The 72089-nt window shown below is 37.3% G+C and overlaps 3 protein-coding genes and 1 pseudogene across 4 annotated transcripts; 1 reads left to right on the top strand and 3 right to left on the bottom strand.

Annotated features, from left to right (window-relative positions):
• The first annotated feature begins 10017 nt into the window (after positions 1-10017).
• On the top strand, positions 10018-13546 carry LOC143888513 (protein FAR1-RELATED SEQUENCE 5-like). Its single transcript, XM_077392970.1, has 4 exons — positions 10018-12345; positions 12441-12527; positions 13024-13124; positions 13288-13546. Exons 1-2 carry the CDS (start codon positions 10018-10020, stop codon positions 12507-12509), a joined length of 2397 nt encoding a protein of 798 aa, XP_077249085.1. The 3' UTR covers positions 12510-12527; positions 13024-13124; positions 13288-13546.
• A 24813-nt stretch (positions 13547-38359) lies between these two features.
• Positions 38360-43399, bottom strand: LOC143888512 (DNA replication licensing factor MCM3 homolog 1-like; annotated as a pseudogene). Its single transcript, XR_013254605.1, has 10 exons — positions 43304-43399; positions 41217-41282; positions 40965-41108; positions 40214-40265; positions 39929-40059; positions 39568-39806; positions 39241-39477; positions 39003-39153; positions 38732-38917; positions 38360-38569 (listed from the first exon to the last, which is right to left on the bottom strand). The product of XR_013254605.1 is annotated as a DNA replication licensing factor MCM3 homolog 1-like (transcript).
• An 11498-nt stretch (positions 43400-54897) lies between these two features.
• On the bottom strand, positions 54898-60826 carry LOC143887066 (uncharacterized). Its single transcript, XM_077391175.1, has 2 exons — positions 60666-60826; positions 54898-56426 (listed from the first exon to the last, which is right to left on the bottom strand). Exons 1-2 carry the CDS (start codon positions 60796-60798, stop codon positions 55120-55122), a joined length of 1440 nt encoding a protein of 479 aa, XP_077247290.1. The 5' UTR covers positions 60799-60826; the 3' UTR covers positions 54898-55119.
• A 4957-nt stretch (positions 60827-65783) lies between these two features.
• On the bottom strand, positions 65784-67673 carry LOC143888511 (DNA polymerase eta-like). Its single transcript, XM_077392969.1, has 4 exons — positions 67547-67673; positions 66369-66489; positions 66169-66280; positions 65784-66053 (listed from the first exon to the last, which is right to left on the bottom strand). Exons 1-4 carry the CDS (start codon positions 67671-67673, stop codon positions 65784-65786), a joined length of 630 nt encoding a protein of 209 aa, XP_077249084.1.
• Between the last annotated feature and the right edge of the window lie 4416 nt (positions 67674-72089).

The following is a 72089-nucleotide window of genomic DNA, read 5'->3' as shown; positions in this document are numbered from 1 at the left end:
TGTAAAAGTTTCAATTGATTTGGAATTTGTTTGCTAGGGGATGCTGTGTAAATCTAAAATCTGACCTGAATCTTTAAAAATCAGAAATTAATAGTACATCATATTCAAAATTCATGAAATTTTCACAGTAGCCTATATTCATTCATACCTTATTACTGTAAATATTTTAGTTAATTTGGAATTCGATTGCTAAGAGTGCTTTTATAATTCCAACAATCTGGTCTCAATATTATTAAATCGGAACTTGATATCAAATTAACATAAAAATCCATAAACTTTTCTTAGTAACCTATATTCATTCATAGCTTATTACTACAGAAATTTCAGCTTGTTTGGATTTCGTTTGCAATGAGTTTCTTTGAAAAATCATCTATTTGATCTGAAATTGATAAAATCTATTAAAAATTAAAATTAACCAAAAACATTATGAAACTTCCAGGGAACTCTAATTTTCTGTCACGTATTCATTCCTTAAGCCGCTGAAACAGAAATCTTAGGAGTCATAGATTTCCTTTGTAAAATGGCCATGCTAGGATAGTTTAGATGCCAAGACTGCATCCATAATCGTATCCCAATTGCAATTGATCTTTGACAATTTGAGTATTTAAATTATAGTATGTTATTGGCTCCGAGGTCCACTGTCCACGGAAATCCTGAGAAACATGACAGGCAATAACGTGCTATAACTTAAGTATCAAATTGCGCAAGGGAAGAGCGCACGATTCCCTTCCATGGATGCAACTCAGGGCTGGAACTTGCCAATATTAGAGCCATTGGTATTTCCTTAGAGTTTAGGATTCGAAAATCTTTAAGAAACTGAAAGTCATTAACTTCAACAAATTGAATCAATTTATCCCATGTATTTCGGAACCGTTGGATTGCGGTCTCCATCTTAAGAACCATTAGATCCCCCTTTAGGAACACTTGTGTCATGTCGTGTTCTAAGTTTTAGGCTGTCCTAGAGTTAAGGAGTTCAGCCTCATCACGATCGATTGTTATTATTAGCAATTGAGTCATAGATCTAGTTACACTAGTTACCAATTTTTTCCATAGGACAAGCTTAGTTACCTCGGATGTAGGTTAACCTGCATTAGTCTAAGGGGCGACTTGCACTTCGATAGGACCATGTAGCATCTTAGATGAAGACTTAGGATAATAAAATCTTCAACTTGAATTAAATAATTTCTCTTAAACTGTTAAAACAGTCAATCCAGTGTAGATCGGTGTCCTAGATGAGTTAGGAATAAGTAGCTTAGTTCAGGTGCACCGAACTACAATCGACTCTGATTCCAATGAGGCTGGGATACGTAGGCAACTTGGATACTTGAGTGGCATACCAAGCCCGAGTCAGCTCCACACATAAGTGGTGGGGTTTTGTATATTAATCCTTAAATTAAAAGTAATTAAATGACTTGGGACTTTCCATGAAATTAGAATTTTAGGAGAACTTTCACTTAGATTGAATTCAAACAAAATAAGAAAATCAAGATAAATATTTAGGAATTACATTAAAATTAAATTTTAGGATGCATGTCACGTAATTCGCACATTAATATAGAGTTAAATGAGCCATTTAAAAGAAATTCAAAAGAGTTAACTTTTGGAATTGAAGACCGATTATCGGGCAGGAATGGTGCATGTGGTGGTAACTCCCCATACCTTCCATTCTCGTAACCAGGTAACGAGTCTAGATTTCTGGTCAATTATGGGTCCTAGATCCCTCATCTAAGTGGCGACTCTGTCATTTTTTTTTGCATGGAATTCGAATTGCCTTAGTGATCCCAAGTTCAACGAAAAGATGAATTAAATCACATCTTGCTAAGCTCGGTGGCTTACCCTTGCCCTTGTGGGTACTGGGTTGCACGTTTGTTTGCACCCTACGGCTTGGTTGCTGCCTGCTTGGTTGGGTAATTAAAATCAATAATAAAAAGCACACGCCATTCGCGTGGGTACGAGAGACTAAGAGAGAGTGTAGCGCCTCGCGCGCTCGCGACCCTCTAGCGGGATCGGGTCCCATAGAAAGAAGATAGGGTTTTAGTGGAGGGAGGTGAAAGTAGCGGCAATAAGAGAGTTGGGCGGCAGAAATGGCAATGGCCTTCTTATCCTCTCCCAAACCCTCCAAATCCTCTATATGCTCTCCCCTCTCTCTCTGTTTGCTTTTCTCTCTTTCTCGCCCCTCTCTCCCTGCTTTTTTTTTTTTTTTTACGAAAAATGAGGCCCCTTAACCCTAATTCGACAGGTGTGCTATAAGGGAAATGATAAATTATGCCCCATTCCCATTTACTTGGACAACCCCTCTTAGTGTATATGACTACCCTTTTTACATTACAGGGGGTGGCTTTGGGTAGAGAATAGGGAGAAAATTCACTCCTCTATACATGATTCCTAACCCTCTAATTTGATCTAATGGCCATTAAACATTGCTTACACCAAAAGCCATACCAAAATTACAAAATTACCCTTGTAAAAAAGGGAAATACTTTCTCATTGAGCACTGTCTTTTAAAGTAAAAGGAGGGGGATATCTGCACATCCAAATTTGTATACTTCATACCCTCTTTACTCTTTCATTTAGACGAATGATGCTACACAACCCAGTTTTGATTATCACGCAAACTTAACTAGTCTCATTTGCCATTTTTAAATAAATTATCATGAAATTTTGCAGGGGCAACCTTGGGAAAACAAACAACCTCCTGAGGAATTTGTACCCGCAAATGCGGGCAATAAGCTGATGAAAACTTAAGCTTTCTCTCATTTAGGGTCCACTCTCTCAGGAATTTCTTCAACTTCGAGACCTCGACTCTACTTTGGGGACTTTAGGGCCCGGTCAAAATGGGGTGTCTACATAGACCCATGGTTTTTGGAGTTTTTATATGGTGCCTACCGCCCTTGATATTTTATCCAACAGCAACCCATTTTTTAAGGAGCTGTTGTTAGATCAAATATCAATGGTGGTACTTTTGACGTACCGCCCACACGGGACTTGACAGTCAGGCACCATATAATTTCTCTGGTTTTTTATCCAATGATAGGGGCAGTGATAAATTCACCCCCTTGAAAGAAGAATACACCCCCTTATAACAGAAATCGTTAAGTTTCAATGCTTCTGTAGTTAACGCTTTCTCCTCCGGCTCTTAAAGAGAACTAACAATTTCTGTTAAATGGGAGTGCATTCTTCTTTCATGGGGTGAATTTATCACCGTGAGTATGGGCATGTACCAACGGGCATGATATAAGAGCGCGCACACACATGCATGCATATATATATATATATCAGATAAGGGTTCCTGCTCTCGAGCGCAGATAGCTTATCTAGATAGCTTATCTGCGCTCGAGTGCAGGAAACAAGGGTGAAGCCACATTGTTGGGCTGATTCTAAGCATTCATTTGAAAAGCCCCATCATGGATGGGGTGTGTACCAAAAATCAGCTTCATTGGATCGTCTAGGGTGTCCATTTGTGGGCGTGAAAATGGACAGATACTGTTTGTCTACTAATCTACCCATTTTCAACCTACAAATGGACACCCTAAGATGATCCAATGAAGCTGATTTTTGGTAGACACCCTATCCATGAAAGGACCTTCCAAATGAATGCTTTGGATCCCCCCAACAATGTGGGCCCACTCCTATTTTTGAACTCGAGCGCAGATAAGCTTATCCGCGCTCAAGCGAAGGAAACCTTTATATATATATATATATATATATATATATATATATATATAGAGAGAGAGAGAGAGAGAGAGAGAGAGAACATTTCCTACACACTTGTGTAGGTAAGTTACCTACACACTACCTTAAAATACAGTGGGGGCCCACATTGTTTGGGTGATCCAAACCATTCATTTGAATGGTCCTCACATAGATAGGGTGTCCACAAAAAATCAGATCCATAGGATCATCCTAACCATTCAAACTATGGAGGCAAAAAATGGACTAACTTGTGAAGGTTTATACACGTCCATTTTACCTTCACAAATCGTAGGGTTGGGATGATCCTATGGATCTGATTTTTTGTGGACACCCTATCTATGTGAGGACCATTCAAATGAATTGTTTGGATCACCCAAACAATGTGGGCCTCCACTGTATTTTAAGGTAGTGTGTAGGTAACTTACCTACACAAGTGTGTAGGAAATGTTCTCTCACATATATATGAGAGAACATTTCCTACACACTTGTGTAGGTAAGTTACCTACACACTACCTTAAAATACAGTGGGGGCCCACATTGTTTGGGTGATCCAAACAATTCATTTGAATGGTCCTCACATAGATAGGGTGTCCACAAAAAATCAGATCCATAGGATCATCCCAACCCTACGATATTCGAAGGTAAAATGGACATGTATAAACCTTCACAGATTAGTCCATTTTTTGCCTCCATAGTTTGAATGGTTAGGATGATCCTATGGATCTGATTTTTTGTGGACACCCTATCTATGTGAGGATCATTCAAATGAATGGTTTGGATCACCCAAACAATGTGGGCCCCCACTGTATTTTAAGGTAGTGTGTAGGTAACTTACCTACACAAGTGTGTAGGAAATGTTCTCTCTCTCTCTCTCTCTCTCTCTCTCTCTCTCTATATATATATATATATATATATATATATATATATATATATATATAAGGTTTCTGAGCGATACCTCAGATAGCTTATCTGAGCAAGCTCATACAAATAGGGTAGGTAGCTATGTTGTTTGGGTTATGTTACATATTGATTTTATAGGACCTAACATATATAGGGTGTCCGTAAGAAATTATCTCCATAGGATCATGGTAAGTGTTGATTTGTGGAAGTTTAAAATGGACGGCTAGAAAGTGAGTCCATTTTGTGCTTCTACAAATCGAATGGTTAGGATGATTGTATGGAGATGGTTTGTTAGGAACATACTATCTATGTGAGGTTCTATGGAATGAATGGTTGGATGACTCAAACAATACGGGAGATGGTGTATTTATAGTGGCTTGCTCAGATAAGCTATCTGAGCGATACCTCATAGAAGAGTTTCTACACACTAGTGTAGATAAGTTATCTATACACTAGCTTAAAATATAGTGGGGTCCACAATGTTTTGGTGATCCAAAGCATTCATTTGATGGGCCCTCGCATAGATAGGGTGTGCCCAAAAAATTAGCTCCATAGGATCATTCTAACCATTCGAACTGTGGAGGCAAACAAACAAATTTGAGAAGGTTTATACTCGTCCATTTTATCTCCACAAATTGTAGGGCTGGGATGATCTTATGGAGTTGATTTTTTGGACACACCCTATCTATGTGAGGGCTAATCAAATGAATGCTTTGGATCACCCAAACAATGTGGCCCCCACTTTATTTTAAGCTAGTGTGTAGACAACTTATCTACACTAGTGTGTAGAAACTCCTCTATGTGTGTGTGTGTGTGTCTATATATATATATATGAGAAAAGTGATTGTGCACATGTGCGCTTGAGGCGTTGTAACGCCTCCCATTGGTTTAAATGTTTGGGTCCCACATACACGAACCAATGGGAGGCATTATAAAGCCTCAAGCGCACCACTCTCTCTCTCTCTCTATATATATATATATATATATATATATATATACATATACTAGTAAAAAACGTCGTGCGATGCACGGGCCGACAAAGAACTGTACAGACCACATCATAGGTTGATCCAAACCGTCCATGTGATGGAACACAACATCAATACGTTGTGCCCGTAAAATCATTTCCATAGGCTAATCCTAGCCTTCCAATCTACAAAGTTTCCATAATATGTTGTTCCTCTGAAGGTGCCCGGAATTCGTAAATATTTTTCAAGGTGTGTGGAATTCGTAATATCCTCAAAAAAATACAAAGAAGAAGTAGTTTTTCGTAATTGTGATATTTCAATACTTCTTCTTTGTAGTTTTTTTCCATAATTGTCATATACAGATACACGTTGTCCGTAAATTCCCTCCAAAACTTTACTACGTAATGATTATTATTGCTAGCTTCTTTGGGTACTTATTAGCCACCTTTCAAGAAATAATATTTTCGTGCAATTTTTCACCACGTCTAATAAGACAAATCTCTGAACACATACAATTGCAAAGGATGGGCGAGACGTAGCCTTTGGAGAAGGTGGCTAGCAAATCATGATTTGATTTTTTAAATAATGCTGAAAAATGGGTAGGATTGAAATTATTTGGCTTTAATGGGTGCCTTTGTTAAAAAGCGTAAAGGAGGGCGTAGGATTGAAAATATGTGAGTTGAATGGGTGCCTTTGTTAAAAAAGTAAAAAAAACTGATGTGTAATTCTCACAGAATTTTGGGACAAATTGAAAAAATTCCCTTAGTATATGTTCCTGCATATATATATATATATATATATATATATATATATATGAGGAAAAGGATTGTACGCTCGAGTATACCAACCTTATGGTACGCTCGAGTGCCCAATCAAATGTGGGCCCACTTTTTTAGGACGATCCAAATATTCATTTGAAAGGCCCTTATATTGATGGGGTGTGTACAAAAAATCAGCTCCATAGGATCATCCTAACACATCCATTTGTGGAGGTCAAAATGGACAAACACTATTCGTCCACAAATCTGCCCATTTTTTCCCTCCACTTTGGAGGGGTTAGGATGATTCAATGGAACTGATTTTTGGTACACACCCTATCTATGATAGGGCCTTGCAAATGAATGCTTTGGATCACCACAAAAAATGTGGGACCCATGTTATTGGGCACTCAAGCATACCATAAGGTTGGTACGCTCAAGCTTACAATCATTTTCCTCTCTCTTTCTCTCTCTCTCTCTCTCTCTCTCTCTCTATATATATATATATATACATATGAGAAAAGTGATTGTGCGCTTGAGGTGTTATAACGCCTCCCATTGGTTTAAATGTTTGGGTCCCACATAAACGAACCAATGGGAGGCATTATAACGCCTCAACCACACCATTTTGATGGTGCGTTTGAGCGCACAATCTTACTCCTCTCTCTCTCTCTCTCTCTCTCTCTATATATATATATATATATATATATATATATATATATATATATATATATATATATATATATATACTAGTAAAAAACCTCGTGCGATGCACGGGCCGACGAAGAACTGTACGGACCACATCATCGGTTGATCCAAACCGTCCATGTGATGGAACACAAAATAAATAGGTTGTGCCCCAAAAATCATTTCCATAGGCTGATCCTAGCCCTCCAATCTATAAAGGTTCCCATAATATGTTGTTCCTCTTAAATCGGATGGTTAAGATCACCCTATAGATTTTTTATTAAAAAGGCATAAAGGAGGGGGGAAATATTGAAATTATGTGGCTTTATAGGTTGATCCAAACCGTCCATGTGATGGAACACAACATCAATTGGTTGTGCCCGTAAAATCATTTTGATAGGTTCATCCTAGCCCTCCAATCTATATAGGCTGATCCTAGCCCTCCAATCGATATAGGTTTCCATAATTGTTGTTCCTCTTGAGGTGCCCGGAATCCGTCAATATTTTGCAAGTGTCCTGCATGAGTAATATAAAGTAGGTCTTTCATCATTGTCATACGTCTTTACCTCTTCTCGGTAGTTTCTTTTCGTAATTTTCATAGACAGGTACCCTGTGTCGCTACTTTTCGTTTGTAGATTACGATTTTACCCTCACATAGATAGTATGTACAGATATGTGGGGAGGGCAAAAAACAGTAAAAATCATCCCCATTGACAAGTTAAATGGACAATAATTCTGCCTTTTCTCTTCTACTCTATAGTATTAGATATATAAATTTATATATATATATATGGGGAAAGTGATGGTGAGCGGTCGCTCATATAAGCTATATGCGCAGCAGCTAAAGAGCCGTCGATCTCAAACGATCGTGGCCGTTCCATACCCTTTTGCAAATGTAAAAGAAAACAAGAGTCGATAGTCTCTCTCTCTCTCTCTGTTTCTCGACAGACGCTGAGAAATCCCTTCTCCCCTACCCTCCTCGCCTGTTACAATCCACCAAAATAACTTACGATCGTCTTTTCTCGGTCGATCCCTTGCCATTCTCGCTCGATCCTTTGCCATTCACGCTCAGAAAAACCCAAACCCCTTTTCAGATCTTTTACAAAAACAAAGAGCCGATCGTTTGCCATTCAAAAACCCAAACCCTCCTCTCCGCCGGTTTTCCGACTCCAACGAAGGAATAGACGCCCGCCGTTCTCCTCCCAGGTTAGTTTCTAAGTTGATTTTTTGTTTTTTTTCCCTTTTTCTCCTCCCGGATTATATATATAATTCCATTTTTTGTTTTTTTTCCCTCCAGCGTAGAAATCTGCCATCTCCGCAGACGGCCGGCGTTCTCCTCCCACCCAGGTTAGTTGTAATTTAATGTTTTGTTTATTTTCCCTTTTTCTCCTACCATTCTTTCAATTATTTCATTGGCATAATTTCCAAGCCTCCACAGACCACCTCGATCTTTTCTTTTTTTTTGAATGACCACATTGATCTTCTGTTAACGAAGATTTTAGATTAGGGGTATGCTCCAGTGGGGGTAAGTCGTTTCAAGGTAAACCACTTTAGATGGAAATACTAGGGGTCTCTTCCAATGGGGGTAACTCATTTCAGGGTAAACCACTTCATGGGAAGTACTTCCCTCTGAAGTAGTTTACCCTTAAAGTGATTTCCGTTGTTCCAATGTGTAGGGTAAATTAAGGCTCATATGCTATTTCATGTGTTACAGTGACCACATGTTGCAGAGGATTTACAATTTTTTTTAACCATTCATTTGGCTACCTACATGACAATCCTTTCCACATTGTTCTTCTTAAAGCATCATAAATAACACAAGAGAAAATAAAGGAAGCCCTATAAATTAGTTGCCCTATAAAGGAGTATTTAGAAGAAGAGAATAAAAAATTCTCTTGTGTTTTTGGGATGTGGATGAATAAAAAAGGAGTATTTAGAAGAAGGGATTTTAATGCATTATCTTTCGTTGTGTATAAATGAATTATGGATGGATGGTCAGGTTTATAATGTTTGGATTTGATATTGGGTTTGAGTTTCAGTGTGGTTCAGATGGGTACTTGATATGGGTCTCACGTGCATAGGCCCACTTATGGGCTGGGCCGAGTCTTGTAGTCTTCGAGTCTGTTAAGGTCTCTCTCTGAGATGAACGGGTTTTTCTTTTTTGTTTCTAGGTATTTTTTTGGTTTCAGATCTTTGTTTTTATCTTATGCAAAGTGTTATTCTTATGTAAAAAAATTGGGTGTTTTGTTTCTTATTATATTCTGCTTTTATTTGAAGGATTTTTCTTATTAAATTTATAACTACATATTTTGATGAGATTTGATGGTGGTTGCAAATTTACTTCATCTGCAGGACATTTTGTTCGGGGACATTCCAAACTTTAGGCAGATTCTAAGTGCATTTGAGTTACTACCAGTCTTAGAGGATAGTGCATAAGTTGCTAGCACTGTTAGAGGACAGTACATCTGTTAAGGTCTGTCAATTGAATTTTATCCAATTCCCAATTCTTTCAGACAACTGGTTCTGCTATGGATGGATGAATTGATGGCTTTATATTTTCTCTAGCAGGAGCTGAAAGGCTTCTTTGCAAACAGGCCTTTGTTATCTGGTGGTGAAATCTGCCATCTCCGCACGGTGTGGTCTCCTCCAACGAACCAGGCGTCATTCTCCTCCCCAGGTAAGTTCTATATTTCATTTTTTTTTTCTTTTTTTCCCTCTTCTAGGGGTTTCATTTAGGTTTTTTTTGTTTCTAGGTTTTTAACTGTTCCATTTTTTTTCTAGGGCAAATACGGTTATGGATTTTTGAGATTTTCTGGTTATTTCCCCCCTCTCTCTGAGATGAATGGTGTCGAATTTTTTGTCTGGTTTTGCTGTTTTTTTTTTTTTTTGAGATTTGTGCTTATGTTTATGCTTCGTTTATTATTATGTAATTGACATTGATTTGGCTTACATGTTTTTTGTTTTATTTGATTGTCTTGAAGTGAAGGGATTGAAGAAGTGCACTCAAGTTAATGGATGATACAGATTTTATAGATTTTGGTTTATCAATTGATGATATTGACGCTAATAGACTGATTATGGTTGGCGATATGTTAGGAAATGATGAAAGTGAGGTGGGATATATATCTGTTGATGAGGAGGTAGACCCAAATGAGGAGGGCGGTGTAGAATTTGTTGATAATGATGATGGTGGTGAGAGGAATCTGGGTAACAAACCCTTTTTGGATCAGATATTTGATAGTGAAAATGATGCATACGAGTTTTATAATATATATGGGTTGGCCACCGGTTTTGGAGTACGGAAATCATCAACTTATAAGTCGAAGATAACACAAAAAGTGATATTTAAGAGATTTGTTTGTGATAGAGCAGGGTTCAAAAGCAGTAAAGCTAAAAATGTGGTGGTTGATAGAGTTGTGAAGCCACGTCGGACTGTTAGGGAGGGTTGTAAAGCTAAAATGGATATCTCATTAATTGATGGGAAGTGGAAAGTTAAAGCTTTTGAAGATGTACATTGTCATGAGCTTACTTCTCCACTGAAACGACAAATGCATCATTCGCATAACAAATTTATCAAGACTCAGGTAGTTAAGAATTTGATGGACGACCTGAGTACAGCCTCAATCCATCCTGCTAATATTGCGAAGGCCATTAATGTTTCATATAAAGGATCAGGTAGTTCTATAACGACAAATCAGGTGGTTTGCCATTTGAGAAAACAGAGGGTGAATAATATGGGGCATGAAGGCGTTTTGGTAGCACAAAAATTCCAAGCGAAACAATCAGAGGACCCAAACTTTTTTTTCAAAATGGAGTTGGATATTAATGGTAACTTGCGATCAATGTTTTGGGCCGATTCACGAGCTAGAGATGCATATCTAACCTTTAGTGATGTCATTGTGTTTGATGTAACGTATAGGACGAACAGGTTTAGAATGCCTTTTGCACCATTTACTGGAGTGAATCACCACAGGCAGAGCACCTTATTTGGATGTGCGCTAATAGCAGACGAAACAGAAGAGACATTTACATGGCTATTTGAGCAGTGGTTGGACTGCATGTTCGGGAGAGCTCCTGGTTGTATCATCACAGATATGGATGGGGCGATGCGAAATGCTATCAGAACCGTTTTTCCAAATACGCGTCACAGATTTTGCTCTTGGCACATCAGTAAGCATTTACTTGAGCATGTTCCATTAATGCGAGATCCCACTAGTGAATTTCCCAAGGATTACAAGAAATGGTTTTACACGAGACAAAAGGAAGACTGTGAGGTAGCATGGGAAAATTTGATTCAGAAATATCATATTGAGGAAAACGGTTGGTTAGCAAAAATGTGGGATGTACGGACCCACTGGGTGCCAGCATATTTCAGGGACACATTCACTGCTGGCATGACATCCAGTGCGCGCAGTGAAAGCATCAATTCTTTCTTTGATGGATATGTAAATCAGAACACAAGCTTAAAAGAATTCGTAGAGCAATATGATAGGGCACTTATTGAACGCCGTAAAGCGGAGTCCCAGGAAGATTTCAAGTCTAAAACAACGAAGCCTGTACTTGTTTCAAGGAGCAAATTGGAAGAAGAAGCTAGTAAGTCTTATACGAAGACAATGTTTGACATATTTCAGGCAGAATTTAAGGATAGTATTGACTGTTATCATGAGAAGGTGGAAAAGAGTGGCAGCGTGGCAGTATACAAAGTTGGATTAAGTGTTGATGAGAAGTGGAAATGGTGCAAAGTTGTGTACGATGAATCTGAAGGGGTAAAGGCAACATGTGAGTGCGCGATGTTCGAGACGAAAGGAATTTTATGCAAACACATACTCCGCATTATGTCCAAGAAGCAATTGATGAGCATTCCCCAACAATATATCTTAAATAGATGGACAACTGGGGTTAGATATCGTGTGGATAGTGGAGTGTTTATGAGAGAGTTGGATAATAATGATGTATCTCCACTTCACAGATGGTGCCTAATAACAAAGTTTCAAACACTTCTAGATAGGTTTAAAGATAATAACACTCTTTTCAAGAAGGTGAATGAAACCCTTGATGCTTGGTTGTTGGACTCTGAGAAGGAGATGAGATCCAAGGAAGTTGATTTGGCAAACAGTGGGAGCGAAGTAGTAACCAACTTTGTTAGCCAAGGAGTTGAGATTTCTATTCGCGACCCCCAACCTGTAAGAACCAAGGGCCGTCCAAAGGTTGCTACCCGGTTCAAATCCCCGATAGAAAAGTCCCAATCCCAACCAAAGCAGATACGAAGGTGTAAGAAATGTGGAGAAATTGGCCATTACATGACAACATGTGGACAAGAAAATAAAAAGAAACAGAAGGTTTGGATTTCTTATGTCAACCTCTTCAATTTCTTATTCTTACTAATTGTCTTTATGAATGTTGTAATTTTTTCATTTTTCTTGCTTCGAAATAGATGACTTTAAGGGATGAGCAAGAGGATGACGAACATGAAGAGTCAATGCACGTGGATATTGCTTCGTGATTTTGCAGATTCACGTAGGTATGTGGTAGCTTGTTTCGATAATAGTGCACTTATAAATTGAAGACGTGCCCAACAGGCCATCTTCCAGGTAATCGACCATCCCGATAACTGAAATCAAATATAGAAGCCTCAGCAACTATTAGCATATAGTCTCAAGCCATGGAAATATGCATAATATCTATCACAAAGGAAAGGCAAGTGTTTCCAGTGCTATAGATTTACTACAGACACTTGTAAGAAATACTTCGAGTCTACAATATTACAACAGAAAGTTTTCAAAGATGCTTCAACAGCACAACAGCTGCTGTAAATCCTACTACAAAGGGTTTACAATTTAAAACTTCTACAAAGGGTTTAAATGAAAAATTAAAGTGCAACTTGTCGATTTTGAGTCGAAAACTGAATATTTGACTCAAAATTGGTTCTCGAAGTCTAAAAGAAACAGGGCCCTGGTTGATTCTCTAGCTGCCCAGCACTTCATTTCCTGAACTAATTATCTTGAGTTACTGCACAGACAACATCTTGAACAGCTTGAACACAACATCTCGAAGTCTACAATGGTGCTCCAGCAGTTTTCCTGAAGCCAAAGAACAGCTTGAACACATGTATAAGGAGGTATGATATCCCTTTTTCTTTTGATATGTAGTTACACTAAGTACTGTAAAGTATAGCTATCTGACTCTAACCTCATTGCATTTGCATGTGAAATGATTACACGGTATTAGGAAAAATAATTTCAGAGATTATTAATTTTTGTTTTTTGTCAATCCTACTGCAGGTGGGAATAACAGATGATTTGGATTATCTGGAATAATCAATGGTTTTGGTGAGCCAAATACTATCAGATTCTGGAATTGATAATATTGTAGCTTGGAACTCTACATCTTTTGACTTGTAAGGAAATGTCGGAATATTTCGCCAAACATTCTAGTAGAAGGTGAATACTCCCTGTAAATTTACTCGTATTTTCAACTGATTTTAGACTGAAGTTCTGCTTGTTCTGCATTATGGAGCTGCTTTCTGCAACCATGATGGGCTCAAGGTTTGATTAAAAGTATTGCTTAACAATTAATCTGTGAATATAAAATTTTCCAAGACCCTTTTTGTTTTGTGTTTTGAGTACCTATTGTGAGTACAAAACTGATTATTGGAGTCCAAAGGGAGTAGTGATGGGCTGTGGAGATTATTCGTTCCTTTAAAAGTGCCAATGATTTGGCTGATCCTCTAGCGAAATTGGGAGGTTCTAGCGAAATTGTATTCCTTTCTTTTAATAAGAGCCCTCTTTCAAGTAAAAAAACACATTTGTGTCATCAAGCATTGCATAATAAACAACTGATTTGTGACGACAAGCATGGCAATTCTTATAAATTGAAGACGTGCCCAACAGGCCATGTTGGTATGGAATGTCCCAGGGCCCTGTTGAATGGATGATCTAAACAGATTCTGTTCATTTTTGACCCTATGATTCTGTTCATTTTCTTTTAAAACAATCTCTGGAATCAGCTTTTTCTAACCCGTGCATTGTTAAAGTAACTTTTTCAACCGGAATGCATGTAAAAAAATAGGATCAACTGATCCGTGCCGTTTTGGACTCAAAGTTGATTCTCATAATCCAAAACAAACGAGGCTTTTGCATTTTTTGAATTAATTTTGAGTCCAGAACTGATTATTGAACTCAAATTTGTATTGGATTTTGAGAACTGGTCACCTAAAATTCTTTGGGAAAATGATATAGGAACTTGGAACCCAATAACCATTATTAGGGCGGGTGACACAACCTGGAGGAAATTTTGCTAAATCTAAGGGCTGGCTTATGGCACTGAGATGTTGTGGCGAGAACCCATCTTCAACTCTGCTTTAATTAAAAAAAGAGTCATCCAGTTTGACAATTTGCAAAAGAAGTCTTCAACTCATCAAAGTGAGCCTCATCTAATAATCAGTTTTCAACTCACAATTGGTTCTCATAATCCAAAACAAATCTTATATTGTTCACAAATTGCTTTCATGATTCAAATTCTACAATTTCAAGTCCAATACTGATTATTACACACAAACTAACGCAGCATTAACTCTCCACTTAGAAAATAGATCCACAAAAGGGCACTGTAATAAAACAACTATTAATGGAAGAAAATTATCATTTGTTCCCATCTGAATAAATCCCTAGGATTTACCTACCCTACCCAATGGAGTTGTTCTCAACAATAATGCCATTGCATGTGTTGAGCTGGTTGCTGCCACCATGTGTAGAGCTGGTCTCATAGTAAATGGAACAGGCTGTGATCACATTTGTACAAACAAGTACATAAAAGTACCAATTTCAGAAAAGCAAGTTAAACAGGCTAAGTTAAGCATCCTACATTCATAAAATGGCATCTAAACAACAGTACACTAGATCACTTAGTAACGGATTGACACAAAAAGAAACAAGATAAACAACCCCACACCTCCAACTAAACAACACTGCCCTAGATCATTAAGTAACAGAGACACAAAAAGGATCAAGATAAACAACCCAACAACTGCAACTTTAATCCATTGTAGTTGGTTCTCAAAAACTTGGAAGCGTTTGCCTCCATGCACCTTCAATTCATTTGCATGCACCTTCAATCCGTCGAAGCGTTTGCCTGATTGCACCTTCAATTCGTATAATAAATTTACCAATGTGCCCATGTCATTCTTCAATTCGGCTATTTCATTCTTCAATTCGGCTATATCATCCCTATTCGAACCATCTTCATTGTCATCCATATCTTCTTTGCACCAACGGAAATAATTGCACTTCTTTGTACTTCCTTCCTGCGTGTTGTATAAGAGTTAGGAATTTGAAACTTCACATACTAGTAAAAATTAGAATTATTCACTGCTTACTTACACAGAAGAAGGCACAAGCGTAAAACAGGCGGCCTCTATTGCCATTCTCATCCGTCTGCGTTATTTGGATAGAAGCTTTTTTCTCACATTTACAATTTCTTGTAGCAATTCTGATACCACGTCTGCTAGAACTACTATTGCGAGAGGATGCCATCATTGGAACCGAATAACTTAATCCTAAATACTTGTCTGCTCCATTTACTCTACTGCTCTAATTAGAATACAGAACAGAGCTTCATATCCTCTGCAAAATAAAATCATTGCAGTATATCATATGAGCAATTGGCCAAACAATAAGGTTTCAAAAAAATACTATCGTGTTAAAAAGATAATATGCATCTGATCATACAACTAAGCAAGTATTCTGAAATATAAATATGGTATGTGTAATATAATAAACTTTTTAGGGAGTTACTTCTCTGCAGACACCTTGCAGAAGAAAGAGATCTCACGCCCTCTACGAATTTCAGCAATAAGGGAGTTGGATATTTTCTAAAAACCCATTAGGTTTCCTCTCTTACTAAAGCTTTAATCTCTCCACATTCTCACTAAAACAAAATTATGATTTTTGATGGAGAAAAAAAAATACTCTAGAAACATCAATGATTCACGATTTTCCCTACAAAGCCTAGAAAGAAATAGAGGAAACAATCAATGATTCATGATTATCCCCAAATACATCACCTTTAATCCCAAAAAACCAAAAAAGCCTAACTGAAACCCTAGAAAAGGGGAAAAAAGGACAAAAAATTAAATATAGAAGTTACCTAGGGAGGAGAATGGCGTCTGGTCCGTTGGAGAAGAAACCTATAAAGAAAAACCGAAACTCCTAAAACCCCTACAAAGCAAAAATGTAGATCTGAAACCCTAGAAAAGGGAAAAAAAAGAAAAAATTAAATTACAACTAACCTGGGTGGGAGGAGAACGCCGGGCTTCCGCGGAGATGGCAGATTTCTTCGTTGGAGGGGAAAAAAACAGAAAATGAGGTTATAACCTGGTAGGAGAAAAAGGGAAAATAAAAATATTGTTAAAAAATCTCAATACTTTTCACGGTAAATGATTATGTTGTTTTATCAAAATGTCGGGATAAAAGCACGATATTTTGAAAATGTTGGAGATATTTGTGACATAGCTTATATCCAAAAAAAATAAAATCAACAGAAACAGAAATATACACACAATACATGCTTTCCATAGATATCATACCATGCTCTATCATCAATAAAGTGGGGAATTTTTTAATAATTTTTTTAATGAAAATTCAGAAATAAATACACCCGATACAATTTCCAAAAATACTCAATATTTATGATGCTTTAAGAAGAACAATGTGGAAAGGATTGTCATGTAGGTAGCCAAATGAATGGTTAAAAAAAATTGTAAATCCTCTGCAACATGTGGTCACTGTAACACATGAAATAGCATATGGGCCTTAATTTACCCTACACATTGGAACAACGGAAATCACTTTAAGGGTAAACTACTTCAGAGGGAAGTACTTCCCATGAAGTGGTTTACCCTGAAATGAGTTACCCCCATTGGAAGAGACCCCTAGTATTTCCCTCTAAAGTGGTTTACCTTGAAACGACTTACCCCCACTGGAGCATACCCCTAATCTAAAATCTTCGTTAACAGAAGATCAATGTGGTCATTCAAAAAAAAAAAAAGAGATCGAGGTGGTCTGTGGAGGCTTGGAAATTATGCCAATGAAATAATTGAAAGAATGGTAGGAGAAAAAGGGAAAATAAACAAAACATTAAATTACAACTAACCTGGGTGGGAGGAGAACGCCGGCCGTCTGCGGAGATGGCAGATTTCTACGCTGGAGGGAAAAAAAACAAAAAATGGAATTATATATATAATCCGGGAGGAGAAAAAGGGAAAAAAAACAAAAAATCAACTTAGAAACTAACCTGGGAGGAGAACGGCGGGCGTCTACTCCTTCGTTGGAGTCGGAAAACCGGCGGAGAGGAGGGTTTGGGTTTTTGAATGGCAAACGATCAGCTCTTTGTTTTTGTAAAAGATCTGAAAAGGGGTTTGGGTTTTTCTGAGCGTGAATGGCAAAGGATCGAGCGAGAATGGCAAGGGATCGACCGAGAAAAGACGATCGTAAGTTATTTTGGTGGATTGTAACAGGCGAGAAGGGTAGGGGAGAAGGGATTTCTCAGCGTCTGTCGAGAAACAGAGAGAGAGAGAGAGACTATCGACTCTTGTTTTCTTTTACATTTACAAAAGGGTATGGAACGGCCACGATCGTTTGAGATCGACGGCTCTTTAGCTGCTGCGCATATAGCTTATATGAGCGACCGCTCACCATCACTTTCCCCTATATATATATATATATATATATATATATATATATATATATATATATATATATATATATATATATATATGGGATTTGCTAGTGTCCATCGCAAAAGGCATTTCGCGGATGGTCTTTTGCATCTGAAAGCAGTCACAGAGGCTCACTTCCAGTAGATTTTGTCTTCATTCACGAGGTGGTTGCTTTCAGATGCAACAGACCATCCTCGAAATGCCTTTTGCGATGGACGCTAGCACATCCTATATGTATATATAAGGAAAATGTTATATATATATATATATATATATATATATATATATATATATATATATATATATATATATATATGAGCAATGATAGACACAGGGGACTAGACACCCCATCCCAATAACCATGGTTGATTGAAAACCCTATCAAATAGGTGAATTAGAGTCCCAAATTGTGCCTTAGGGAAGTTTAGGATCCCAAGTAGGTTCCTTTAAAATTTTGTGGAAATCCGTCGAAGTTTGCCTAGCGAACGAGCGAGGTAGGTGGTGTAGTGTAAAATAGTGTAGCAGAAGGGGTTGATTTATCCAGTATGATGTGTGTCCTAATCAGTGTAATTTGCAGTTAGGGGGTTGTTTATGGGTAACTAATAGGGCTGTAAATATATCCTTTTAAATTTTGTTGGATTTCTCCTATGGACCACCTATTTTGGCACAAAACAAGTGTACAGCATTACAAGAGGGGGGGGGGGGGGGGGTCTACTAGAATCTAAAGGGTTGAAATTTTTTCTATTTTTGCTATAAATTGCAAATGAGGGTTCGTTTGATCGGGGAGAGAGTTCAATTTTTTAGACCAAAAATTCAGAGAGCTTGAGAAAACCTAATTTTTCTCTTCTTCTTTCACTGAAACCCTAGTTCTTCCCCATACTGCTTCTTCTCCGGCCGACCGCGTCGGAGCTCCGATCACCTTCCGGCCGATTATCCTTATAGTTTGTTACTTCTATGCCTCTATTATAGCCACCATAAGCCACAGCCGCTATCTCCATCTATACTTCATTCGAAACTTAATTCATCTTTTTTTTTTTTTTTTTTAATATTTCAAACTTAATTCATCTTGAAACCCTAACTCCTAAATCTTCATCTAGCTCTTAAATCGAAGTTGTTTTTCATCTATTTTCTTGAGATCGAAACAATTCTCCGTATCATGTTCCTTAAGATCTGTGATGTGGAGAGATTGAAGAAGGAAAATTCAGGATCGGCTTCAAGGTCTGCTCCACAAGAATTAGCTGGTCGATTTTCAGTTAAGGCAAAAATTTTGTGGAAATCAGAGGTTTAAGCTTCAAATTCAGTTATATTGTGTTTAAATCGGAGGCCTTCAAGTAGCTTATAAGGTATTTTTCTCTAGTTTCTTACTTCTAAGTTGAATCCTCTCGAAATTTCCAGCTAGTTGAACTCTCCATTTCATCTCCAAGAGTAAATTTCACTGCTAATTTTGATTGATTACAGAATTTTTGCTTGCATTAGATGCTGTCTAGTATACATGATTTAGTTGAGGCATATATTCAGATTTCAGAATTTTCTTTTCTTGTGTCCGCATGATGTTTTTTTCTCAAATTTTTGTATAAGCCTATCTAAAAGAAATGCCTAAGTGTGGAATCAGTCTCAATTGTCCATGTGAGTTGTTTGTGTGTTCAGGTTATTTTTCGCCTGATCTGTTGTTTTGAATATTTTGATCGTGCGATTATTCGCGTGATCACAGATTATATTTGATTTTGATTAGTATAACTGAGATAGTGTAAATGAAAGTTTAAGTTATATAATTTTGATAACCTGTTCTAGTTTTTGATCAAAGACATGAGAAATGTAATTTACATGAATTGTGTTTTACTCATGAGTAGAATTACATAGCAGTTTAGCATCAGGTTGTGTATTTCAACCCTGTTTTCACCTTATTTTGATACTATCATATCCACAATGTGTATTTGCGTTCTCTTAAGTTGATTCTTTTCATTTGCTTGGTGATGGTCATGAGTAGAATTACATAGCAGTTTTGCATCAGGTTGTGTGTTTCAGCCCCTGTTTTGGATTAGCTTTTTTTTTAATTAGACGAATGTTGTGCAGGCACTCATTCAATTTGTCACGTTTTAAAATCATTGTGTGTCATCTTGTAGATAGTGTATTTAATTGAATAGGGCAGAAATGACTGACTTATAGGAAATAAAAACCAATGCAGTCCATTTATAATGTGCTGAAACAAAAACATTGCAGTCCCTTTTACATTGTGCTGAAACGAAAATTATTGTAGTCCATCTTCATTGTGCCTGAACTTAGAGCTCTTGTAGCTCATTCTCATTTTGTTAAACTAAAAGCTCTTGTATATCATTTTCATTTTGATGAATTGTTGATGAAAAATATTGTAACTCATTATCTATTTTGTATAGCCTTTGTGATGAAACTTATAAAGATTTTGTATTCTTAATCCGATCTGTAATGCAACTGTTGTGTATTATTTAATAGTCATTACTGACATTTGTTGATCCTATGGTTTCTAAGAGTATAAATTGAAAGGACATGCTCTTAGTTGGTAAATTTTGTTTTATTTCAGCCTTGACTAATAATGTTGTCTTTTGAAAACGATGGAAAGGTGTCATGATCACCCAATTAGACTCTATCATCTTTTTTTGGCCTAGAGTTTATTGTCCATAGCAGCCCCATTCCTTTTACTCCTCTTCACAATTGCCATCACATTTTCATCTGTGTTGGATTTCACTCAAACCCCATTTTATATATTTTTGTGTGATTGCTATTACTATACGTTTGAGCTAATGGAATGTGTGGACCCCGATCCGAGGACGGTGCCGAGGGACGCGAGATCCCTCCTGCGATCCTCTAAGATCTCCACAATGTGAAGGAGAGCTCTACCAGGGAACTCTCGAAAGTGGTGCCACCCTCACAGCATAGCATGAGTGGCGATATAAAAAGAAAGAGATACATCCTGATCTGGAGCCAGAGCTCGAAACCAAGATATATCTGAAAATAACTCAGAGTCGCCATCCATGGATGCGCCATGGAACCAAAACAAATGCTCTGTTTGCAATGGATAACCAGAGATACAAAAGGTCCGTGCCTGATGACGAATGGAGAAGGTCCGAAGAGCGCCCCCAATTCGCCCGAGTGCGAACACTTGGTCTCTTATGCCATTTATTATTAATCTCGAAGATTTTTGGGCAAAAATCATGTGAAATGGGAACAATCCTCAGGAGTCGTCTACCTAAGCATGCATTTCCTGAGGATAAAGATAATAAGCACCCATAAAATAAAATGAAAGATGTGTTGCCTAAGCATAGCTAGGTTATGAGTGACATGCCTAAAGGGTGTCTAAGTTCTGATGTGCAAACACATGCATGCTACAGCTAAAGGTATAGGTCTGCACAAGAAAGTAAGAAAACACTATAAAATATACAATATAACAACACAACAAATCCTAAGACTCTAAACGATTTAGCCCGAGTCCTCGGATGGTCTGATATTCATCCAAAGAAGCCTACGTATCCCCGCCTCCACGAGAATCAAGGCAACGTAGTTCTTCGCACTTATTCTAAACTATGATGCCTAAGACACCTAGACCTCTATCTTAGACTCGATCTAAAAGACCGGACTAGTTCTTAAAGCTTATTGACCGATTATTTAAATTCCAGTGAATTGTAGATTTTAGGACACCCTATATGCCCTAACTAAATGCAGGTTAGCCCTAAGCTAATGCAGGTGATTCCTACAACCTATGTGTAACTAGGCTATATTTCCTTAGGAAAACAAAGGGTTGACTAACGCATCTTAGACCTAGTCATCAGTCGGCGATGTAAATCGCCAACTGACCGGACGGAGGCGCTCCTAGCTAGGACAAACTCCTAACTCTAACACAAACACACAACAAGCACACAACAAAAGACAAACTCCTAACTCTAAAACAACACAAACAAGCACACAACAAATAAAAGACAAACTCCTAATTCTAAAACTCTCTATCTAGGACAAACTCCTAACTCTAGAGGAAGATCTTTGGAAAACAAGGTTTTCAGAGGTTTTTGAAAGATTTTCAAAGTTTATTCACAAAAGTTTGGCTGGACTTGGGATAAAGATCCCAAGCTGCACTACGTACCTCGTGGAAGAGGATCAAGCCAACGTAGTTCGAAACGAACTCTCAAACTACGCTTCTGAAAGAAACACTCAACACTTTAGATTTTTTAAAGGTTTTTTATGCTTTTCAAATGTTTTTGATGTGCTTTTATATTTTTGACGATTAAAAATGAAGTGTTAACACCCTTCGGCTAAAGGGGATCCGATAGAAGAGCTTCCTTATCCACCATATCACGGTAGAGTAATTTAGAGGGAAACGGGATCCCTAAAGCCTAAGGGAAAATAAATCAAAACAAGGGGGACTAAATTCCCAAAGAAAAGAACAATCTCGAAGAGACGAAAACAAAACTAACGAGCCCTAATCAATCTCCAAATGAGACGATATCTAACCCGCGAGGGAAAACCCCAAACAAATGATAGATGAAAAAGCTTCTAACCCTAAGGGCAGACTTCTAAACAAAAGGGACAGACAAGAACCCTATAGGAAGAACTACTGAACAATCAGCCACTAAGGAAGGGTCCCAACTAGTTAAACACTCTGAGAGAAGGAAATCCCTTAACCTGCGAGAACTCTAAGGCAGGAAGGGAAGAGGTTGGCTCAAGAAACATTCCGTCATAGCCCGAAACTCAAGAGGAAAATTCTAAAAAATCGATGGAAATGTAAAACATTTGTGAAAAAATTAAGCTCTAATGGAAAATCAAGATGATAAGGATTTGCTCAAGAAACCCCAAATAAACCCGAATATCGATACAAAAACCAACAGGGGTAAAGATAAAAAAAAAGAAAAGAAAAAAAAAGAGAGGAGGGGCTCCGAGTAGCCTCATCACAGCCCTCCGAAATGAAGGCCCAAAACACATTCAGTTAGGAATACAGGTGAAGTCCTCAAGGAAATGACATCCTCACAATGATCAGGTATTAGAACCAATCCAAAAGGGATCAGATAACAAAGCCAGTCATGCCGGAAACATCATCTACTTAACACATGCTATTTTCAAATCAAAATATAGAAACCGAGGGTTAACTCAACCAAAGCAAGGTTCAAGAAATATATGAAAATGTCAAACTCCAGGAATCTACAGATGCTCCAGAAATAAGTGAAAACAAATCCTTCCAGTAATACCCACAACATAGGGTAAAGAAACAAACATCAAGTGATACACACAAACAAACCCTCGACATGGGGTCTCCTGTGAAATCAGATGATACTAGTATCATCTGATTTCCTACATCAATTAGGCATACGTCACTTCACCCCCATTCACCACAGAAATTGAAATTCAAATCAAATCCAATAAGCAAATTGACATTAAACCCATGAAAGAATGATATACTACCAGTAAACGAAGTAAATAGTTACACATGATTCGGCAGTAGAGACTAAGAAAGATATAATGTCCGAATTAAGTAAAAATCTAGAAAGCAGGATTTTATCAAAAGGTAAAACTCAACCAAAAGATTTAATGGCTATGGAAACTAAAAGAACTTAAACACCGCCAAGCCAGAAAATAATAGAGGATCCTTATGATTTCCAAAGTCGCAAGGTATTGGCTGTTAAAATTTTCCAAAATAAAATAACCATTTGATTTAGAAATTCATAAGGCTATTAAAACAAAACTAGTGAATATTGAAGCTCCTAATCCAATCCAAGAGAAAAACAATGAATCCAAGCTTTTAGAGGAGAAAATCCAGCACCACAAAGAGAAGATAACAAAAAATTCAAATGAATTACCAGACTGATCCGAGTGAAACCCACTGAGAATCACGACTTTTCGCCTTTGTCCTTCCTAGAGCCCTCACCAATGCCGCGAAATTTCCTCGATAATCCAAAGGAAAGGGAAAAGTGGTAGCTAGAAATGGGGGTTTAATGAGGGATTTAATATGGGTTTCAAAGTAGATTGAGGGGATAAAAATGGGTTTGCCCAAGGGATTTTCAAATGAAGGATAGGCCTTGGGGTGGTTCGGTAGTGGGGCTAAGGGGAAGATGAGAGTTCGGTTCTATAAAAAAAAAAAAAGGGTTTGGGTTTCAACAGTTACAAATGGTGTGGAAACGTGATTTGGGGAAGATGGAGAGGTGATGCGAATGGGGAAAATAGGAGAGGGTTTGAAGTGGGTTTGAGAAATTAGCATAAAGATCTGTTGAGAAATGGTGATCGGATGGTGGTTGGATCACAGGGATCTCGCCGGAGAATAGGGGGAGAGGTGGTGGCTCTAATGGGTTTAGAAATTGTGGAAATGGTAGTTAGAGAAGAAGAAGGAGGAGGTGGCTGGTGGTAAAATGGAGGAGGGAGGTGGTGGTCGGCCGGATGGGTTTTAAGGGAAGAAAAAGGTTGGAAGTGGGGTTTGAGAAGATGGGGGTAGTGGTGGCTGATGTGGGTTTCGATGGGGATAAAAGGGAAATGGGTTTTAAGATGATGGTTGAGAGGGTTTGGGTGAAATGGGTTTGGAAAAGGGTAAAGGGAAAAGGGATAGAAATGAGAGAAAGATCAGATGGGTTTGACGGTGGCTGTGATGAGGGTAAGGGCGGCTGATGGTGTTAGGGTGGTCGGATTCCGGCAAAGTGGCCGGAATCAATGGTGGACGGGATGGAGAAAAGGACAGATAGTGGCGATGGAGGTGGGTACGGGAGTTGCAGAGGTGGTTTTGGTGGTGGGTTACAGAGATATAAGATGGTGGTCGTCGGATCGGTGGAGGTGGAGAAGGGTAAAAACAGAAAAAGAAGAAGAAGCAGAGGACGATGTAAATGGGTTTTGGGTTTGGATAAAACAGGGGATGGGTTCGGTGATGGTGGTAGAGGTGTATAAGAAGAAGAAGAAGGTGATGGAGGGATTGAGGTAGGACATGGTGCGGCTGAAATGGTGCTGGAGGGGAGAAGGTGGTGGAGCCGGAGGAGATGGCCGGAGCTCCGGCGGAAATGGAATCGGTGGCTCTCCTCCCTTAGCTCTTTCTCTGCTACTCCTTTTCTTAAAAAAAAAAAAAACCTAATTCCTCTCCCCCTGCAACTCCCTCTCTTCCTCCGCTTCCCCGTTGGGAGCCGCAAATGGGGCTCCCCTGTTGGGAGAAGAAAAACCGAAAATCCCTTTTGGAAACCCTAGTTCATGGGTTTTATGCAAGGGGAAATGGTATATTTAGCCTCCTTTTCCCCCATGGGCAGCCCCTACCAGTGTATTTATCACTACTCTCTCATCATATGGGGGGTGGCTAGGCAAAGGGGAGGGGAGGGGCAAATATATCATTTCTCATTTAGGACAAAGGGATTGGTTTGGCACACATCCCTTGTCCAAAATAAACCCCCATTCGTGTCCTTTTTTTTTTTAAAAAAAAAAAAACTAAGAAAATGATATGAGAGCAACCATTTTTTTGGTAAACGCACTCCCCAGCTCACCCTTTCTCTTTTGGGTTAACAGTAGATGGGAACTGACAAGGGAACATCTCCGCTTCGATAAGCCACGCTCCTTCAACATTGAATGAAGAAAAATGATATCAGTACCTGTTTCCGGATTTTCAAAAATATCTTTTATGTAAACGGGGGAACTTTGGAGTTTGGATTTTTCAGGCTCTCTCGCACTCAAGACTAGATTTTTTTTTTTTTTTTTTTTTTTAGGAATTTTGAGATCGATTTTGAAAATTTGAAATTGACTCTGAATTCGGTTTCGAAACTCGGGTTTTGGGAACTTTAATCAATTTCGGGCACTTTAGGGTTCGGTCAAAATGGGGTGTCTACAGAATGATACCAAATCAGTATGGTACAGTTGCAAATTCCTTTTCTCTATTCATTGATTTGATTTTGGTTTCATATTGTTTCTAACTCTAATTGGCATTCTAAAACATGATAACTTTTCTCATTTCAGATAATTTTATAATGTTTGGTTGTGTTATGTCTTAATATTGAGCCTATATGGTCTTGATTGTGGAACTAGATCTTTTGCCTTGTTTGATCAGAACTTGTGTTGTTTGGTTTTGGTGATGGTATGACATTAATATGTCTTACCTCTATTTTGAAAAGGGTATAATATATGCAAGCTTTCATGTCACAGTGTAATGAGGAGTGTTTGCACATAAGTCTGTTAACTCTGTCTTAAATATTTCCTTTTGAAACCTAGAAAGCCATTGTACTTCGTCTTCCGATTTATTTTATATATATATATATATATATATAATTGTTGTGATTGCTCTCATAAGAAAATGTCAGTGTGCTCATTTGAGTATATTTAAGGTAATATTATCTTCATAGCATCATTTTAGAAGATGACACTTTCTACACTTGACCATGGCACCATGTTGTAGTTTTACTTAGGTAATTCATATATTTTGAAGACACAATGTACATTCCAGTTTAACTAAAAGGAATACTATAGAGTTAAATTGTGTTGTTAGTGAAAAACCAAAGTGTGGATATATATATATATATATGTGTGTGTGTGTGTGTGTGTGTGTGTGTGTGTATGTGTGTGTGTGTGTGTGTGTGTGTGTGTGTGGATGTCAGTGTATATGTGTGTGGATGTGAGTGTTGGACTGCATGTGTTATATAGCATGTGAGTAAGGGAATTACATCTGTTCTGAAAGAAATCATTTAGGTATGAACAAACAATATATATGGCGTTAAAGAATGGAAATGACAAAATTTTGTGTGTAATGCTAAGAGTTTACTGTACTAAACATGTTCTATATACTATTTCTCATGTTGCTTGACTTAGTCTTAGTTGCATATTAGGTGAACTCATAAAGCACTGAACTCTGCACTATAAGTGATTTGTTTCACATATCCAAAAGGTGGTTTATGGTGGGTTTGGTCATGGCTTTTCGTTGAGGTCTGCACTGCAAGTGTTGGTTTCATTTCCCCTGTTTAGCTTAGATGTTTGCATGACCTCAATTGTTTAGCTGGGCCAAACGAGTATATTTTTGTCGTATATGACATTTCATAGGAAGGTTATTATTTATGAGAGTGCATATATACATATTTCATTTATTTCGAAGGAGTTTAAGTGTTATTTTACGCTGCAATGAGAGTTTTGGTCCATTTGATCCTTTTGATCCTATATCCTATGTAGAGTATCCATGTTTAGCATTTGGAAAATGGAATACAGAATAAGACACCTGCTGTGATAGCCTGATGACAGAATGTCATTCATTTTTCATAGAAATGTTTATACAAACAGATTTCATGGCTTGATGGATTTCATTACGGTATATGAGTGCTTTTATGTCTAGAAACTTATTCATCAGGGTGACATCTGTTGGACTCAACCCATGCTTGTTTTGAAATAAGAAAATGAGAATCTGGATCTTGATTTTCAAAATGCATATGGAGGATCAAATGTAAGCTGGAGTAGTGCACGCCTCATGTCTTTAGTGATATACCATCCCCTCTCAATTTCTCATCCTTCATAAATCCATTTCTGTTTCAGTTTAGCTTAAAACAGGAAGTTCAGTCCCATGTATGCTCAGGTTATAGTTTATCATTGCTACATGCTTATTAGCCATTGGTCTTTGCATTCTTGGAGTTTTGGTTATGTTTGTATGCTTGGGTTTTAATCTGTTAAGGGAATATGAGTCCCATTGGCATGGTTTCTGACTTTTCATAGATTCTATCTAAATGTGAGGAACTAGAAGGAGTTATCCTATAATTATATTATCTTACGTGAGATGCTAGTATCAGGATTGGCAATTTAACTTGGTTCTCAAAAACTTAGATTTTGATTCCATTCATGACTAAAGATGTACAGTTTATCTTGAAGTTTTGATTTTACTTGGATTGTCTTTAGCTTGTGATATAAACTTGACAGTATAAGAATATTGAGCTCACATGAGAAATTTATTAGTTTTACTCATAGGGAATTCTTTAATGCTTAAGTGCTCATCTTAGCCTCTTACAAAATCGTGTTAAGAGGATTGTGTAGTCCAATGTTTCGGAAAAATATTTTCATCTTTATTTCAGCTGAACAGATTAAGAAAAAAATTATTTTGGAAGTGAATAGTGGTAAAACTGATGAGGAGATAAAGTTGTTGTCATTATTTTTGTGGCAAAATCTCAATTAATTTTTTTGGTACTGGTTTCTTAACTTATAAAACTTTTGGTTATGGTCAAAGATTGTCATTAGAGTTTGTCTGATTGTCCAATAGCTTAGGAATTTGCCCATTTAGAAGTTTGTCTACCAGTTTAGGGTCCTATCCTTTAGTTAGATGATTACCCTCTCCTATCATTGCAAGGGCGATGAAGGCGTTAACCCAAGCCCATCATTTTAGGGGGACTTACCAATTCCTAGTAGTATTTTCCCCTCATTTAGTAGACTAACTCAGTCTTTCAGATAATTTTAGATTTTAGAACCTTTATTGCAAGGGCAATGAAAGAGTCATCTAGAGCCCCCACTAGGAGACACACTCTGTCTCATTAGGCAGTTCTCCTTTGGAGATAAGCCTTGTTGTTTAGAGCCCACCCTTTAGGAAATTCACCTTAGTCATGTTAGAGAGTGTACGCATGGGAGGCATACCCTGCCTCATTTATAGAGCTCCTCTAAATTGTACCCCTTATTTAGTAGAAGACTAGCTTAGTTCTTAGTTGCCCTTAGCCCTATTTATCATTGCAAGTGCAATGATAATGATACTTGGAGCCCTTTATAGGAGACATGCTTTGTCTCATTGGTCATAGTTGTCCTTTCTTTTAGGAGACTTGCCCAGTCTCACGAACATCCTTATTTGTTTCTCTTTTCTTTAGAAGACATGTTTTTACTTATTTACACCACCTCGTAGAGTGTTTGACGTATTTGTACCCCCTCTTTATAGAGTCTTTGATGTGTTTTGACTTATTCGCACCACCTCTTTAGTGTTTTTTGTTTAGGAGTTTATCCTTTTAGATAGGAGTCTGTCTATTAGTTTAGACCTTTCCCTTTCCTTTTTAGAGGCTATCTCAGTCTTATTAGAGCTTTGCTTACTTTGGATCAGTTTATTCATAGTGGGACACTAGTTTACCTATTTGAGATCATCTCATTTACTTGGGACATTAGTTTACCTGTTTGGGATCTTTGCGTATCATTTTCATTTTACCTTGGGACGATAGTTTTACTTGTTTTGGGTTTTCCCCTTTAACTCTAAGAATTTTGCCCTAGTGTGTTGTTTTGTATGTTCCCTTTGGCTAAAAGGGTGAATCAGTTTTGAAAACTCAAAAACAACATAAATTTAAAACTTAAAAACATTGAGAAACCTTTGAAAGCATCAACAACATCTTGAAACATCTTAAAATCCAAAAACAACATAAACTTTTGAAAACTCAAAAACATGAGAAAACATTTTAAAATTCAAAAGCATTCAAAATTCAAAAAAAGTTTTAGGAGTAGTTAGGAAAGTTTGTTTCCGGACTATGTTGGCTTGATCCTCTTCCATGAGGTATGTAGGCAGCTTGGGATTCTTGTTCCAGTTCCAGTCAAACCATAAAAAATAAATCATTTAAATCCTAAAAAAAGTGAAAAACTCTTTTAAAAATCAAATATTTTCGAAAAGCTCATCCCCTTAGATTCTAAGATGGTGTGAGAGGGGATTTGGATTTTCTAGAGTCTTGTTTGATCTTGTTTGCTGTGTCTTGTCGTGTGAGTGTCCCTAGAGTTAGGAGGCCTCGAGTCGTGGTCGGTTAGATACTTAGTCGAGCCAATGGCTAGATTAGGATGCACTTAGTTAGCCCATTTTCTACGGTCTCAACCTAGTTGCACATAGGATAGGACCATATAGGCGTGTCTAAAATACTTAAACAATTTAAACATGAGTCGAGTCGTGTCATGTCGGGTCTAGTGTGGTCTAGGCACATTTAGGCATCGTAGCTTAGAATAGGCCACCGAACTACGTTGACTCTGATTCTTCCCTAGGCCGGGATACGTAGAGCAGCCGGGATGGCCATCCTGGTCCGAGTCAAATTTCACATTAGAGTCTAGGATTTGTCGCGTCGTATCGTATGTAGTGTCGAGTCGTGTTGTGTGTTTTGTTGTGTTTTCTTACTTTCCTGTACAGACCTTATACCTTTAGTTATACCATGCATGTGTTTGCCCACCAGAACTTAGACATCAATTAGGCATGACACTCATAACCTAGCTATACTTAGGTGACACTTCTTTCATTTATTTTCTGACTGCTTATTATTTCCATCCCCGGGACATGCATGCTTAGGTAGACGTATTCTCGGGGATATTTGTTCCCATTTTACATGATTTTCACTCAAAACTCTCCAAAGTTAATAAAATATGGCATAAGAGACCGAGTGCTTGCATTCGAGTGGATGGGGGTGCTCTCCGGATCTTCCTCATTCGTAATCAGGCACGGACCCATATATATTTCTGGTTATCCACTGCACCGAGGATTTGTTTTTGGGTTCCATGGCTTATCCATGGATGGCGACTCTGAGTTATTTTAGGTACGTCTTGGTTTCGAGCCCTGGCTCCGGATCAAGAGGTATCTCATATATATCGCCACTCGTGCTATGCTATGAGGGTGGCACCGTTTTGAGAGTTCCTTGGTAGAGCTCTCCTTCATGTAGAGATCCAAAAGGACCAACGGGGGGCCCGTTCCTCGCCGCCTCCTCCGGATCGGCTTCCACAGCAGCCCTTGCATAAAGAGCCGCAAAAGGGCACTTCATTGGATCCACGTCATTTTCAATTACATTTTAAAATTGGTTGAAAAAGTAAAATCAGTTACATTTGATGATGTGGATCCAATCAAGAGCCCTTTTTTTGCTCTTTATGCAAGGGCTCCCTTGTATCTATCATTCCTCATACATATATATATATATATATATATATATATATATATATATATATATATATATGGGATTTGCTAGCGTCCATTGCAAAAGGCATTTCGCGGATGGTCTTTTGCATCTGAAAGCAGCCACAGAGGCTCACTTTCCAGCAGATTTTGTCTTCATTCACGAGGTGGTTGCTTTCAGATGCAACAGACCATCCGCGAAATGCCTTTTGCGATGGACGCTAGCAAATCTTATATATATATATATATATATATATATATACTAGTAAAAAACCCTGTGCGATGCACGGGCCGACAAAGAACTGTACGGACCACGTCATAGGTTGATCCAAACTGTCCATGTGATGGAACACAACATAAATAGGTTGTGCCCCAAAAATCATTTCCATAGGCTGATCCTAGCCCTCCAATCTATAGAGGTTTCCATAATTCCTCTTAAATCGGATGGTTAAGATCACCCTATAGATTTTTTATTAAAAAACCATAAAGGAGGGGGGTAAGATTGAAATTATGTGGCTTTAATAGGTGCCTTTGTTAAAAAAAGTCAAAAAAGTGACGTGTAATTCCCATAGAATTTTCAAAAAATTCAAAAAATTCTCTTCTTTTCTCTTTCTCTTCTGCTATATAGTATATATACTAGTGGGACAACCCGTGCAAAGTGTTGTGTAATTCTCATAGAATGTTCAAAAAATTCTCTTCTTTTCTCTTCTGCTATATAGTATATACTAGTGGGACACCCCGTGCGATGAACGGGGAGTAGGAAAACATTATATTTAGCTTCTCATGATAGACAATAGAGAAACTGCCTATTACGGAAACCTTATAGATCGGAAGGTTGCGATCATCCCATCGAAATGATTTTGGGGGCACAACCTATTTGCGTCGCGGCCCATCAAATGGACGGCTTGGATCATCCTATGGCATTGATCGCAAGCTTAATTTGAAAAATCTGGGTGGGGCCTACAATTTGGCCTTAATGTTAATGCACGACCCGCATCATAGGATGATCGAAACCATTCATTTGATGGGCCAGAATGTAAATAGGTCGTGCCCCAAAAATCATTTTCATTGGATGATCACAACTCTCCAATCTATAGAGGTTTCCGTAATATGCAGTTTTTATTTGGATCGGAGGGCTATGATTATCAAATGGAGGGTTTGGATCATGGGGTGGTGCGTACAATTCATTTTGAAAAATACAGGTGGGGCCTACCTCGTTCAAAGATTTGAAGAAATTAATATTTGGGCCCACCAACTGTGGGGGATAGACCAATTCAAAGATTTGAAGAGATTAATTTTTGGGCCCATCAAAAAGATTTTGAAAAATATGGGAGGGTTTGACCGACCCGTAACGGTCCGGGTGACACGGGCCAGGTCCAAATGACCGGGGAAAATTTACGGATCACGAATCTTGGACCCGTACCAGGCCCAAGAACTGTACGGACCACATCACAGGTTGATCCAAACCGTCCATGTGATGGAACACAACATCAACAGGTTGTGCCCCAGAAATCATTTCCATATGCTGATCCTAGCCGTCCAATCGATAGAGGTTTCCATAATATGTTGTTCCTCTTACATCAGACGGTTAAGATCACCCTATAGATTTTTTATTACAAAAGCATAAAGGAGGGGTGAGATTGAAATTATATGGCTTTCATGGGTGCCTTTGTTAAAAAGCATAAAGGAGGGGGTAGGATTGAAATTATGTGGCTTTAATGGGTGACTTTGTTAGAAAGCATAAAGGAGGGGGTAGGATTGAAATTATGTGGCTTTAATGGGTGACTTTGTTAGAAAGCATAAAGGAGGGGGTAGAATTGTAAATATGTGGGTTGAATGGGTGCATTTGTTAAAAAAAGTCAAAAAAAGTGGTGTGTAATTCCCACTAGTTTTTGGGAGAAATTGAAATAATTCCCTTAGTTTCCATTCCTCTCTCTCTCTCTCTCAGACAACATGGCAGAGGAAAGTAAATGATTAAAACAGTTAGTTTAAAAGATGGAGTTAAAGATTTTTCTAAAGTATTTATAAAGAAGTGAAAGGAAAATACTCGAATGGCATGACAAAGGAAAGTAAATGACTCATAAAAAGCAAGTACAATGACGAAATAGAAATAACCTATCAAAAAAAGTGGTGTGTAATTCCCACTGGTTTTTGGGAGAAATTGAAATAATTCCCTCATATGAGGAAACTGTTGGTGAGCTTAACCAAACTTATGGTAAGCTAGCTTGCTCAATCACATGGGGCCCCACTTTGTTAGGATGATCCAAAGCATTCATTTGAAAGTCCCTTACATAGATGGGAGGTGTACCAAAAATCAGTTCCATAGGATCATCCTAACCCCTCCATTTGTGGAGGACAAAAATGGACAGACACAAATCTGCCCCATTTTTGTCCTCCACAAATGGAGGGGTTAGGATGATCCTATGGAGCTGATTTTTGGTACACCCCCTATCTATGATAAGGCCTTGCAAATGAATGGTTTGGATCACTCCCCAAAATGTGGGACCCATGTGATTGGGCAAGCTAGCTCACCAAACTTATGGTGAGCTAGCTTGCCCAATCACATGGGGGCCCACTTTGTTAGGATGATCCAAAGCATTCATTTGAAAGTCCCTTACATAGATGGGGGGTGTACCAAAAATCAGCTCCATAGGATCATCCTAACCCCTCCATTTGTGGAGGACAAAAATGGACAGACACAAATCCGCCCCATTTTTGTCCTCCACAAATGGAGGGGTTAGGATGATCCTATGGAGCTGATTTTTGGTACACCCCCTATCTATGATAAGGCCTTGCAAATGAATGGTTTGGATCACTCCGCAAAATGTGGGACCCATGTGATTGGGCAAGCTAGCTCACCATAAGTTTGGTGAGGCTCACCAAACTTATGGTGAGCTAGCTTGCCCAATCACATGGGGGGCCCCTTTGTTAGGATGATCCAAAGCATTCATTTGAAAGTCCCTTACATAGATGAGGGGTGTACCAAAAATCAGCTCCATAGGATCATCCTAACCCCTCCATTTGTGGAGGACAAAAATGGACAGACACAAATCTGCCCCATTTTTGTCCTCCACAAATGGAGGGGTTAGGATGATCCTATGGAGCTGATTTTTGGTACACCCCCTATCTATGATAAGGCCTTGCAAATGAATGGTTTGGATCACTCCCCAAAATGTGGGACCCATGTGATTGGGCAAGCTAGCTCACCAAAGGTTTGCTGAGCTTAAGCTTACCAACAGTTTCCTCTATATATATATATATATATATATATATATATATATATATATATATATATACTAGCAAAAAATCCCGTGCGATGCACGGGCCGACAAAGAATTGTACGGACCATATCACGGGTTTATCCAAACTGTCCATGTGATGGAACACAACATAAATAGGTTGTGCCCCAAAAATCATTTGCATAGGCTGATCCTATCCCTCCAATCTATAGAGGTTTCCATAATATGTTGTTCCTCATAAATCGGATGGTTGATCCCTATAGATTTTTTATTAAAAAAGTATAAAAGAGGGGGGTAGGATTGAAATTATTTGGCTTTAATGAGTGCCTTTGTTAAAAAGCATAAAGGAGGGGGTAAGATTGAAAATATGTGTGTTGAATGGGTGCCTTTGTTAAAAAAAGTCAAAAAGAGTGATGTGTAATTCTATAAAAAATTCTCTTATTTTCTCTTCTACTATATATATATATATATACTAGTAAAGACCCGCCGTGCGATGCACGGCACGACAAAGAAAAGTAAATGATTCCAAAAATAAATGAGGTAAATAATGGGAATACAGATTTTCTAAAGTATTTGTAAAGAAGTAAATGATGTTAGAGGCAGTCAAAACTGAAAGGAGCCATTGCAAAAAAAGTAAATGATGTTCGACCTTTCAGCCTTTATTAATGTTTAGATATGGTCCTAAAGTGTAGAATGCAATATGAATAATATTTTTTGGGTAAAATTAAAAACAACAACAACATAATAATAATAATAATAATAATAATAATAATAATAATATTTTTTTACTTTTCCAATGATTTTTTGCTTTTACAATTAGGGATGTGTTGCAATGGTGTCCTGCTTGAGTTAGCAAGTGAGTGTTATTGTAAATTAGTGAAGAGAAATGCAAAGAAAGAAATTCACGGAACATTATTTGGATGAGCAACCAGTAGAGATAAAAATAAAGTGAAATAATGGCTATCCATCTAGCAATTTATCAATATAAGTAATAATTTATCAATACATAAAGTAATATACATCCTCAAACAGAGACAGGAAATCAACAAAAACAACGAAAAGAGGAAGAATGTTGGGAAATTTGGGGAGTTCTATATCGATTCAAGATAGCATTTATTGAAGGAAAATGATATGGAGACCTAGAGTACCACCTAAAACGGGACCTGCAATGAGAATATGCCACGTGTTAAAGAAAATTTAACTTTTTGGTGATTTCCCTGAACTTAAGGGATTGTTCACGTCATTAGTGAAGTTGTGGCATGAAGCAATTAGCTCGGTCCCCTTTTAGGTCCAACACTCGGTTTCCCTAGCATTACTCTTTAGTGAAACCATAAAGTTATTATTCTTTTATTTTTTTTCTACAAAAGAGCCCTATTTCACCTGCCATATGCAGGATACACTTGAACAAAGAGCAATAGAAGTAGAAACAAAAATGACATTGATACCCAACACCAAACAAATTTCCATATAAGACAAAACCACTCTAAAGGCTTTTTGAAATTCAGAAACTCTGAAATTTTGAAATCCAGGTCCTCATTAAAGCTAAAAATCACCAACCAATGTGAGAGACAAAGCAAAAAGAAGTCCATTTTCTCCAACAATATGTTCTCTTCCTACAATTAAAACAGAAAATTAAGGGAATGCTTAAACTTTTTCATGGGAGCAAGGATGGTAATCTGCCTAAATTTTGCCTCAAATTCCCCTGTCAGGTCCTCATTAAAGCTAAAAATCACCAACCAATGTGAAGGGCAAAGCATAAAGTAAGTCAATTTTCTCCAACAATATGTTCTCTTCCTGCAATCCAAACAGGAAATTAAGGGAATGCTTAAACTTTTTCATGGGAGCAAGGATGGTAATCAGCCTGAATTTTGCCTCAAATTATCCTGTGTATGATAATCAAACATATGCAAATATGTCATTGCCTAAGTACATGTTAGTATGTTACCAACTCGATGATCTTGTCTGAATTCCCATTGAGTCTGATTTATATTTCTTAGGTCTCTGATGGGAAGGATCATCCTTTGGGTGAATGGGTCATTAAAATTCCCAGAAATATTATCATCCAATTATAGAAGTGTACGTAAAATGGAGAAACCTTATAAAAATAATGGATCACTGACACCATTTCCTACATGGGGTGGAAACAATGGGTTCTTCTGTTAATGTCATTAGTGGGATTTCTTGAAACTAAATCTGTAAAACACCAAGAATCCCCCAAAGTGGACCAATCCTTGTAGTAATTCATTGGCCGACGGGGAAGCTATTGAATGAATGACCTTTTGGGTATACTCTTTTTTCCAATTTTTTTGGGGTAAACAATTCCTAATATCTGTCCTGCAGCTGGAGAACTCATCTCGACCAAAGAGAACAGAAAACAAAACCTAGAACGGAGATACAGTCAAAGAGAACATAAATTAACAAAAAACATGAATAAAAAACTAACAAAAAACAAAACTCAGAGTAAAAAAACCTCACAACAAAAATTAACAAAAACCAAAATAAAAAACCAATCAAAACCAAAACCCAGAGCAAGCTAGCTACCCATATTGCCGATAAGCATTCATCGTCTGAATCACCCATGAAACATTGATAACAACATCCCCATCTATAAAATCTGACAATATAACATTTCCCATAAAAATAATTCACCGGAGGAAATTATAGGAGATTAGAGTGAGCATATTAAGGAACATAGTTACAACTGGAAAGTATTTGTAATAAGAATGTGCAGAAAAAATATGGAAATGAAACAGAAAATACTGTTGATTAAAGAAAAATTAAGCCAAAAAAAAAAAAAAAACAACAATTAAAGAAAGCAGTTGCGATTTTTTCTTAGCACCTTTCCAAAAGCCTCTACTCTTTTGATGAGGGATTTTTTTAGAAGGAGAAGTTTCAAGAAAATCAAACCCCTAAAGTACCGGGTATAGTACAAAAAAATATTATAATTCTAATCTTCTTAAAAAATTTACATGGAAAAATTGAATGAGAAGGAATAGCTGTAGAAGGCACCAACATATCCTTAAGATAAGACAATTTTTTGAAGAAAAAAAATCCAGAATTCGGGTTATGAAAAATAAGAAAAAAACAGCAGCAGTCGATATATATATATATATATATATATATATATATATATATATATATATATATATATCATGATCCTGCAAGAAATAACAGTTAAAAGAATATGAAGAAGCATTACCATTTCAAAGTTTAGAATAGCATCTACCAAGAGCAAAAGTTAGTAGTATGATCTCCATCTAGACTTGAGAAGATATACCATATTTGTTTGAAGTCTGGATGAAGATCATACTATTAACTCTTATTGTCGGTAGATGCTACTGAATAGATGTATTTCTTGTGACTTAAAATGAGTTTGATACACAATGTAGTCATTGAATTTGAAATTAATCACATATGCTGATGAAAATAGTGATGAACCTAGAGAGTAAATGTAGCCTAGAAAGCATGCACTAAACAGCTAATGATTAGGAGCCATTCGGTCCATTGAAAATATCCCCAAAAGCCTGACAAAAAAATTCAGGTACATGTATATCTAAGAAAAAGAAACTGCATAGAATTCTTTATGCTGGTAAGGAATGGCCTAAAAGCAAATAACACAATGCTAGGAAACTATTAAGGAAACCGGAGTCAGTATTCAAGTGATTTCTTCTCTTCAATGAAGTTTAAAAAAAAAGTAAAAAGGAAAAAAGAAAATTTTAAAAGGATCCTCCAAAGCATACCACCTGATTTCTGACTTGATTTAATTCATCTTCAGGGTCTATGGTCCCAACACCGTGACTTCTCAAAATTATTGAAGGCATCAATAAGTTCTACGACTAACAGTAGAAATGTAAGTAAAATAGAAAAATGGGAAACTAAAGAGAAGATTGCTTACAGAAAAAATACATAAATTTGAGGAGTAAAAATTAAATAAAAAATTGAAACAACCAGTTACTCCAAAAGCTTAAGCTATTGGAGAAAGGCGTTTTTAATCTTTTCACTACAAGAAAAAGGACATTCAGCGACGTTCACGACCGTCGGTAAAAACCCGTAAAAACGTCGCTTTACGTAACACCGACGGTTTGTCGTAGCGTCGGTAATTTCACCGTGACTAAACCCTTTTACCGACGTTTTTTTAATAACCGTCGGTGTATGGATTTATACCGACGTTTCAAAGCGTCGGTAAAGGGACAGAAAAATTTGCCTCGGGAGAAACATTCACCGACGGTTGATGGAACCGTCGGTAAATGTATTTTACACCGGCGGTCTTGAGCGTCGCTAAATGGCGGTAAATGGCATTGGGTGGACTTTTCCCGCCGACGCGCATTTCGTACCGTCGGTATTTATGACATTTACCGACGGTTATAACCGTCGGTAAAAGTTATAGAGGCATATAGTTTTTAGATTTACCGACGGTTTTATGACCGCCGGTGAATAGTTATTTTTTTTTATATATAAACAAAGCAACAAATTGGGGGACTTAGAACCTGTATAAATCCTGTACCCATTAGAAAATAACATGAATCTGTTGGCATCTAAACAAGAGAAAAATAAGGCATCCAAAGTCATCAAACAAATCATTTCCATGTAAAATTAACCAAAACATTTACCCATTAGAAAGTAACATGTACATATATATATTGGCATCCAAACAACATTAAAAAAGGCATCCAGAGTCATCAAACAAACCATTTCCTTCACTACAACAAATCAAAACGAGAAAGCAACGAATCCGGTAGCCCGATATTCTTTGTCGGAGTCAGTGAACGATCATACTGCATATGTCATAGCCAACATATAATTAGGTTATTAAATATATTATATTCTCTTCCTGAGAAGAACAAAGTAATAATCATATTATATAGTCATATGACAAAGCTGGAGTTAAATGAATGGTTATAGGAGAGCCCAATTCAAACACACAAATAACAACTTACGGTCCCATATATTGGATTTGCAGCAGCCACTACACTGCATCTAGCGTTTAGTGAAGCGTGAATACTGGCTTTGGCAAACTTCATGTATGGCAACACGGTCTATATCATTCATCTTGTCAAACTCATCGATACAAACAACACCTCGATCGGCAAGAACCATTGCACCGGCTTCTAGCCTCCTTTCACCTGATCATACAAGTCCCCTGAGAAACCCAACAAAAATTGCAAGATAATAATAACCTACAGAACCCATTAGGGAGTGGTGCATTACCAGTTTCTTGGTCAGAGGTAACAGCAGCTGTTAAACCAGTGAGGAACCACGACCTGTGGTTGATATAGCCAAAGGGGCAATATTCATAATTGCTCTTAAGAGTTGCGATTTGGCAACTGAAGGGTCCCCAACCATCATCATATTTATGTCCCTAGAGATAAGAGAAATTAAACGGTAAAAGATTTTAATAGCAGGTAAGATGGGATCATTGTGATACAAGAGAGAAAAGAATTCTTACCCTCTTAGATGGGTCCCATTTTTTAAGTTCTTTTCCATGCCACCAAGCATCAATAGAACCACTGCTTTCTTTATCCATGAATGCCCATAAATAGATGGTGCAAGTGAATTGCCAAGCAAATCAAATGTGTCATCTCTCTCTGCTATTTTTCTGATGTTCTTTATGTCTTCAGCAGTGTAGATTGGTGCATTTGCCTCTTTATTGAGCAGAGAGACATTATTGGCTATAAGCACAGTCCTATGATACAAAATCACGATTTAAATAAGAAAAATTAACTTTGCTATAAAGAGGCTATGAAAAGAACCAACAAAATTCAAATAAAGCAACCTGAATACTCCATTCACACTGCCCTTGCTTTTCCCCGGAAGAGCTTTATATACCCCCACAATGGCTACACGATCTCCAGGTTTGCAAGAATCAACAAGGTCATCCTCTACAATGACATCCACTGTTCTTGGAAGCTAACCCGGGGCGGAATTCTCAGGCACTTCTTGCATGGATAGTGTTTGGTGGTCCTTGTACTTGCACAATCCATATTCAGTAACCAACAAGTTGCCATTGTCATCCTGGCCCGTTATTCAATCGTTGAGATACTATTGTCTTGGAAAAAAGATACATGTTGTTGCTTAACATATAAGAACATTAACAATTGCATATCATGTTATGGCATAAAGAAACCCAACATTACCCTTGTAGGATACACAGACCCTGTGGGAAGACCCATATTTGATGTAATGTCCCGATATTCACGGGTTGTGAAGGATCCTGTTGTAGGGCAGTAATGAACACTTTTTACAACCTTCGGCCTTACGAGAGAGCCTTCAAAAGTAAAAAAAAATGAATGTCGTATTAGCTACACAAGCAAGATACTCAGGGTAAGCCATTCACTAAAACCTTTTGAAGCTTTATCAAAATCAACAATAGATGTGTATAAGAATTGCAACACAGACTCAAACATTGAGTCTATGCTTACAAGTATGAATGCCATTGTTGATGCACCAATTAGTCAAAACCCAGAAACACCATAATTATATGCACGTATCACAGAAGCCCTGCTAGAGCCTTGTGCACTGGACCGCCCTTATCAGAGAACCTAGCAGAAACAAGCAGAAGATTGTGGCCCTTAATTAAGATTTCAAAAGATTTTAAAACACGATTCAGCACTATATAGGATGAATTCTATGATACAATTTATGCATGTAGAAAACCCAATTTATGCCAAACTTTTCAATTCACTGCAACATGAACTATCAAAAGCCTCAGAACCCACAAAAACCCCATCATACAAAACAATAAAATCCCAAAAAATATAAAAACAAAAAAGCAAATTAAACAGAATAGAAAACAAGGAGAGTTATGGAGTTTCACCTTTTTTTTCCTGCTGCAATTGATCCGTGAGTTATGGATCTGTTCTGTTCAGAAACAGAATTTGTATCCTACCCATTCGATGTGTTCAAAGCCCACAACAATTCAGTTTCCAACTTGGCAAATGTGACATTTCTTATATTTCTCCGATGTTTATGGGTCTAGCCATCAAGCTTTGGTTCAAGTCAGCTCTCCTCTGTTTACTTTTAGAATGAAAAGGGTCATACTGGTGATCAATTTCAAAGTTTATTTAAATCAATCAGTCAAACAAAAATCAAAATTCAGAAGGATAAATATACTACTCGCCTTTTTGCCAAATCACATTATCCATAGCAATGACTCAACTGAACTTAACTGACCTTCACATAGACTAAATTTGCATTGACACAGAGAGCAAGGTTACTAGGAAGAGTCCATGGTGTGGTTGTCCAGGCCACTAGAGCTGCATTATGTGGATCGCCAACTATTGGAAAGGACGCCATGATTGCAGGGTCAGATACATCCTATGAGATTTGAAAAGGTTAGAGATAAAGGGGGAAATGCTTCGGTACAAAATATTGGGAGCTCTAATAGAGGGTTGCAGTGAACATCAAGAAAATCTTCATCATTACCTTATAGTTCAACCCAGCCTCAAAATTTGCAAGTGGGGTTTTAAGGCTGGTGCTGTATGGCATAACCTGCAAAAGAAAATCAAAATTCACGTTCTTCAAAACCAGTAAATACCCATATATGAAGAACCAGATCATAAAGATAAACTCAAACAGTACTTGCCAGTGAAAGAGTAGAATTCACAGTTTATAGTGCTGTATCAGGCAATTGATAAAAAAAAAAATGTATGTCGCTGAAAAACTGGGCAATGTGATGAGCAATTGAGATGCGCAAGATGCATTAAAAGCAGGGAGTTTGTAGGCACAATATGATATTAGTCACCAGAATTGTACCCTTTTTGGCCGTATGGATACAAGGATTTTGTAATCTAGGATTGTAAAATCCTGAATTTTACAAGCTAAAACCTGGAATTTATAAGCTAAAACCTGGAATGTCCATTTTCAGGATTGTAAAATCTAGGTTTCAGCTTATAAAATCTAGGTTTTAACTTATAAAATTTAGGTTTTAGCTTATAAAATTCAGGTTTTAGCTTGTAAAACCTAGGATTTTACAATATCCTGGATTACAAAATCAATGTATCCAAGCGAATGGAATTAATGCCCTTGGTTCACAGCTTGTTTGGCATACAAACTGACATTAATACAAATTCAAAATGTGACTAGCAACTATTTAATCATGGGCTCACTAATTAGAGTATTTGATTGGCTGATGAAACATGGCAAAGAGCACACACTCAACGGGTGTTTAGGTGTGTTTACAACTTGAATAAAAGTGGTCTTCATTGACAGCTTCCATGGCAATTGAATGGCATGAATTTCAGGTCTATTTGAAAGCTTTCTTAACCAAAGAAAAAAACACCTGATGGGACACAAAATAGGGCAGATTGAGTATGGATCTTTCACAAGATCTGGACAACAATTTGGGGAATTAAAAAAATACTCACTGTTGGAACTCCAAGGCATGTAATAACAACACAACAATAACAATAATAAATAAAAGCCTAGATGGAAAAAAATCAAACAAAAGCAAAGCCCTAGGGCAAGGAGAAATATAAAATAGGAAGAAATCATGAACCTCCAGATGCACTTCCTGCTATCACACAAACTCAAATCATAAATAAATATAAAATATGAAAAAATGGGAAGATAAAAGGAGTAAATCCTTTATACAAATTCTTAGGGCTTCAACGCAAACTCTCCGGAGTCTACAAATACCAGAAACTGGGAAATAAAAATCAATGAAAAAAAAATTTACATGGGTTATGTGCTAACAAAATGGATAAACCGAAGCGCACCTTTCACATGATTGCCGATGTGGGTTTCAAAAAGAAGAATAGGGAAAACAAATGCACAGAAACCCAATAAGCAGAAAGTAAATGATCTATGAAAAAAGCCCAAAAACAGGGAGAGGTTGAAAAAAAAATATGTAGAGAACGTACTTACCCTAACAGGCGATTGGATAGAGCTGGAGAGCTACTTTGAGATGATTGTCAATTTTCCTCTTATTGTTTGTGGCTGCTATATGATATGCCCTACCCGTTTCAGATCAAGGGTTAGGACCATATATTCTATGAAGATGATTTGGAGAGGATGGAGATTATGGTTTTTTCTCCACGGAGATTAGGCTTTTTTTTGCACGAAAGGGTTTCGATTTAGAAGGGCGAAAATTGGTTTTTCTAGAGGATTTCTTGCCGAGACAAGGGAGAGAACGTTTTAGAAAGAGCGGGGTGGGAAAAGCTAGGGCGCGAGTTTATCTTTTAACACGTCACCGACGTTTGGGAAAAAAAGCCGGTAATTCTAATAATCAGAGACGGTCGTGAACGTCATAAAAAAAGGAAAGCATGTATCCAATTAATTACCGACGTTTAACATATAAAACATCGGTAAATAATTACTTTTATTGACGTTCCTTAAACGTCGGTAAAGAAATACTACGCATGTTTGGGGCGGGATAAGTTACTCCCCGCGGGAACAATCCTTCACCGTCGGTAGTTTTACAAACATCGGTATATATATAATATTAGTGGCGTTTTTTGTGAACGTCGCTAAAAGAACGTCGCTGAATGTCTTTTTTCTTGTAGTGTTTATACTTTAACAAACCAAAAAAGAAACTGAGAGTTCAGAGTACCTGCCAAGATGGAGAGTATACCCATGGCTGCAAAGGCAATCTCCAAGGGCTTGAACATGGCCACAAAAACTGGTCCTTTTGTAAACTAAATTAAAAATGGTTTACATAGCATCCACTTGTGAGTGGTGATAGGAGGAGAAAGGGCCTCAAATCTTGGTATCACAATGATCAAAATCTCGGTTTTTTCGATTTAGAGTCGAATAGAAAAGCACAAAAATAAATACCTCAAAATGGTAGGGCTTCCACAGAGATAGAAGTGACGATGACCAGTGGCATAGTTTCACTTCAGAAAGAAGAGGAGGGAAAAGGTTGATGAGATCTAAAAATAGAAACAAAAAACCCTACGACTTTCCAAGTGAAGGGGTTTTGGGTTTCAACTTTCAAGATGGGTTAAGTTCTTGAGATGAGCAGGAGAGAGAGAGAGAGAGAGAGAGAGAGAGAGAGGTGAAAGAGACGGAATCCCGAAAGAGACGGAATCGATCGAAGATGATGGTGTTGGAATTTTAGGGCATATGAGAAGAAGATCACATGAGCAGAGAGAGATGTCGTGGCAACTTAAGGACACAGGAGGTATTCTCACTTAGATGCGTTGGAAGTTTAGGGCATAAGAGGTATTTATGTGTTTGAGGGTGATGTGTAATTCTCATGTAATTTTCAAAAAAATCAAAAAAATCTCCTCTTTTCCTCCCAGCTTATAGTAGTAGACTAGTAAAGACCCGCTATGCGATGCACGGCACGACAAAGAAAAGTAAATGATTCCAAAAATAAATGAGGTAAATAATGGGAATATAGATTTTCTAAAGTATTTGTAAAGAAGTGCAACCCTTGATAAGAAATATGGAAAAAGACCAGGAAATAACAAAATCCTAAAAGAAATTGATTAGAAAAATACTCATTTTATGTTTTTCTGTTAATAGTAAGATACTCTTCCAAATTCATCGGGGTTTTAAAATCAAAGGCATTTCAATAGTTTTTTCCAATAAAAGAATGTAAATGACCTCAACAATATAACAATTCATCTTATACTCAGACAGCATGGCAGAGGAAAGTAAATGATTAAACACTTAGTTTAAAAGATGGAGTTAAAGATTTTTCTAAAGTATTTATAAAGAAGTGAAAGGAAAATACTCGGATGGCATGACAAAGGAAAGTAAATGACTCATAAAAAGCAAGTACAGTGACGAAATAGAAATAACCTAACAAAATGAATAAGATGTAGACTGTTATAAAATTGAATTCAACTCCAAAAACCAATAAAACACCTGTGCCAAACACCCATTAACAAATAATGCGACAATATTCTAAAACCCATGTAACAATATCTTGTTTAAGCATTCCATCAAGCACCCGGTGTGCATCAAATAAAATCACCATTAACCATAAAAAAATTTAAAAAAAGGTATTCCCAACAATAACATGCCTATTAAAATTATAAAATCTATGCCAGAGTTTCAAGAAGATACAAAAGAAGCATGTGTGAGAGAGAGGGAATATCATCCAATACCCAAAAACCCAAGATGAACATACAACCAAAAATTAGTCTACTTCTCATTTTTATCCAGAGTTGCTTCAGCAGTTGGTGTCACAACTGCTCAGACATATTATTTCATTTTGGAATTACATATGTGAGAGAGCATTTATAAAGAAGTGAAAGGAAAACACACGGATGGCATGACAAAGGAAAGTAAATGATTCATATAAAGCAAGTAAAGTTGACAACATAGAAAGAACCTAACAAAATGAATAAGATGTAGACTGTTATAAAATTGAATTCAACTCCAAAAACCAATAAAACACCTATGCTAAACGCCCATTAACAAATAATGCTACAATATTCTAAAACCCATCTAACAATATCTTGTTTAAGCATTCCATCAAACACCCGGTGTGCATCAAATAAAATCACCCATTAACCATAAAAAAAAGGGTATTCCCAACAATAACATGCCTATGAAAATTATAAAATCTATGCCAGAGTTTCAAGAAGATACAAAAGAAGTGTGTGTGAGCATAAACCCATCCATTTGAATAGATGGCAACATATGGATTAGCATAATGTGGTATCAATGGCCAACCTTTACTACAAATCTTGCAGGAACATCACAAATATAATGTGGTATAGGTGGCAGCATATGGATTCTCATAATGTGGTATTAATGGCCAAACTTTGCTACAAATCTTGTAGGAACATCATAAAGATAACACATAATGCCCAAGCCTAATGACAAAAGAACAAACCACTAAATCCGAACCTGAAAAATGTATAAAATGTGCAATTGACTCTTTGAGAAGTTAAGAATGCACAACTTAACAGTTGTAAAAAATAGAATAGAAGCAAAGCAGCCAAAATAAAAAATAGGAAATAAAAATTAAAAATGAAAATGGCATTTTGACTCTTCCACACCTGACCCAAACTGAAAGTGAGAAATCCAAGGTATAAAAAAGGAAAAAAAAAACCAATAACAAATGAAGCTCCCTGATCTCTCTTTTACTCACACAAAACACTTGATTCACAACCACAGCAAAACAAATGCATTATCATCAGCGAAGCTGTTGAACACTGTCCACATTGGGCTTCAAATCCCAAGAAATACATATACGTGTTCAAGAGGGTGAGGCCATACATGTTGAAGAATAGTTGGTAGTCTAGCTTACTCAGATTTACTTGGAAAAGAAAAATATTTCTGATATTTCATGTTTTTTGATATTTTGATTAGATATGAAAAAATACAGACAGACGTCGAGATTTCTTTAGCAAATAGAAAATCAAGAAAATTACTAATTTTCTAAAAATAAGCATAAGGAAATGGATTAAAAATATACCTCCATTGTCGTATTATTTGCCACAATGTTCTATTTCTTTTTGCAATTTGGTATAGAAAAGGAAAAAATAGAGCAGGTCAACAAAAAAAGTTACAGAGTAGAAATAAAATCACAATGAAATGTTGATCCCTATTCCCTACTAATATGATTTGATTTATCCCATAACCGTTACAATTAAGCTGCTAATCCTCAGATCCCACCTTTCATCTTTTCATTTGCTGATTGTTATCGAACAATTAAGCTTCGGTTGGAGAGAAGACAAAATAAGATCCTAGAAGAATTGAATCCATGAGTGTGCCTGAAAATTGTAGACCAATGGCAAGGAATAACATCCTATAATTTGTTGGAGAAGACAGGTATAAAAAATCAGTCAGAATTAGAATGAACAGTACACATATTAACATTTTGTATAGGAAAAGAGACAGAAAGAGGCATGTAGAAAATGCCCTTTCAAAATCTTTCCATTAATATTTGTCAAAAAAAAAATCTACAAATAAAAGAGACGTATTGAGCTACTTGAAGCTACACACAAAAAGCAGCCATTCACACAAAAGCTTTCAATTAATATTTGTAAAAAAAAAACTTTCAATAAATAGAAAAGACCTGGTGTGCTACTTGAAGATACACATAAAAGAAGCCATTCAAAAGGGGAGTCTATATCCATCAAAGTCTTTTATAAAACCCAATAGGAAGCCATAGATATTCGCCTAGCTAAAACAATTCAATGGATTACTGATATGGGGTGAAATTGATCCAACAGAAGAAGATTATCTTTGAGATATAAAACTCTAATACCCTAAATAACAGTTCATCTAAATCCATTTTTCAACCTTTATTGATCTGCAAACCATAGAAAACCAAACAGGAAACATAATTTTGATTAAACAAAACAGAGGCCCGAGATTAACACTGTAACGCTAAAAATATATAAAGATGAATGCCTTCAAGAAAGGAGACATTGGGAATTTTTTTCCCTAATGAAAATAACTGAGAAAATTAGAAGTTAAATGAGGGTTGGGGTACAAAAATTACCTTCTAGAAGTTACAGATCCCTCTTAACGGAGCAGCTATATCTTAGATATTGCAGTTGAATGTTATGAGCAAAATAAGCTTGATATAAATTACCGAGTTGGCATTTTAATTTCAAACTATTCATATTCTTCTAATGCTCCACATTGCACGGACATGTATGGAATAACCAAAATCCGAATGTGATAGAGAGCTACAACAACGATCAATATGTATGAAAGTAGGGTTGCAACTCGGTTTGATTTTTGGTGTGGGCTGAGGCCTGAGTGTTCTCATTGGCAAAGATACGAAAAATACCATGTCTAATTTCTCAATCAAGTTACACACAGAGAAGATGAAAATGCCACTTTAGGTATCCATGTATTCTTTAGAAAATACAAATACCCAGATAAAAAAACCCCAAAATTGAAGAAAGAGGAGGAAAAAAAGATCGAAAAATCCTAAAATTGAATAAGAGAAAGGGGAAGAAAGGAGATCAGAAGCACAGTGTGACTCGTTGTTATTTTTTCAAGATAAACGCTAAAGAGAATCAAAACCCTAACCATGGAGAAAGAGATAAAGATAAAAGCCCAAAGAAAATTCGAACACAGAGAGATAAAGATTAAATCCCAAAGAAAATTTGAAACAGGGGAAAAGCCTTTTATGAATCTTTCTTTGAAAGCTAAGAAATGAAAGAGGGGGAAATTTCTAGCTTTGAAAGGTAAGAATAGAAAGAGGGCCAAATTTCTAGCTGGAGCTTTGAAATGTAAGAATAGAAAGAGGGCGAAATTTCTAGCGGGATCCATTGCCACCGACCTAAACACATGTCGATTGAAGGCAAGAGGGAGACGAAGCAGTTGCCTGGCTTACTAATGAACAGAAGAGAAGAGGGGAATAGAAATTTTGAGAGATGAGCAGAGAAGAAATTTCAAAAGAAAGAGGGAGGAGGGATTACGGCCTTTGAAGCGTTTCTCTCCCCCATGTATCTGAAGAGATAAGGCTATTGCCAAAAATATCTCTAATGTATACACAGAAGCTGCGTGTAATCTGAGGGCACATGGGGTATTTAAAACTCAGAAAAGTGTGAATTTGAGAGCATATGGGGCATTTACCTGTTTCAGCTGAGGTGTAAATTCCACAAAATTTTCAGGAAAATAAAAAAAGCCTGGGCTTTTCCTCCCAGCTTATAGTAGTAGATATATATATATATAGGGGAAAGTGATTGTGAGCGGCCCCTCATATAAGCTTATATGAGGTGACCGCTAAAAACATGGTGGGCCCACATTTTTGGGGTGATCCGAACCGGTCATTTGATAGGCCCTGACATAGATAGGGGGTGTCCAAAAAATCCGCTTCATAGGATCATCCCAACCCTTCGAACTGTGGAGGAGAAAGATGGGGAAATGGGCGGGTATAAATTTGCCCACTTACCCGTCCATTTTCCCCTCTTTCACCCCCACAGTTCGAAGGGTTGGGATGATCTTATGGAAATGATTTTTTGGGCACCCCCTATCTATGTCAGGGCCTATCAAATGATCGGTTCGGATCACCCCAAAAATGTGGGCCCACCATGATTTTAGCAGTCACCTCATATAAGCTTATATGAGGGGCCGCTCACAATCACTTTCCCCATATATATATATATATATATATATATGTGTGTGTGTGTGTGTGTGTGTGTGTGTGTGTTTATGGGAAATGATATTTTCCCCCCTTAAACGGATAAAATCCATCCTCCCCCCCCCCCCCCCCCCTTTAACGGTTTCTATGAGAATGGTTTACTGTGTTAGGATAAATTCACTCCCTTTAGGGGCGGAGCGGGGTTATCTGTCGTCAGGCTTTAGGTAGGAGTGCAGTAACTTGGAAACATTGTAGTGCAGCCATCATTTCAATAAATAATCCCAATAAAAGAAATTACTCCTAACAAAAACTTTAGGTAAAACGACCCTTTTTCCTTTCAAATCGTTGTATTATAAATAAATTTAGAGAAAGGTACATATATTTAATGTGTCGTGAGCAAATTAAGCATTAATTATAATAATTTCTCAAGGGAAATTATATACTCAAACCTCTTTTTTACTTGGGACAGCCCCAAGTGTGAAAGAGTGTCATAAATAATTAAATACACTACAACAGGCTGTCCCTAGTAAAAGAGGGTGAATATATCACTTCTCTTTTTCAATAGACCATGAACAAGCACTTATAATTTAAGAATTGTTTTGATTATCATCTTCCAAAATAGGTTACATGTATAATTAATTATTTTAAAAACTTTCCAAAGATCGAATTTCTTAGATCTTTCAAAATTTTCTCTGATTTTCAATATATGTGAATATCTGGCCATGTCCTTTTTTCTAGCCATGTCCCCATTTGTAAACTTTAGAGACTTGTTGTGTCCATGTCGACAGGCAACACTCATGTCCGTGACCACAAGTCATAGATTATATATGACACAAATTTATTATATAGCAATGACATTTGAAAGAAAATATATAAATATAACACAAACTAATTATATAAGTTGTACAATATTTTGTTTTCTTAAAATATTGTCTTTGATTCACATAGCTGAATTATGTTCAGTTGGCATATAGAACAGTACCATCACTAGCTGAATGGTCCAAATATCAGAGCGTATTGCCGCACACTCACAATCACCCACTTGAATGCTCCTATTGCCTACAGTTGAAGGAATTTACTTGATTATGCACCGATTGGATGTTGTTTTTTTTTAATCTTTTAAGTATTCTAATTCTTATTTGAGCAATAACAAATTTGGTTTGGCAAGTCCTTCTAGATTTTAATTATAGATTTTTTTTTATGAATCCATTATATAAGAGAGAAGTTCAATTAAAATAAAATGTTTTGCAAGCGAAGTATTGGACTTGTTGGCTTGGAAACACCTGAGGATCTTTGCTCTAATAGTTTTGAACTCTACCCTTAGGTTCTGCGAAGTGGAGGATGAAAAAAAGAGCAAAAAAAAGAATCGAAAAAAAGCCAAAGCAAGAGAAGATGTAGTGGTTGGAGTTTAAGAAACATCTTTTCCGGACCAGAATCTTTTAGGTCATCTGCAGCAGAATCACTATTTTGATAATTCAGGTGATAATGAGGTTGTTTAAAATTCCTTGCTATTGGAACTGAATGCAAATCTGAATAGATCTATTGTTTTTCTTTGGGAAATGATATTCCTCCCATCTTTACATGGCCCAAATCTTTGCTCTGCAAGTAGAATGATCTCCCATGAATAGCCTGTTCTCTGACTTGAGCTCCACGTTCAATTTCTGCAGCTTCTCCAATTGGTTCAATTCTTGTGGGCGCCCCATCAAAGGGGATGGGGCCTAGAGTTAGAGTAATGGTTTAAGGAAATGAAAGAAGGAAGATGAGAGTAGGGGTGGACATGGTTTGGTTTGGTTCGGTTTTGGGGTATACCCAGAACCGAACCATATATAATCGGTTCCCTGAAATTGGAACCGAACCAGAACCATATATGTTTGGAACCGAACCGACCCAGAACCATATATAATCGGTTCGGTTCGGTTCGGTTCTGGGTTTACTCGACCTTCACCAAATCAACGGAATTTATTCACAACAGTTTCCCTCCTTGTGTTTGAATGTTTGGTTTTTTTTTCTTGAGATAGAATAACTTTCTGTTTCCAGCCTATCATTGATGGGAAAAGCAGAGCACAAAAGTCTGTAATGAGCTGATGAATATGACTTTGTGGGGGCGTTATACATGAGATTTTTAAAATGCGCTTTTGATTGGTAGAATACTATCTTTCACTTTTTTCTCATTTGTCATCAAGACATGGATTACATGATATTTGACTCTTGATCGAAAGGGGAAGACGACTCTCATAATATTTTGCTATTTTTGAAAGCCTTTCACTTTCTTCTTACACTTCCAAAAACTTTCAAGTTAATATTAAAAAGAAAAAGGAGATTTCACTTTCCCTTCCCAGATCTTCTTTCCTGCCATTAAAATATTAGGGCTTGTTTGCCAAACATTCTCATTCCCCGCAAGCCACGAACGGTAGAATGAAACTTGCTCAAACGAAATCCGCATAGCTTTATAAAATCGAGTGAGTGGAATCAGTCCATTCACTTTATTTTTGGGGAAGTGCTGAGATTAAAAAACTTGTTTTTTAGTCTGATTAATCTCAGTCCTTCATCAAATCCAAGTAAAAACAAGCATATTTAAGGGTTTTAAAGTGGGTCGGTTCTTGGTTCCGGGATCCCAAACCCAGAACCGAACCGAATTTCCATCGGTTCCAGGTTATTAGAATCGGAACCGAACCATTTAACTATGGAACCGAACCGAACCGAACCATATGTGCCGGTTCGGTTCGGTTCCTCGGTTCGAACCGGAACCATGTCCACCCCTAGATGAGAGAGGTTGAGGAAATAGGTAAATGAAAGGAATAGAGTTAGGGTTAGGGTTTAATTGTTAAAGACAGTCACTGGAACAGGGAAGTTAAATAATCCTGTTTTGAACTTTAAAGAATTCGAGTAGTAAATAATCTTGCATCTTTTGAATTAAATTCAATCTTGATGACTTATTTGTCGGCTTCTGACATATTATACTTACAAAATCGAAGCACCCAAGGTGCTATGATTTTTATCTGTATTCTTAATCTCCAACTGATCGCTGTATAAACTTCTCAAATTCTAGTTTAAAAACTCAGAAAGTTGACTCTACGTGAGTCAACTCAACTCAATGAGTCAGTCATGACTTTAGGTTGTCTCATCTAATATTAAATTTTGCATATCTATATACGCTTCTTAAAAAATGGACACGACCAGATTGGATAGCTCGGTAGATAAGTTGTTTCACTTTAGTTCTAGAGGTTATGTGTTACCAACCGAGTCATTGATGAGTCGACTCATTGAGTTTTAAGACTACTACCATGCCTCCCTTGTCACCACCATAGTTAGCAAAACTTAGTTTTAAACGATCTGAATGTTAGAGGGTTGATCCTAACCCTCTATAGATCGGAGGGTTAGGATCAACCTATGGAAATGATTTTTGGGGCACAACCTATTTAGGCTGTGGCCCATCTAATGGACGGTTTGGATCATCCTATGGTGCGACCGATACCTTATTTTGAATAAAGTGAGGAGTGTCCTCATCAAAATACAGTAGTGCTGATAACATCTCCCAAAAAAATACCATACTAAAATTGGAATTTAATCAAAGAAAGAAGAAAATAACAAGAGAAAGAGATGGATCGAAGTACCATAGAGTGCAATGAGGACGACAACATGGCCATCGGAATCATGGTTCCAATTATAAGGGGGTTGCGCTCTTTGTACTAGTCCATATCCTAGCCCATATCTTCCTCTTGTTCTAAAGTTTTCCATGGTGACTTGGGGTTTGAGAATTGGTGCAGTTATGGTAAAATGAACGGTAAGTTAATTGTAAGGGAGGAGATGAATTTATAGCAGCACTGTTAAGGAAAGCTACAGTCGGTTCCTTCTTGGGAGGTATAGTGGATTCTTATTCCAAATCCCTTCTGCGGGTAGTTTTGGTTCTATTCCAATTGGAAAATACTACAAGCTTTTCTTGGTTCGTATAGTCGAGTCTTATTCCAAATCCCTTCTGTAGGTCTCTCTCTCTCTCTCTCTCTCTCTAAAATAGGGGAAAGAAGAATTCTTTGCTTTATCTGCACTTTGGTAGGTGTACTTGGTTAGGGTATTAAATGGAAGAGTTCCTGATGCGGACAAAAATGGTGCGGACAAAAACGATGACGAACCTGTGGCATGAAACAATTCTCTTATTCGTAAACTTTTATTTGTAACTTTACTTGTAGCCTACTTTTTAGGCACCAAATCTTGTCCATTTGACTTATCCTCTTCGACGGTGATCAAATTAATCTATTCCCTACGATGGTGATCAAAGGGCCCCTTCTCTTCTTTATTTTTCTATTTTGCCACCACTGCTACGCATCGAGGTAGTTCCACATTTTTGGACTGCATCACTACACCCCAAAGTAATCTATTTCCCTCCCTTTGGTTCCAACTGGTCCATGGGAACTTACTCTCCGTCCATGGGAACTTACTCTCCGTGAAAATGATTGTTAAAACTGACATCATACCACTATCCTAAGTTAAGCATTATTGAACATTCATATAAATATTTGAACTTCTCATTTGTTAATATCACGATCTAGCTTTGATACCACTTGTTAGCCCCAATTTGATGGATCGATTATGTGTGTTGTGATCATAAGATAAAGGTAGGGGAGCTTGGGAGATACATGGCCAATGGGCACATGTAGACCTCCACCAAATACCAAGTGTCACCAAATAAAAACATTATATATATATATATATATATATATATATATATATATATATCAAAACAACTTAAAAGAAATCTCTACACTTGTTATCCCTTGAACCTTTACACTTGAAGCTTGTCTCTAAGCTCTCTCGTGAAGTTCTTAAGCTTACAATCTCTATAAAAAGACTCCATACAATTAGACATAAGAGACACCTAAAATTAGCAAAGACATTATACACATAGTTGTAGTTCCAATGGGTCCTCCAAGTATCTTAAGCAACTACATAGGAAATCCGCATTAACTCTTTGATATTCTATCCTAGACATTAAAGACTATAGAAAACACAACAGACTCTTTATTTCCACACATAATAAATACCCTAAAAGACAAAGATGACTTCCCACAAAAAATGTGCAAATTAATTTTTATTTACAATTTCCAACACCCTTACTTAAATCAAAATCCCAAACAATTTCTAATCTATATCTGCACTTGATGAAATCGTCATCTTCAACTTTGTAATCTCTTCTTCATGCAACTCGATAAGATTATTTAAATCTATCACACATTCTCTTTCTTTGATGCAGGTGTATTCCCGCTGCAAGCTTCTGACAAATTTTCAATCACATTTTGGACTATTAACTGGCAGAATCTAGAAAAAGGTAAACTACAAAGACGTAGCCTTTTCTTTGTTGTTTCAGACAGATATTTAAGATCTTAATTTGGCCAAGTGATTGGAGAGTAATGGCCATTTTAGTAGACTGTATTGGTAAGTCTTTGACTAGTCAATGTTTCTGAGTTCCTAAGTTATTTATGATGTTTGTAACTCCCTAAGCTTGTTAATGGGCTAGCTTGAATGTCTTTTTTCTCCTGTATTACCTTATAAAAGTCTAGCAAACCTTTGTAATTGTAGTTTTACATGAAAAAGAAAAGCTTTTCTAAGCATTTTGCAAGAATTTCACTTCTTGTTATCTCTCCGCAACCCTAAGGATTTCATTCGTCGATCCGAATTAAAGTGGTATCAAAGCATCTAAGTGTAGCCTTATGACGGTGATCGTGAGGCGATCCTACGCTAGTTCTTACCAACAAAAAAAATGTGCTAGATCAAGTTTCTCAATGGCCAATCGACGCCATCGAGATCCCTATATATCTTTCTTCATTTATACATTCTGGTAGGTGTCTGCCTAACCCTAGCTTACCCATCAAAAAAAGAAAAAAATCTAAGCTTTTCCCTTCGTCTAGTTGGTTACATTCCAACACCTATAATATGCTCTAGTTTTTTTTTTTTTTAACCAAAACCGATTCAAACTTTTGCTAGTAGCCCTCACAACAAAATAACTCAGTAACATTAGAAAACATTTTTCTTCTTTTGACAAAAGAAAATATTCCAGTAAAGAAAACTAAATGCATATATACCAAAACCCTTTTTGAAAAGATAAAGCAAACATGAGAGGTTAAATGTGGGCAAGAACAATCTTTTGAAGATGAGCGAGAGAGGGGGAGATTTCATATATCCTTATTTCTGCTATTTATTTACAATGAGAAAAGATAGACACATAATAGTTGGTAATCAAATTTCATATATATCATATGGCTGGTATTTGAAATGAAAACAGATAGTAGAGAATGGTTTGACCGCATATGGAGACGTCTCATATCATTCTCCTTAGCACATTAGCTTAATTGATAGGTAGAACCCTAATGAAAATGCCAGAATCGCTGTTGCAATGACGACCTTGTTCATGTTCATCTTCTCAAGTACACGTTCCTGCATTCTTTCTCTTTCCTCACTCCAACATATTTCCCTCTCTCCATTTCTTTCAGTCAAATCATCTTTCTCGTCATTCTTGTCTCTCTTTTCTTTCTCTTTATTAACACAATCTCCATATTCATGACCATCACCTACCTCCCATGTCTTCTCTAAGTCTTTTACTTTTTTCCCTTCCTTATAATTATCATTTGAAACATCCTTGGCTTCATCCTTTCTTTCAAGTTCTTTCTTCGGCATATCCTTTGGCGTTATTGAGTCTTGAGCCTTTTCCTCTTTCTTATCATTATCTTTTGCAGCCTTCTTGCGTTCATCCTTTCTTGCTGGCTCGGTAGTCAGCATTACCTTCGATGTCCCTGTCTCTCGTCCCATTTCCTCTGTCTTAACATTTTCTCTTGTAACCTCCTTCTTGGGTTCATCCTTTCTTGCTGGCTCTTTCTTCTGTGCTTCCTTTGGTTTCTCTGGGTCTTGTGCCTTTTCCTCTTTCGTACTAATAACATTTGTAAGCTGCTTCTTGGGTTCATCCTTTATTTCTAGTTCTTTCTTCATCACTTCCTTTGGTTTCTCTTGGCCTTGAGTCCTTTCCTCTTTCTTAACATTATTATTAACAACCTCCTTTGGTATTATTGGGTCTTGAGCCTTTTCCTCTTTCTTATCATTATCTTTTGCAGCCTTCTTGGGTTCATCCTTTCTTGCTGGCTCTATATTCAGCATTACCTTTGGTTTCCATGTGTCTGGTTCCATTTTCTCTTTCTTATCATTATCTCTTGCAACCTCCTTCTTGGGTTCATCCTTTCTTTCTGGTTCTTTCTTAATCACTTCCTTTGGTTTCTCTAGGCCTTTAGCCCTTTCCTCTTTCTTATCACTATTATTAACAACTTCCTTCTTGGGTTCATCCTTTCTTTCTGGTTCTTGCTTAGGCATTTCCTTTGGTTTCTCATGGTCTTGTTCCCTGTCCTCTATCTTACCATTATAATTAACAACCTCCTTGGATTCATCAATTCTTATTTGTTCTTTATTTGGCATAGTTACGAAGAGAGAACCATGTGCAAAATTGTGGGTAATCTTTTCTACAATTGTATCTTCTGGGATTCTAAATGCCTGCTTGAACCGACTATATTTGCTATCACTTATGAGCCGCTCACCGCTAACCATTAATTTGCGATCAGCTTCAACTTTCACAATCACCTGCTCCTTCTCGAAACCTTAAATAGAAGTGAATAGAAATATCAACTTTAAGCATAATTAAAAATTCTGATTTAGGAAATACAAGAATTCAATTCGTAAACCAATGATGAAAGAAATTCGAGACTTGTTTGGGAACCATTCATGAAAGACTCACTAGTTACAAAGTTTTGATTTAAGAATAATCTGAGTTGGAAGAGACAAATGGTCAAAAATAAAATTCAAGAATTGTTTGGGGAATATCCGAAAAGATACATGTATTTTTCTTATTTGAACGTAAAACAACCTCCCCCGCCTCGTCCCGCCCCGCCCCAAACACACACATATATGGGATTTGCTAGGAAATTTCGTGGAAAGCCATTTCGGGATTAGGGAATGAATTTTTAGAAGGAAAACAGTTCCCCAACATTCTAATCAATTAGAGTCGGGAATAGGAAAGAATCCTTTCGAAAGATTCCTCAAATCAATATCTGCCTTCGAAGCAAAGGAGCTTAGGACCAGAAATATCGAAGAATAGACAAAGGTTCATTCTATCGGGAGGGAAAAAGCTTTTTATATTTCTAAATCATTCTGGAAACTTTGTCTTTCTTGAGGCTGTTTGTTTGATGAAATCGAGCATCAGGTTGCATCGGGTGTTCTTAGATTATGTGGTCTCGGGTATTCTACTCCGACAGTTCCTAACTCACACACAACTAGATCTAATAACACTCTTATTCACTCAAAAGTTGTGTACAGGATCCCTCCGCTCGAAGTCAAGACACCTAATGTCTTATGAATGAAACTCGGCTTAGGTCAGGGTCTTAGGAAAGTTCCTCAGACCCCTTGCTAATAGTCTAATAGCAAGGGGTCTGGAAATATCAATTACTTCTGAAAATAAAAAGTAAGCATGGAATTGATATTTCCACACGCCCACACTCTTTGCTATTATAGGGGGTCTGAGGAAAGTATCTCAGACCCCGACCTGAGCCAAGTTTTGTTCATGTCTTATCTAGAATGTGGCAAGAAGAAAGTGTTGATTCAAAACGAGTTTTTTGTTGGAGTTGGAGGACCCTAATTGGTATTTTAACATAAAGTAGTTGGCTTCCAAAAGAGTGCAAGGAAAATGCCAAGGTACATAGAGAAGGTTGCACAAGTGATTCTAGATCTCAAGGAAGAAGGTAGAATTTAGAACAGCACTTCTATCTCTTGCTTTCATAGAAAGCAAAGAATTTAGGAAATGGCTTTCCATGAAATCTCCTAGCAAATCCCCTGGCACCCCACACACAGTGTGTGTGCATGTCGAAATGATATGGTGTATCTAGTTGCACATGATAGGGGTACAAACAAAGTAAACCCATGGTTTTTGGAGTTTTTATACGGTGCCTACCGCCCTTGATATTTGATCCAACAGCAGTCCACTTTTTAAGAGGCTGCTGTTCCATCACATATCAATGGCGGTACTTTTGACGTACCACCCACATGGGACTTGACTGTCTGTCACCATATAATTTCTTTGGTTTTTGATCCAATGATAGGGGAGGTGATAAATTCACCCACTTGAAAGAAGAATACACCCCCTTATAACAGAAATCGTTCAGTTTCAATGCTTCTGGAGTTGACGCTTTCTTCTGCGGCCCTTAAAGAGATCTAATGATTTCAGTTAAGCGTATTCTTGTTCATGGGGTGAATTTAACACATCCCAATAATAGAATGTTATAAAATTGGCTGTTGTTGGGTCAAATCTAAAAGCAGGCACTGTGATTATGGGCATGTACCAATGGGCATGATATAAGAGCATATACACATCCATGCATTTGAAAAGGGTTCCTACACTTGTGTAGATAAGTTATCTACACACTAGCTTAAAATATAGTGGGAGCCCACATTGTTTGTGTGATCCAAACCATTCATTTGAAAGGCCCTCGCATGGATAGGGTGTCCACAAAAAATTAGATCCATAGGATCATCCCAACCCTACAATTTGTGGAGGTAAAATGGACGTGTATAAACCTTCACAAATTAGTCCATTTTTTGCCTCCACAGTTCGAATGGTTAGGATGATCCTATGGATCTGATTTTTTGTGGACACCCTATCTATGTGAGGGCCTTTCAAATGAATGGTTTGGATCACCAAAACAATGTGGGCACCACTGTCTTTTAAGCTAATTAATGTGTAGATAACTTATCTACACAAGTGTGTAGGAACCTTTTCTCATATATATATATATATGGGATATTTTCCCGCCCTTAAACTGATAAAATCTCCCCCTTTAACGGTTTCTGTGCGCTTGAGGATGAATTCACCCCATTAATGTTTTTCTTTGCCTTTAAAACTGAACGAATAATGTTAAAGGGGGAATTTATCTGTCAGGCTTTAGGTAGGAGTGCACTAACTTAAACAATGTAGTGCAGCCATCATTTCAATAAAAGAAATTACTCCCAAAAAAAACTTTAGGTAAAACGCCCCTTTTTCCTTTCAAACCGTTGTATTATAAAGAAATTTCAAGAAAGGTACATATATTTAACGTCTCCTGAGCAAATTAAGCATTATAATAATTTCACAACGGAAATGATATACTCAACTCTCTATTTTACTTGGGACAGGCCCTATAGTGTGAAATAGTAGTCATAAATACACTACAAAGGGCTGTCCCTAGTAAAAGAGGGTGAATATATCACTTCTCTTTTTCAATAGACCATGAATAGCCTGTTCTCTGACTTGAGCTCCACATTCAAGTTCTTCAGCTTCTCCAATTGGTTAAATTCTTGTGGGCACCCCATAAAAGGGGATGGAGCCTAGAGTTAGGGTTAGGGTTTAAGGAAATGAAAGAAGGAAGATGAGAGAGGTTGAGGAAATAGGTAAATGAAAGGAATAGAGCTAGGGTTAGGGTTTAATGGTTAAACGCAGTCACTGGAAAAGGGTAGTTAAATAATCCTGTTATGAACTTTAAAGAATACAAGGAGTAAATAATCTTGCAATTTTTGAATTAAATTCAATCATGATGAATAATTTGTCGGTTTCTGACATATTACTCTTACAAAATCTATGCAACCAATGTGCTATGATTTTTATCTGTATTCTTAATCTCCAACTGATCGGTGTATAAACTTCTCAAATTCTAGTTTAATAACTTAGAGACTTGACTCTACTTGAGTCAACTCAACTCAATGAGTCAGTCATGACTTAATTTTTGATGAGATTGAAGACTTAACTGTGGGGTCCACTATCGGCTTTCAACATGTTAGAAGATCGGCAAATGATAAGGCGGATGCGCTAGCTAAGCGTGGTGTCTCCGGTGGTTCTATTATGTGGTTCGACCACCTTCCTCCCTGAAAAGGGGTTTTCTCTGTATTTTGTTTTTTCTTCGTTCATGTTTCTTTCTTGCTTCCTATTGTAGATATGGGTGGTCCATCTCGGCCTCCTAAATTTGCTATATATAATTATTGCCATTTCAAAAAAATATATAATCAAGCCGGTTGTCATATCTAATATTAAATTTTGCATATCTATATATGCTTCTTAAAATTGGACATGACCAGATTGCATAGCTTGGTAGATAAGTTGTTTCACTTTAGTTATAGAGGTTATGTGTTACCAACCGAGTCATTGATGAGTCGACTTATTGAGTTTTAAGACTACTGCCATTGCTCCCTTGTCACCACCATAGTTAGCAAAACTTAGATTTAAATGTTGTTTCTTTTTTTTTTCTTTTGAAAAACCAACACATTTTGTAGTTTCTCATATTAAAACCTTTATAAGAAAAAAAAAACTCCATTTTTTAGGAAACCATTTGAAACGAATTTTAAAGATAATAAACTCATTTTGCCAACTTTCCAAATTTACCCTCGCTATATTGTTTTTGATAGGTCCCCTCGCTATATTATGTAAATGACAAAATTTTAAACGTATTAAATGCATTTTTTCGTGCTTCCATATACTTGACCGTTCTTTTATTACATTTTTCTTTATTCAATACCATATTAAACTGTCCCAATTTTTTGCCGAATATTATTTTGCTAACAATGGTCACCACCATACTAACACTGTAAGCGTATAATCTAATAATTTACTTAAAGAGACAATCGGATGATTAACCCATGGTGATAATGAGTCCTCCCACACCACCATCTCCCTCCATCATCACCACACATTCGGATGTGACATACTGCGATTATATTTTAATTTGTTGGCGTAAAAATTTAAAAAAAAATCCATAATAAAATAGGAATTTAATCAGAGAAAGAAGAAAATAACAAGACAAAGAGATGGATCGAAGTACCATGGAGTGCAATGAGGAGGACGACATGGCCATCGGAATCACGGTTCCAATTAAAAGCTGGTTCGAAATCTTCATATATTTGCAGCTTCTTGGGTTGCCCTCTTTGTCCTCTTATTGTTCTGAAGTAGTCCATGGTGACTTGGGGTTTGAGAGTTGGTGCAGTTATGGTGAAATGAACGGTAGGTTGTAAAGGAGGAGATGAATTTATAGCAGTACTGTTAAGGAAAGCCACAGTCGCTTCCTTCTTGGGAGGTATAGTGGATTCTTATTCCAAATCCCTTCTGCGGGTAGTTTTCGTTCTATTCCAATTGGAAAATACTAAAGCTTTTCTTGGGGTGTACAGTCGATTCTTATTCCAAATCCCTTCTCTCTCTCTCTCTCTCTCTAAAACAGGGGAAAGAAGAATTCTTTGCTTTATCTGCAGTTTGGAAGGTCTATCGGATTTGGTTATTAAATGGAAGAGTACCTGATGTGGACAAAACTGATGCCGACAAAAACGATGACGGACCTGCGGCATGAAACAATTCCCTTATTCGTAAACTTTTATTTCTGTAACTTTACTTGTAGCCTACTTTTCAAGCACCAAATCTTGTCCGTTTGGTTCTCATCCCCTTCGATGGTGATCAAATTTATCTATTCCCTACGAATGTGATTGAAGGGCCCATTCTCTTCTTTATTTTTCTATTTATCCACAACTGCTACGCATCGAGGTAGTTCCACGTTTTTGGACTGCATCACTACCCCGCAAAGTAAATCTATTTTCCCTTGCTCTAGCTCCAATTGTTCCAGGGGAACTTACACTCCGTGAAAATGATTGTTAAAACTGACACCATACCACTATACTTAGTTAATTACTATTGAATGTTCATATAAATATTCGAACTTCTCATTTGCTAATATCACCATCTAGCTTTGATACCATTTGTTAGCCCCAATTTGATGGATCGATTATGTGTGTTGTGATCATAAGAGAAAGGTAGGAGAGCTTGGGAGATACACGGCCGATGGGCACATGTAGACCTCCACCAAATACCAAGTGTATCGCCAAATAAAAACACTTTATATATATCAAAACAACTTAGAAGAAATCTCTACACTTGTTCTCCCCTGAACCATTACCCTTAAAGCTTGTCTCTAAGCTCTCTCTTGAAGTTCTTATGCTTACAATCTCTATAAAAAGACTCCATACAAATAGACATAAGAGACGTCTAAAATTAGCAAAGACATTATACACATAGTTGTAGTTCCCATAAGTCCTCTAGGTATCCTAAGCAACTACATAGGAAATCCACATTAACTCTTTGATATTCTATCCCAGACATTAAAGACTATAGAAAACACAACAGACTCTTTATTTCCACACATAATAATTACCTTAAAAGACGAAGATGACTTTTCACAAAAATATGTGCAAATTAATTTTTATTTACAATTTCCAACACCCCTCCTTAATCAAAATCCTAAACAATTTCTAATCTATATCTGCACTTGATGAAATCTTCATCTTCAACTTTGTAATTTCTTCTTCATGCAACTCGATAAGATCCTTCAAATCTGTCACACTTTCTTTTTCTTTGATGCAGATGCATTCCCTCTCCAAGTTTCGGACCAATTTTCAATCACATTTTTGGACTATTAAGTGGAAGAATCTGGAAAATGGTAAACTACAAAGTTGTAGCCTTTTCTTTGTTGTTTCAAACGGACATTTAAGATCTTAATTTGGCCAAGTGGTTGGAGAGTTATGGCCATTTTAGTAGATTGTGTTGGTAGGTCTTTGACTAGTCAATGTTTTTGAGTTCCCAAGTTATTTACGATGTTTGTAAGTCCCTAAACTTGTTAATGGGCTAGCTTGAATGTCCTTTTTCTCTTGTAATACCATATAAAATTCCAGCAAACCTTTGTAATTGCAGTTTTAGTTAAAAAAGAAAAGCTTTTCTAAGCATTTTGCAAGAATTTCACTTCTTGTTATCTCTCCACAACCCTAAGGATTTCATTCGTCGATCCGAATTAAAGTGGTATCAAAGCATCTAGGTGTAACCTTACGACAGTGATCATGAGGTAATCCTACGCTACTTCTTACCAACAAAAAATTTGTGCTACACTACAACAAATATGGTTTTTAGCAATGGGCAAGACCGCTGCTCAAAGCAGGCTCAACTGCTACCATTACGTTTAGTAGCGGTTAAATAACCGCTACTAAATCTCCCGTCGCTATTTGTAATGGCAGCGGTTATTAGGGCTGCAACTCGAGCCGGGTTTTACCCGACCCGAAAATAGCCTGGGTTGGGTTCAGGTTTCATGGGTTTCGGGTCGAGCCGGGTTGAGCATTCAAAAGCCCGCATGAATCTCGGGTCGAGCCGGGTTTGAAGGGGCCCGACCGGACCCGACCCGACCCGAGTTACATAAGTTATAGTATGTACATTTTTTTCTATTGTTAGTTAAAAGTTAAAAGTGAAAACCCACACACCCACTGTTATTGTATGTGAGTGTAATTTCTGCTTCTATGAGTTGAGTTGATTCAAGTGTTTGATTCAGCATTGTTTGATTGTAATTACAACATTGTTTGATTACAACATTGTTTGATTCAAGTGTAATGTGAGTGTAATTTCTGCTTCTATGAGTTGAGTTGCCTTGCAAAACAAGAATTTTCCTTAAAAAATTGCGTCAACCTGAAAAAACCCGACCCGACCCGACCCGACTCGAGATTTATCATGGGTAGGGCCGGGTTTGGGAATCGTGGGTTTTCCAAAAAAAAACCCGACCCGACCCGACCCGAGATATTTCTCGGGTAGGGTTGGGTTCTCCAAAACCCGACCCGCCCGACCCGAGTTGCAGCCCTAGCGGTTATCACCGCTGCTACATGGACCGCTTGTGTATGGAACTACTTAGCAGCGGTTATCACCGCTACTGTTTTCAACTCTTAGGAGTCTAGGTTCGCCAATATAGCAACGGTCTTAACCGCTGCTAAATATGTTACTTCCACTAGCGGTCTAATTAGAAGCGGTCTTAACCGCTGCGAAATATCCAACTATGGAGTGGGTTTAGCATCATATAGTAGCGGTCGTAACCGCTGCTAAAGATGTTACATACACTAGCGGTACCATTAGCAGCGGTGACAACCGCTACTAAATATCTAACAATGGACTGGGTTTTGCAGCATACAGCAACGGTCATGACCGCCGCTAAAAGTTACAGTTTTTTTTTTTTTTTTAAATTTAATTTTCAGCAGATCCCAAAACACGGGAATAACAAATTTGTTTGATACATAACCTGTTTTACAATTAGAACCTGTTATATAGACATCACATTTATAAAAACCAAAAACTATACTATTTCAATCGATCAATGTTCACATCAATATTAAAAAAAAAATGTGTTTACATCACTGGACTTTTCGCCTTCATTCATTCTTGTTGATTACTGTAAAGTCAAATTAGGATACATAGAATCGACACCCAACCAAGACAAGACTGTCAAATTTCATTTCCACATGTGATATAGTATGATGCACTGTATTCAGCCTGAAATTCCTTTTCCCCCATCCTTGGGCAAAGAGTTATTCACAAACAGCATCCTTGCAAGAAACAAACACATTTGCGTATGAGTACATTTGAACAACTAGTGGGACACCCGTGCGATGCACGGGGCGACCAATAAAAGAATGCTTTATAACTTCTTCTTTTTTTTAAAGAAAGAAAGTACATTCGTAAGGAGAGGAATTCTAGACTGAGGGCAAAGAGTTATTCACAAACAACATTGTTTCATATAGAATTCCAGCCAACTTCACATCCTACCCCACCACTTCATTCACCTACAACCGGGCTCCCAACCAGTGAATGTGAAGCCGTACCGCTACCCCCATTTTCAGAAATCTAAGATTGAAAGATTAGTTGCTGAAATGTTGCAAGAGGGCATTGTTAGGCCCAGCACCAGCCCCTTCTCTTCCCCGGTGGTCCTTGTAAAGAAAAAAGATGGCACATGGCGGCAATTCCTTGTTTACTATTAATTTCAATGTGGAACTAATATGAACAAATCCCAAAGCACATCATAATAGGTTGCTTCCTGAACATTTTTAGAATAAAAATGGAAGGGATAACATGACTCCTCTAACTTTATATCAAAATACTTCAGGGGTTCCAGAACTCGAAATATAGCATTAAACTGGATATGATGATGCTGATTAAAGTTATCCCCCATCAACATGTTTTGTCCTCCTAGAGCTATTAAAAACCAGATGACAAAACAAATATGCATGTAGGGAGCTGCTATCCCACCCTGAAGGAGTGAATGGCTCATCACCCACCTTTGGCAAAATCTCTATTTCACCCTGTAAATAATTATGCATGTGAGATTTTGCAATTGATATTTCATTAATAAACTATAATTAATCTAAAGGAGCTCTGGTTCCCAGTATGTATCTGTTTATAGGAAAGATGTTCTTCTTCTTCTTCTTCTTTGAATGGTAATGTTTTTCTTCTTCTCAGAAAACGTAATTATATACTTTTCCATTCTCTGTCTCAATGTTATCAAAAAGAGCCATTTACAATTACCTTTCCTCTTCATCTCACATTTCTATTCCAAACCCTGAAGGGAGCTCACCATTTAGGTTCCATTTTTATTTTGTTATTTTTCCCAAAATGGCCGCTATATTTTGTGTTGTCTCGGATTTCACTCAATTTCAGCCAAAAATTAATCTTTGGAAGTTTTGCTTATATCCCTCATTTGCAAGGCATATCCCCATCAGTCATCAAAATAGTAAATGGCAAAAGTTCATGAAAAATATTTCCAAAAACTCCCCAAGTGCTACATCAAACCCCTTTTGATTAATTAAAACACTCTTTATGCAATTCTTAAATCATGTTCTTTTTCCTAAATTTTTCATAGTCTTTAGGTTTATCACATTAAAAGCAATTTGAAGTTTTCATGAGAATATAAAAACAAATGTTTTGGGCGAAGAACTTCGTGCTTTTGGATTTACTCAAAGGGCATATTGTCAAAAGGAAGTTTAATACATAATGTATGTTATGGGGAGACCAAGCGAAGTAGAAACTTAGAAAGGACTAAAGTTCAATAGGAAAATCCAGACTTCAACCCTGCACACTCACACTCATATCTAACTCAGGGAGTTACTGAAGATGAGTCATAAGCGCTCACCAATGGAGGGTGAGTTAGGAACTCCCATATGTATAGACAGAAAAAAAGCAGAAACATATCACTTGCCTCATTAAGCCCAAGAATATGTGACTTGAGAGTCTCTTCATCAATCATTTCCAAGATCTCTGGAGGATTTTCAGATAGCATAGATTCAGCTGCATCAGTAAGGTCGAGATAAACTTCATCAATTGATGCCCTCTCACACCGCCCTTTGCTTGCAAGCACAGAGACTACCTGCAAGTTTAAAGTCCATCACAAAAGTCGATCAAAATAAACACATAACATGCCTCATAATCAGGGGAAAAAGTGATTCCAAATCATTGACGCATGTCATTTGCACCCAACATACCTCTGAACCTGCATGACGATATAAACTTAAGTCAGCTTTGCCACGGGCCACCGGAACCTTAATCAATTGGATATTTGGGCAAACTTTTTTGGCCTCATCTCCTCGCATTGAGCTGAAAAATAGATATTAGCTCATAAGATATTCATAAAATTGATACCAAAGAAACAATACATGGATTACAATGGGAATATTCTACTAACAGCTTCACACCATACTTGCGAGCTTCATAACTAACAGCAATCAGGCCACCACCTTTCCAGAAATTATACTGTACAACAGCAGATGGTAAACCTCTTAAATCTGGCTGTTTCCTTTGCTCCACTACAAGAACAGAACACAAGAAAAGAAGGTTAGACCAAATGTGGCAGATAATTCTTGACCATCACCCGTAATGTGGAGAAATTTAAAATGAAATGCCAAAATGTTCTTGAATAACTTCCATCTGTAAAGAGTACCCCTAAGATTTATTAATAATGATACCTACATTTAATTTGGAATATAAATTCATGAAACATATGTGAGACTTAAGATCAAACTACAACCTCTGCATCTAAACATGGTAAAAAAGACGTATAAATTACTTTTATTTTTCTTTTAAGCGGAATATTGAATTACCTTGTTTTCTTATCAAGGGACAACATATTTAAAAAAAAAAAAAAAGATGTTACGTGTCTAATTGGACATAACACAAAAAAAAATTAGAAAAAGTGGGGGAAAAGATTGATTCAAGGCAACTGGACCTCCTAATGGTTCAATTGGAGAGGAACCATGACTCTGTTGAACAAAGTTTCTTTCTTGGTTGCAAACTTCTCGACATTTCCATTGTTTATTTTTATCTTTTTTTGAAAGGTAAAAGTTTATTACTCCAAAAAGAAAATATTTTACAATCACATAGGGGACAAACTGTCCCACACAAAGACCCCAAAAAACCCATCAGAAATCCTTAACCGCGTATGGTAGAACCAACGGTTTACAACTAATGCACTTAATACATTTCCATTGTAATACAACTATTTAAATACATGAATAGAGGTAGTTACACATTATCAATCAATTTGCCCACTTAAAAGACTCATCATCAACAATTAACATCTACTACCCTAAAACACACAAGCTATAACCACATAATAACTACATTACAACTACCCCCATAAAAAAGATGGCACATGGCGGTTTTGCGTCGACTATAGGGCTCTTAATGCCATCACAGTAAAGGACAGTTTCCCTATTCCCACGGTGGATGAACTTTTGGATGAGCTAAATGGTGCCCAGTTCTTCTCAAAATTGGACCTACGCTCCGGCTACTATCAAATTCGAATTAGACCCGAGGATATACACAAAACAGCTTTTCGCACCCACGATGGACAGGTTTGCCAACAGATAAAGTCCTTGAATACTTCACCTACTGGGTTACTGCAGCCCCTCCCCATTCTAGAGCAGGTGTGGGAGGATATTGCTATGGATTTTATCACAAGGCTTCCAAATTCCTTTGGCAAAACTGCCATTATGGTAGTCATCGATAGGTTAACCAAATATGCTCACTTCTCTGCCTTGCCTAGCAACTTCAGGAGCCATAAGGTTGCTGAAATTTTCGCTTCTTCCATGGGATTCCCCGTACTATCGTGAGTGATAGAGACCCACTCTTTGTTAGTAATTTTTGGAAAGAGTTGTTCATGCTTCAGGGCACCACACTTGCAATGAGCAGTGCATATAACCCCAAAACGGACGGTCAATCTGAAGTGCTCAACCGGTGTCTAGAAATGTACTTGCGAAGCTTTCTGCTCGATGAACCCAAACAGTGGGTCAAGTATTTGCATTGGGCTAAGTATTGGTACAATACTCCCTTCCACACTGCAGCGGGTATGACTCCCTTCCAAGCCTTGTATGGAAGGCCACCTCCTACTCTTTCTAGGTACATTCCTGGCTCTTCTCTTAACGAGGCTGTTGATCAAGACCTATACACCAGGGATGACATTTTACAAAAGCTCAAATCCAATCTCACTCAAGCACAAACACGAATGAAAAATCAAGCGGATAAAAATCGCGTTGATAAGCAATTTGAACCAGGCGATTGGGTCTTTGTTAAGCTTCAGCCTTATCGCCAGCAATCAGTGGCTTTACGAACCCATCAAAAGCTCGGACGGCGATTTTTTGGCCCCTTCAAGGTGTTAGAAAGGATTGGTAACGTTGCCTATAAGCTTGAATTACCTCCAGTAGCTCGCATTCACTCTGTATTCCATGTTTCAACTCTCAAAAAGTGTGTGGGGAACCCTGCCAACCAGACAATTCCATTACCCCTCATGACTTCTGACGGTGCTGTGATTACACAACCAGTTGCTATTCTGAACTACCGCCACTTGAAACAGCAAGAGCACTGGGTAGCTCAAGCCTTAGTGCAATGGGAAGGATTGCCATTAGAAGAGGCCTCGTGGGAGGATGTCAATACTCTACGTCACTTTTGTTGCTAGTTCTATCTAACCAGGTGGGATCTCACCTCAGAGACACTTGGATATGGAGAGAAAATATTTATGGTATAGGTTTTAAATCTTAATGATGTTCTTCATGCACTAGATAATTGAAAGAAACTAATGTCTGTTTCTCTCTCGTCTTAAGAAAAGTTTTCAACATTTGCTTGAGGCAGACAAATTTTTTCTTACAAAGAATGAGTCCAAGGTAGGAAAAATTTACTATCTTAAGAGTTTTCTTAAAATAATGGTATGATAATTTAGGTCATGTGAACTTCTCTAAAGAAAAAATATACTTATTGATATTTCCTAAAGAATGAATTAATTACTTTAGAAAACAAACATAATATATTTATTTATAATATAAGTATCCAAAGAAAGCCATCCAAGAAATACAATTATAGAAGTTGAAAACCAATTAAAAAAGAAAACAATTCATAGTTCTAACAGATGAGGCAAATTTACCTCAAATAAGTTTGGAAAATCTGTGAAAGTCACCTCACACTTCGCAACAAAATGATAAAGGATAAATAGAACCACTTTATTCAATAAATCGAATCACTCTTACAAATACAAAGAAGTAAACTTACAGCATATAAGGCTACACCAGTAACATCTCACTCACATGCAATGATTTTTAAAGAAAGATCAATAGTTTTGAATTTGATGGAAGAAATCATGGCCTAACTCTAAAATTTGAATTGCCTATCCTAGAAGAAAGCTTCTACATAAAATCTGAATTGTATCTCTTTCTTCTACATAAAATCTGAGTTGTATCTATGAGGAGAGGACATATCCTTGGAAAAACATTGAACTACTATGGATATGCAATACAAAAAAATGTTGATGGAGATGTGCCAAGAGATTACATACCCAGTTATAATATTTGTTCATGTCAGGCATTGCATCAAATAGTTGGCGGGCTTGATCCTTTGACATCACATAAACAGAAATGAGTGAAATGGGGATGAAGGGATTATGGATTCCATTCCTCAGTTCACAACAGATAAATGCATCTGATGACCTTGCTTCTCATCGCTGCCTACAATAAGGACTGTAATCAAAACAGAACCGCTCCTTGAGGAAAAAATATCCAAACAGAGAAAAAATAAAAAAAGAACAATAAAGAAGTGAGGGGGGAAATGGAGATAAAAGAAGAACAGATAATCTGAGAAGAAGAAGAGGGAAAACAACCAACCTTTCCATCGCCCACAATCTCATCACCTCCTTCAACAATCCACCATCAGCCCCCTCTCCAATACATCCCAACAACCATCATCTCTATACCTTATAAAGTTCCCATTTGGAATAGACAACACAGAGACATTAAATAGCTTAAATTTGTACGAATTGTACATCAAAATACCTTACATAAAAATAACATAATGTGGCAAAATACACTACATGTGTAGATTGGCTGTAATGATGCACTACTTCAAACTTAGAAATGAAATATAAAGGTTCATACATCAACCATAGAAATGGAATAAGACAAAGGGACTAAAGTGCTTCGTGTTTGGTTAAGTACATCAATACCCCATACAAAAAGTTACCAAAATCCATGCATGTACTAAAGAACAGAAATAGAAAAGACACAAGAAACTGGCTTAAATGCTTCTTGTTCGTTTGACCTGCAAAAAAAAAAATTTAGAATAAGTGACAGATTCAACAAAGTCAAAATAAATTTATTAATAAATAAAAGTATCATATACTTACAAAGGAAGAAACCCATGGCACATGTCCTCCTGCGGCGTCTCTAATAGTTTTGCGTCGTCCTGATGGTCTTATTAGAGGTTCAGTACCCACCATTGCAACCCTGATACTAACCAGAGAGAATCCATCTCCCATTGGTTTGCCATCAACTAGAGTCATTGGATCATCACTCACAAGAAGTCCCTTGGCCGCTTCAAGCCCCGGTTCTTTCATGCTCATCAAAATAACCTTAGCAACATTAAAGAAATGAAGCCAAGTACATTTATACTCCAAAATTATAATAGTAAAGGAAATACATGATTAATTGGATGAAAACGTAAAAACCATTTATACCTCAGGGCGGGAGCGATCTATGTTGATACTAGAGGGGGACGAAGCATCCATTCGTGTAGCTGTCCCCTCAGCGGGAGCCTTAAATATTTTAAGGTAGATCCATCATTCAAAAGCATCATATCACATATTTATAACTAACTCCTAACGAACAAAATTCAACTTTTACCTGGCTGCGCATGTAAGTCGATATGAAATCATCAATCTTTTGGGTAATAGCCTCCTTAAACTGGCTATTCTCTTCCCTAAGTTGTTCAATTACATCTCTTTGTTGTTCGATCTGTGTACAGTAATTCATGCGACTTGAGGATGACCCAAATGTGTTAGTCAAGTTTGCACCATATCCCATCATCCGTACTCGGCCACGCCTTTCTGGTCCCACACACTGGGCAAAGCCGTCGTCCCTAGCAACAATGCCGGTAGTGGTAGCCTCTGGATGCTGTGTCTCATACTCTTTAAATTTGTTCTGAAAGTAAAATAAAGATAACTTATAAGAAAACTACCCAGTTAAACCAAGAAATATATAAATATAAACATTTTATACCCTAACATACCATCAGTTCCTCTGAGGCTGGATCAACAGGCTTCCCATTCTTCTTGGTATGAGTACTCTTAAACATTTCGATGCGGCTAAGATTCGCACCCGCCTCACTATGTATCATTGCGAAACTCTTACTTCCCGCAGTATGCATACTTTTTTGTTTGGACCTATTAGCCTTATTGGTTTTACTCAGCTCCTGCAATTTAGAATTAATATAATATAAATTATAAATCTTTGAATGAAATCACAGAAAAACCAAAACAATAATATCACATCTTTCCTGACCTAGCGGGGAACGCCAATGGATGCAAAGTTTCCTCCACTGCGATTGTTCTACTCTCGGCTCTGTGCATGGCATATTTTCATCGAAGTACTGTTTTTTTATCTTACACTTCCAATATTTCCATTTTAGACCGATATTACCAATCACCCAACTCTTATGTATCTCATGAACATCGTAAGTTTGCTAAAAGGTCATGTAAAATGTTAATAATATGATGGAATTAAAATGAATGCAATAAGAAAATCTAACATAAATTTCAGTTTCATCGTACCTGAATAATATCCCACACATCTTTGTTTTCATTCGGCATTTGTCTCCAATCAAGATAGTCAATGGGCAACTTAGGACCAATTCTCGCAACAGAGCCTAGGAAATTCGTGAATTTTTTCCCTGTTTTACCTATAGGCTGGCTCAGCTCATTGAACTTCACTCTCTTCTTCGGGCCTTGTTTTCCCCACGTATCTTTGCAATAAGTCGGACCCCGAGACCTCCTCGACGAGGAGGGAACATCTTGTGTCTCTAAGGGTTGGGAGTGTGGCAGCTCATCCATGTGCTGAGCCAGGTTATCTTGGTAGTGATCCTGAGTATC

Source organism: Tasmannia lanceolata, unplaced genomic scaffold (genome assembly GCF_043159265.1).
Source record: "Tasmannia lanceolata isolate RefF3 unplaced genomic scaffold, GAP_Taslan_0.1 ptg000012l, whole genome shotgun sequence".
Lineage (NCBI taxonomy): Eukaryota > Viridiplantae > Streptophyta > Magnoliopsida > Canellales > Winteraceae > Tasmannia > Tasmannia lanceolata.
The sequence above is the reverse complement of the archived record's forward strand: the minus strand, read 5'-3'. Positions and strand labels throughout refer to the sequence as shown.

What these genes read in the sequence shown, in the direction of transcription:
- LOC143887066 (XM_077391175.1), bottom strand. Translation starts at nt 60,798, where the DNA reads ATGGACTACTTCAGAACAATAAGAGGACAAAGAGGGCAACCCAAGAAG. An exon ending in CCTCCTCATTGCACTCCATG is followed by an intron (nt 56,427 to 60,665) that starts GTACTTCGATCC and finishes CTTCTATTTAAG; the next exon opens with GTTTCGAGAAGGAGCAGGTG.
- LOC143888513 (XM_077392970.1), top strand. Translation starts at nt 10,018, where the DNA reads ATGGATGATACAGATTTTATAGATTTTGGTTTATCAATTGATGATATT. An exon ending in AAAATAAAAAGAAACAGAAG is followed by an intron (nt 12,346 to 12,440) that starts GTTTGGATTTCT and finishes GCTTCGAAATAG; the next exon opens with ATGACTTTAAGGGATGAGCA.
- LOC143888511 (XM_077392969.1), bottom strand. Translation starts at nt 67,673, where the DNA reads ATGGCAGTTTTGCCAAAGGAATTTGGAAGCCTTGTGATAAAATCCATA. An exon ending in CGCAAGTATGGTGTGAAGCT is followed by an intron (nt 66,281 to 66,368) that starts GTTAGTAGAATA and finishes TCTATTTTTCAG; the next exon opens with CTCAATGCGAGGAGATGAGG. An exon ending in ATCGTCATGCAGGTTCAGAG is followed by an intron (nt 66,054 to 66,168) that starts GTATGTTGGGTG and finishes TTAAACTTGCAG; the next exon opens with GTAGTCTCTGTGCTTGCAAG.